The 72089-nt window shown below is 36.9% G+C and overlaps 1 protein-coding gene and 1 long non-coding RNA gene across 2 annotated transcripts; both read left to right on the forward strand.

Annotated features, from left to right (window-relative positions):
• The first annotated feature begins 28569 nt into the window (after positions 1–28569).
• LOC134794280 (uncharacterized) lies at positions 28570–31801 on the forward strand. Its single transcript, XR_010144655.1, has 3 exons — positions 28570–28877; positions 29146–29414; positions 29649–31801. It is a non-coding gene; the product is annotated as an uncharacterized LOC134794280 (long non-coding RNA).
• A 9872-nt stretch (positions 31802–41673) lies between these two features.
• On the forward strand, positions 41674–44668 carry LOC134794569 (uncharacterized). Its single transcript, XM_063766378.1, has 2 exons — positions 41674–43936; positions 44613–44668. The coding sequence occupies exons 1-2, from the start codon at positions 42226–42228 to the stop codon at positions 44666–44668; spliced, it is 1767 nt and encodes a 588-aa protein (XP_063622448.1). The 5' UTR covers positions 41674–42225.
• The last annotated feature ends 27421 nt before the right edge of the window (positions 44669–72089 follow it).

The raw sequence follows: 72089 nt of genomic DNA on the forward strand, positions 1-72089 counted from the left end.
TAGTGCGACGTAAAATAGTAGAAAATAATTTTTAAGAATAATAAACCGACTTCTATTAAGGAGGTAAATCCACCCACTTTTCTGGTAGGTAGCATTTCGTTTCTGTAAGGGTCGCAGTTTTAGCCTAACGAACCCACTTCTGTGATAGCAGTTCGGTTCTGTGAGGATTGCAGTTCGAACCTCACCAAACCCACTTTTCTAGTAGCATTTCGTTATTTTCGTTTCTGTAAGGCTCGCAGTTCAAACCTTACCTAACCCACTTAACGGCGCGTGCGGTGCGGTGTACGGGGGTTTGAGCGGGAGGGGCTAGTAAGTTTGGCATCATTATACTTTATAAGTAGGTACCTACATTTTTTGGTAGGTAATCATAGTGGTTTATTTAGTTTAGGTATCAGTGATTTTCCGGGTCAAGGTCCGAGTCCGGGTCCGAGTCCGGGTCCGGGTCCAGATCCGGGTCCAGGACCAGGTCTAGGTCTCAGTCCAGGTCCAGGTCCGGGTTCAGGTCCAGATAAGAGCCCGGATCCAGGTCCAGGTCTGGGTCCAGGGCCAGCTCCGTCAAAATCGAAATCGCCAAACGTGTACTATGCGTCGTTGAAGAGTTCCGTTCTGATCATCATCAGCTGTTCCACTTCATCAAATGCGACAGTTTTTTATGAAAATTCTTGATTTTCTGATGAAAATACACAAATCTCTATACGCATGCCTTTAAGATTTGAGGAGTTCCCTCGATTCCTCATGGATCCCATCATCAGAACTCGAGCTTGACAACAATGTGGCTTAAAAATGTAATGACGGGGATATGGAGTAACAAACATTAAATAAAACCGGTCAAGTGCGAGTCGGACTCGCGTTCCAAGGGTTCCGTACATTACCCAATTTTTAACAATGTATGTTTTATATGTGAAACGCGAGTGAATTGCCTTTAAAAAAAACCCGTAGGGGTCAGATCAAAAACTAAGTAATTAGTCCGACTCACGCTTGACTGCACATTTGTAATAGGTTTTCCTGTCATCTACAGGTAAAGTACTATTTTGTATATTTTTTTAAAAATTTTAGACCCAGTAGTTTCGGAGATAAAGGGGGGGGGGGGTAATTTTTTGGCTATTTTCTTAAATAACTTCTAAATTATTTATTTTAAAATTACAAAAAATATATATTTGACATTCTTAAAATTAGCTCTTTCATTTCATATGTAACACGATACAGTTTATAAAACATTTTTTAATTTATTCATTTACCCCCCAAAAGTGGCCTCCATGATTAAAATTCATTTGTTTACGTAAGATATTCGTCTTTGGGTCACGAATTTACATATATGTACCAAATTTTAACTTAATTGGTCCAGTACTTTTGGAGCAAATGGTCTGTGACAGACGGACAGACAGACAGACAGACAAACGCACGAGTGATCCTATAAGGGTTCCGTTTTTTTTTCCTTTTGAGGTACGGAACCCTAAAAACACACAATCGAATTGATAACCTCCTCCTTTTGAGATTTGGAAGTCGGTTAATAAATGAGGGCGCCACTTTCTACGTAACTGTCATATTTTTGACGTAAAATGCTTACACAATACACATGGCAACAATTTTGTATGGACATTTTTGAATTCCATTTTATTAAATTTTTACTATTTTATGTCGCACTATAGGCGGCATTGGATCAAAAATCGCGTGGATTTATTACAAGGTCTGTGGAGCCCTTAACTGATAGATTTAAGTCACCATATAGATTAAAATAAACTGTATCTGTGGTAAGCCGAAATATTTCCTGTCAAATGTCAAATACCTATATTATGTTTATTTTTATCTTGCTAATTATTTCAAAATGGTAAATTTAAAAACGATATTATAAAAGTGTAAGCCGAGCACTTTCATTTGATACCAAACTCGACCATACTTTCTTGCAAATAAAATGACCAGAATAGCAAGCCCCCTCACAAACAGCTTTTTGGCCTTCTAAGCTTTTCTAGCTCAATAACCTCTTGATCGAGCCTGCTCATAATTTAATGACTAAAATATAATGCCCTCGACTACATGTTTACCCAATTTCATTTAAATTAGAACAAATTTACTTTAGTTATCGAGTATCAAACTATCTCCTGACAGTTCAGCTTAAAAACATCGAAATGCCGGGACGTGCCGCTAGCCAGCCGCGTGTTCAAAGTTGAATGTAAGAACTTCGTTCGCTTCGCTCTCTCGTTCGAAAAACGTGTTTTCACTAAAGGAAATGGTTTCAAGATTTAATGGTTGCCAATGCGGGGAGTCGCGTATCGTTTATTTTATAAACTTTGACGTTTTCAGTGGGTATAAATACATACCTACTATAAATCTAACAAAGTAATTCATCTGTAATAGCGGAATAATACTCGTAAAGGTGCATCGCGGTGCAATAAAAGATTAATTAGTAAATAATTAACATACTCGCATTCGCATGAAACTATTTACAAACCAAATGTTTCCTAGTCATTAAAATTGGTATAAAATTATTTTACTAACGTGTGCAGTTTTTGCCAAGGAGAACCGTAAAATAGAATTGAATCGCTTCGCTGTGTACCAATAGTTACATTAAAAATAAATAAAGCTAAAGCTATCTCGTTTATTTATAGGAATATCATGAATTGGTTTCAAGCTTTTTATACTTAGGCGGACAGTAAAACGAGCGGTACGATATGTTAAAGGAGCCAAGCCAAGATGCCAATTGTTAAATAATGGATGGAAATAGTCACGTTTCTTTACGTAACATCTATATCATCCCGATAATTTTATTCTCCTCGTTTGGCGATTGTCGATGTACGATTACCGTATTGTATTATTATTGTTGTAATTGTTTTATTATATTTTTTGTTGATTTTATTGTGCATCATATAATTGTATTTGCATACATTTAAGTATGTTTTATTGCAAATAAAGTAATTGTTTGAATTGATTGATTGATATTGGCTAGGCCCACCAAATAAAAGTCACTAATCTTTAGATTTATCCCCAAACCAGCGCCACAATATTTATTTAAGTACGAGTAAGCTTCATTCCTTTCCTCATGGCCGGAAACTAATGAAACGACTCCGTGCCACTCTGTCCTGCTTAAAAAAGACCATTTTTTCTTTAAAATCCCGTAAAGTTAAGGCACTTTGGAACGACATAGTAGTAAGCTGTGCTGTGCTTTCGAGTGTACATAAAATATTGCCCAGACCGTGTATTACTTGGTAGACTCGTTGGCTTTAAGTAGAAAAAAATACAATGTTTGAATGCCCGGTCGGCTTTTGTTTATTTGTGGTCTGACGGTTTAACTTTCAATTTAAATTGAGTCTCAGGCGTTTAATATTATACGAATAAAAACTTTGAAATCACAAATGTATTGAATGAGAAAAACAATTTCTCGAAAATATCAGGACAACCACCAACGTAATTGATCCAAAGAAACTCAGCTAGTAATAAATTCAAGTTGGACCCGATAAAATTTATTGCAGTCGACTTGTCCGGAGTTCGAGATAAAATTTTACAACTGTTCTGCGATTACGCGACTTTGAGGACTTCAATTGGCATTACGTAATATTTTACGTGCCTATTATAAATATTATAGGTAAATAAACGGAATTAACCGTAATTACTTTTTCTCGATACGTGTGACTTCAGTTACTTAATTGCTTTTTTTTTTTCACGAAAAGGTTCATTGAAAATATAATATAATTTAAACGACACGTATACCTACCTGAAAACAATGTAATACTTTCAGACTGTACAGTCACCTGCAATAATATGTTACTCTTCGAAGGCCGCAAAAATATGTGACACACTCTTATGGCTCTACGAACAAGATCGTGTCAGATATTTTTGCGGCCTTCGTTGTGTAACATAATATTGCAGGTGACTGTACATAAAAACCTTAATACTAAGTAAATACATAACATAACACATTTTAGCTGTCAATTACAGTGCTAATTATTCAAAGCATAATTAATAACTTCGTAATACCTATTACAATGAATATTATATTTGATAATAATATTTGACCCACTTACCTAACCGGTGAAACACTAGACACTACAGTTGTTCTGAATATTAACAAACGTTGACATAGGCACCCAACACGTCTCTTGTCTCAAATTCCAAGACGAATTTAACTAGAGTTCGACTTTGAAATGTAACCGATGGTATTATAGCCGTAGACGCGAAATGCTACGTAAGCAACTGACAACAGTAGAATATGATCAGTAAGTCACGCAATACCAATTTAGAGAGACAGGACATGCGGTGTTTTATCTCGCTCAAAACTGGTGCATACTTATTGCCTACTCAGGTACAGTGAGATGCAAAAGTGCATGGACACATTATGAATGTTATTAATTCATAAAGTGGCCATACAATTTTGTAGCTGGGTGTACAGTATTTATATAAAAGATACCAAACGTAATGTCACTGTATATTAATTTACCACCACAAAATACATACCTACCTACCCAAATGGCCCGTGAAGTTAAACGTCAATTTTTCAGATGAACCCTATGTGGAGCGGTATCTCGATAGTCTTTAATGGTTTAATTATCCTTTAAACTATTCCATTTTGCGATAGGCCGTTGGCGAATAGTCCTTGGGGCAAAGTAGAAACACTTCACGTTACGTTTGTATTGTTTTAAGCATAAAATTAGTTAATTGCCATATCCATTTATTTATAATAGATACCTGCAAGCTGTAATGGTCTAGCTGGTAAGGCGTACACGACTTTGACACCGAACCCCGTGGATTCGAACGGAACGACGGAACTGTTGGATTGAAAAGCCCCTTGAATTAACCTACAATGTTACAACTTATCAATTAGGAATCACGTGATGCCACTCGATCTTCAAATTAATTAAAGCAATTAATCCCAGACGTTTCATCTAATTTAATAAGCGGTTGCCACATTAGCGTGATGGAATCGCAGTTTAAGGTAAGGGTCCCTCAGAATATGTCATTTTGACTCACACTGGATGGGGTCACCCATTGCATTGAGTGATAAAAATTAAATAAACTATTACCGATTTGGTACAAGGTAGATAGATAGATAGATATATATATTATAATCTGTTTATCTTATTTTTTAACAAGCAGAAACGTCTGCTAACGATGCTACTAAGCTTAGAATAAATTTAAAAGTGGAAAAATTACTGTCTTGGGTAAGACTTGAACTCACGGCCTCTGGATCGATACTCCAGCGCTCTGTCATCTGATGATGATGATGATGATATTGATCCAGAGGCCATGGGTTCAAGTCTCACCCAAGACAGTAATTTTTCCACTTTTAAATTTATTCTAATTTGTTTATCTGTTTAAATTGCCACAACTACATACACTACAACCCAATCTCTACAGACATGCATGCATGCATGTTCTAAATAGTTTCCGTCTTTTTGTTACTGTATAAGAGTAGCGGTCATTTTTTATGATTAACGATGATTACTTTTACCAATTCCGGTAAAAATTAATTAACCGAGATGATTTTTTATCTTTTTAGAATAAACCTTGGAAGGCGAGCCATTTTCCTGTCTCATTTAGTCAAGGTTAGAGCTCAAGCGCTGATACTAATGGTACGGGTAGCGTGCTCCTGAATTATATTAATAAAATCCCTGCCAAACTGCAAGTACGGCTTCATTCCAAGCTGTTTTACGGTACCGCTGTGGTAATAAGTCTAAAAGACGCGGCCCTTAATGCTTGTTGAAACGGTTTATGGGCAATAAATCTGGACGGAACGCTGGTTATATTCGCTGCTTGGTCAGAGCTGAGATTTTTATTTATCGTAATCTGTGAAAGGGACCTTTTGTGAGAGATTCGATGATAATGGGCGGCTACCACGAAATCCTACGTGCTTAAAAACGTTTCGTTTTAGTGCTCATAAAATTTTATCAAACTAAATATTAGTTTCTTCTAGTGGTTTCGACTTAGGTCATATTTATGTAACAATTTGCACGCAGCTATACATTAGACGTATACGAGTAGGTACAACGTATAGTTGCGTCCCTTGTTGGAAAGTGTCTTCGTAAACAGAAAGAATCTTGTTTTATAGGTTATTGCATAAACGCACGTGGAACAGGTTTAAATGTTTGAATGAATATACAGCTTTTGTTCGCGTGCGTGATGCCGTCACATTCGTTTCGACCTTCCTGCTGAACAGCCTAAATTTCGTATCAGTGCTTATTCTCTAGACAATACATAACTTCACATGAACTTCTCATAGTTTCCTTTACGCCCAGATTTAACATCCCTGTCGTCAATTACTTACTAAGTAAGGTGTGTGAAGAGCTTAAGCGGTTAAGTGCATTAAGTGCATAGCATTGCATAAAAGATAACACGCAAAGGACTAGAATTTGCTGCGTCTAATTCATAATATAAGTCTGTGAACCTGACGTAGAATTTTGAACATAATTACCAAAAAAGCATTGCCAAAGTTTAACATAAAGGGATTCAGCCACAGCAGAATTTGGAAAACTAACATTTCAAGATCTTATTAAATTGTTTCAACGCTGTTCCATAGAATTTATATTTGTCTTTTTTGTAATCATTTATATAATCTTCCAGATAGATATAAAAATAAGGATCAATGCAATTGGATGGTATACATATATTAGTACAAAATGGCCTGCAAAGGAAATTGCTGTTACCGATGTCAGACAGCAGTTTTAGATTGCAATGTGGGCCAATTTAAATTGTGTTGACCCCGCTCCCTATTGCGTACGTTTAACAATTTTCAATTCTTGTTTGGAGCTAGACCAATTCAAAGCTTAGAACTTTTACTAACATACGCTAACAAGCAGTTTAAATTCGTGTTATTTAATCAGTTTCATGAATCACGTAAAATACGAGCACAATTTTGAAAGTCGAAGGTACTTATAAAAATGTTGTGCTCACTTAAGTTTTTTCTGATCGTAAGCCCCAGAGGGTTTACCGCTAAAAACCTAAAATCATAATTTTGTTATCTACCTACTTCTCTATTGCTCTTGCATATTCGAGCCAGATAAAGAAATTTCGTTAATATTTCGTGGTAGGTCATCTGATTCTACTATTACTAAACTTACTGTTCCCATAGTACGTCCACGGTGCAGTGTCTTTGTTTGCCGCCGCTTTACTGCCGCGATTATGACATTCAATTGGTTCAATCCGTCACTCATTTTATCAAGGAAATTGTCACATACACCATCTGCGTCAAAGCCACCGCAATATTGTTACCACAAAAATGCAGCTGCATATGCCATCCGAACGTCACATTTACTCCCTTTAAGCATGGAGTATAGAGTACCTAAAAGGAGCGAAATCTCTTATGGTAGAACAGTTGTAAAAGTGTCCGGCAGTCAGGTGTAAATACTAGTTCCAAATCTCTCCAGAGTAGCGCTAGAGTAGCTAAAGGCGTAGGCGTTATTGACGGAGTGAAGTGCGCCGCCAATGATTTGATTTATTAAATATTCGAGGTAAGGTTTACTCGGGTAATTCCGAATGTCGAAAACTGTCGGATAATTCCGAAAATAGACTTTTATTATGATGGAATTAAGGGTGATTTTCATCTGAATTTCAGAATTATCCGACATTCGGTAATACCCGAATACACCTTATTGTAGTTAGCGCCACCTATGTGGGATATCGTTGGATAGGTCTTTCAAAACAAATAAGGGTCTCCAAAAACCATTTTTTTATATAGTTAATATTTTCGGAAATAATCCCTCCGAAAGGAATAAAATATGTGCCCCCCCCCCCCCCCTAAATTATAAACCATGAGTCCAAAACTATGAAAAAAATCGTGAAACAAAAGCTTAATAAATACTTTCAATTTAAATTATAGCGAATATGATCGATCCAGGCGTTTTTTAGTTATGCCAAAAAAAATAGTTTCTTAGTAAAAAGACATAAGTACATTTGGTACAAACAGTACAAAGCACTGCAAAGATACTCCCTTAAGGATGACCCAGGAAATGAAAATGCTTTTATCTAATTTATTTGTATGATTTTTAGTTAGCGGTGCGAGCTCGTGTTTTAAAATAAAGTGGTGTTTAACAAAATAAAAGCTTTTACAATTTGGGATCCTGCTTTTTACTCCCTTGCAATTAAGGACACCATTGTAGAAAATTGGCAACATCCTCTTCTATTACGCAACTTCCGTTTTCAATTAACCCACTTAGGTTACCCAACTGGGTTCGAGGAGAGAATACAGACTGTTAATTATGCGATTCGAGCTCACAAAAGCGTTAGAACTTTTCGTATGAAACGTTTTTTAAAAACATGTTGGCGTGTTCTGGGTGGAATGAGATTGCGAAAATTGCAGAGCAAGTCAAACGCCAACAAGGTTTTAATTAGATTCATTCTCTTTAATTACAGTATGAAAAAGCACCCACTTGGGTACAAATAGGTGCTGCCTTAATATAGGCACATTGCAAATGTGAGAGCATTTCAACACATTCGATATCTTCAGGAAATGTTAATTACCCAGGACATCATCATTGATGTGGACATTTTCTGCAACAATGCAAAGGGCAACAATGCTGCAGGGGCAAGAAAAGGCTATTTTACACACAGGTGACAGGAATGCGGCAACTGTCGTCAAGCTCACCATACTTGTTAACCTATCGAATGAGATGATGCCTTTACTGATACTGGTTAGCAATATGTAATCATACTACATACCTATATGAGGCCTGGACGTTAGTGAGATGACGATTCACTCAGTGCTGGTGTCCTACTTTATTACCTGCATATAAAATAAGTTTCACCTGATTATCCACCTGGTTTCTTGAACCTCATAGTCGCCTCCAAACCTCCCCTTATAGCGACCCCATTCCTCACACTAAGTTTACCATAAGTTCATATTAGCCATCAACAATTCCCTCGGATCACTGTTCACTCTGAATACTGATATACGTTAGTCACAATTTACTTGAGGCACATCATTAATCTAATAACACCATAAGAAAGCCGTTGAATTGATCCCCAAAGCAAAATTCTCCCTCCGTCGATCTGTTCGCACATTAACCTCCCTTTCTTACTATCGTTCGGCGTCTACCCTCATGTCTTTTCCTAAAAAATCACAATAACCTAGAAGCGGTTATTTAACTTAAACATGGCTGCGAGCACCATCTACTCCATGACGCTGGCAACTATTAGCCGGTTCGCATGTTCGCGACACTCCCGCCCCGCAGGAAAAAGCTACTCCTTTAATTGAAATTAGATGTCCATAGGCAAACATGTAAATAAATCAACAATTAGATGATAAGAACACTAATGTGAATAATAATGTATTTGAGCTGTTCATCCTCTGAATGCCTCTCTCGGCTTTGGCGCTGTGAATCGGCATGACCTGAGATTTCGTACCATTTCTGATGATGTTGTAGAAATGTGCTGAGGCACACCGTTTCTGAGACTGATCTGATTGTTCATCTGTATTTGTGCTGAGCTGATAAAGAACAGGATCCTGAGACTGGTCTGAGCATTCATCAATGTTTGTGCTGAGCTGATTAATAATTTGATCCTGAGATTGGTCTGAGCATTCATCAAGGTTTGTGCTGAGCTGATTAATAATATGATCTTGGGACTGATCTGAGCATTCATTGATATCTGTGCTAAACTAACTGATCTCTGATTTGAGACTGAAAGCAGTATCCTGAGATTGGTGTGAGCGACTGAGCGTTTATCGGTGTCTGAGCTGAGCTGAGTAGGATCACGGCTGCGATTTGTCATCTCTGGTCCGTTACTTATCTCTCTGTCTACCTATGTCTATGTGTGGTATTTCCCACAATCTCGCGCGTTCAGTTCCAAATTGCTCCGAGTAGTCCTTAATTACAACGTGGCAACACCGATTTGATATCAAACATCGGTGTTGTTAGACAGGTTGAACACAATTCGCGCTATATTTTATCTATGACTACCATCTGTGATGCTCTGATGTTATATGCTGCTTTGCTCTTATGATATCGTTAATAACTTGTTTCACTACTTCAAGGGTCAGAACTTCTACTACAGCCGACGTATACATAATGACCAGCATAATTTGCGTAATTAAACAACTGTAACTTTATTAAACACCGCGGCGACCGCGCGATCGAACCATAGTTATTACACAGACAAAAGCGACCGTCTTATCCGAACGTGACGTGTATATGTAACCTAAGTTCCCACTTCTCTTTACTTATTACTACTGGCAGTAATCTACTATGTGAAGTATTTTAATCTACTTGCTTATTCATTAAACCTACTGCTGACATATCCATCTCTTCGTGTATACTTCATGTCCGGCAGCCCTCCCCAGCCAAGGAAGAATTACGCTATTCTCATTTAATCACAAATCAACATGTAAAAGAAAGAACCTATCTACAACTCAAGAGAACCACATTATTTTTTACTTTCTTAAGCTAAGCTAAGGATATTTAACAGACTTGTCAAATCAGGCACTTATTTCGAGTCAAGTCACCTTTTCTTGTAGTTCATTCTGATTTATTAAAATAGATATTGTGCCAAAAATTACTGCAGTTTTTATTTTTCTAATCATTTTCTGATGCTGGTGTGAAATAATCTAGTTTAAAAAGGTTGGGACAGTCGTGTCAGCCTCTCTATTAGGTCTGAAAGCCATCAATGCATTTAACCTGAGCTACACACAAATAATATAAACTAAGCACTTTTTTACTGCGTTACATTTACGTTACCGTGTAGTACCTAAATATATATCAGTCATGCTAAGGATCGTAGAAACAGCATAGCAAACTGTACCTACCGAGGTACAGTCACCTGCAATAATATGTTACTCTTCGAAGGCCGCAAAAATATGTGACACGGTCTTATGGCTCTACAAATAAGATTGTGTCAGATATTTTTGCGGCCTTCGAAGAGTAACATACTATTGCAGGTGACTGTACCGATTCATTACGACTTTACATGACTATTCTTTAATTAATGTAACCGATCAGATCTTCAAGTGTAATAATCGCCCGCTTCCCGTACTACGGTATTTTCACTGCTGTGTCTATCAAATTGACCCACTAAGTTTCCTTTATTCACGAATTTTCACTTCACAGCTTTGATAACCATGAGAGACATTGACGGGTACTCACTCAGTACTCTCAGTAGCAAATACTCAATGTGTGGCAATTAATAGAGAATACAGTGGGCACGGCGTCAGTATACTCTTTAAAGGCTTTCGCAAAGACTTTTGATTTCCTTAACTGGAGTAAAATGTCAGGGTTATGAGCGAAATGGGGATAACACGCCGAGTTATCTTTTTAAAGTTGATCAAGGAGTGCAACTGTTCACTAACATCGGTGAATACAAAATGAGTATTGGAAGGCTGTTAGGGTGGTGTCTGAGTTGGTATGAGACTGAGTCCATAAAAGCCGATTCCCACCGGCTTGCCTGTTTTTGGACGTTTGAGCAGAGTTGTAAAGGAAATATGTAAGCCAAATTAGCCCCGGCTTGCCTATGGATATGTTTGACGCGCCGCCACTGGTTGATAGCCAACTTATCAATAACCTCAGTTTTGCAAATGACATGACTATAATTAGATTAAGTGTCTGTGGAAAATACCTTGCGGTTCTGTTTCTAAAATTGAGCATGTCAGATATGAGTCCATAACTCCATACACAGGATTCAGACCAGATTCATACCCCAGGATCAAAAGAAATAAGACGAAGTTGATGCATGTCGATCTACCTGGTAAAATGAAGAGTACCAATGCATTGCACGATCTAGAGGCAAGTTGTTGGTTTACTTGGGATCTTAAATAAGCGACGATGGCGTTTTCGACCACAGGGTGGTCAGAAGAGATCAGATAGCCAAAGCTGCGGTGAAACGACTCGCCAGGGTATGCATATGGGAGAACATACAACCAGTATCACACTAATGCGGACGCCTTGTTTTCTCGATCTTTCTGTACATGTCCAAACCTAGACCATTAAAACTGAAACCCATCATAGGACAGATGCATTTGAGAGGTGGTGCTGGCGAAGAATGCTTGAACGCAGTAGGTGAAATTGCATCAAGTCTCGACGAACTCAACATCAAACCGAGGTTATCCACTATTTGTACTCATCGCGCACGTACTTTCTTCTGCTATCGAGGCAGAAGAGGATCCTAAAGTCTGGAGAAGCTCATAATCACTGGCCACATGGCAAGGAAGCGTAGGGATAGGGATGGACGTATGGCCACACGGTGGGCGAACAGAAAAAATATCAAAGACAAAGCCACATTACAGGCTAGCATATCTAGGTACTGCAGATGGTGAGCACTGGTGAAGAACCACACAGGACAGGTGTCCAACTGTCCACTGTGAACTGTGACCCAAGAGGATAGGGCCACGAATAAAACTGATAACTCTGTCTTGTGACTATTGCTCCTGTAGTAGTCGTACATAAAACAAATACCATGTCCTTAACACTACGATATTTCACAGCAATATTAAAATTAATGAAGAAAGATACATATGGAACTTCATTATATGACATCTGATTCTAATTTTTTTTTTTTTTTTTTTTTTTTTTTTTTTCTAATTGTGATTCTGATTCTTGTGTAGCTCCAGCCTCCAGCCTGCATTTTATATCTCAATATTCTGATTAAATCTGATAATCAAGCTAACAGTTGAGGCCACGATCATATACCAATAATTATTTGGCTCATGATTGATCTCTTCCTTTTACTATAACATAAAAAGTTTAATACTTAATTGAAGTTACCTATCACCCTTTCCTTCCTTCTTCACAGGTTTAAATCAACACATTTTATGTTAAAAATAATGTTCACTCGCATCACAATGTCTGTTGTGATAGACGACAGACAACTCTACGTGCCAAAGGTATGCTTTTACCGAGTTTTCAATAACAGGCATTATAACTACATAATATTACAAACTACTAATGAATGAACTACTAATGTTGGTACACACTGTATTATCCATACTATTTCATTAACATCTAAGCAAAATCTGTGTTGACAGACGAGATAAAATATTTAGCCGATACGCTGTTGAGCCTGGAATAGTGTTGAAAATTAAAAAAAAATGTTAATTATTATTAATGTTTCGTCTAGACCATCTAGTATTATTACAGTTTACCACACAACATCTATCGTGGCCCATTTTTATTGTAAATATGATTTTTAAGGTAAAAAGAAACGTGAACAAAATAACTGAAAAGTATGTGAATTGACAGAAACACTGCTTACTAACTTGTCATATTTAGCCACATCAAGCGCTGAGTTTGTTTTGGCTCCCCCCACCACTTGCCTTGCACGCAGCGAATACCTACTATTCCTTTTCGTTACCTAGACATAGGTAATATACTCTGTAACAAATGCTCTTGTGTCTTTGTCATTATGCCATTATTTAATTTCAGAACTACTTGCACAGAGTGGTATAATGACTACTATCATAGTTAAAAATACGTTATCACATTTATTTAAATAACCGAATACTTGAGAATTTCTCTTATTCAGAAACCTATCCACCATGGTCTTACTACCGTCTCTATAATTATTATGAATATGTAGGTTCGTATACTTTAGTATTTAGTATCTCGATTGGGTAAGCGATATCAATTAATATGTGTTGCTTGATTCCAATTCATTTAACAAAATCAAATTAGTTATGCATGGCTAATGGCTATTCTTTAAATTATCTACCACTCCCTTATCCATTTCTGTTCGAGTAAAAGTAAAGTATGTACTATGTACTTAGAAGTATCTAAATCAGTTAGCAGATAATATAGAAACCACTAGCCCATTCAATCAGTATGACTTTCACTGGGAGTCTTTTCAATAATAACTTCTTTTAGCATTTTTAACACTTTAGGTTTGGGTCATCGTATGTACATACATACACAATTCAGAAGTTTAGTTAATCTTTCTCTAATCACTAATCTATGGACTTTCCACACTAAGAATCAATGGTTCAGTAATAATAGGAAGTCATTATACCTTAGGGTATTGCTTAAGTGCAAACATATTAGTGGTGGCTTATACTAAACAGTTTTGCCTTTGTCATTTACATATCCAAGTTAATATTTACTGATTCTCTGATAACAATCTATATTGAAATGTTAATTGGGAATAAATTGAGATACTACGCTTTATTACATCAACAGACAAGTCTTTGGAACCTTAATGTAACGCTGATTAAACGCAATCCATAAAGTAAGTGAATATTGTTTAAATTAATTCGGTAGTTTTTTATTCGTATACAATCATTTTTACCCGTTTATTCTTTCAGAACAGAAATATCATGCATGCCAATTGAGTATTGTGTTACTATTGTTAAATCTAGCGAGCCCCATTTTTGGCCGTTTGCTGGTACCATTGGAATGGCTGAGTGATTCTGATTGAGTTCCAATGATGTTCCTGGTCCTTTAAGTTTGAGTAGTATGTACCTACATTGTACATATGACGTCAAATTGTAATCTGATTTCAAGTGCCTCCTGCATTTTCATTCAGGCACATTACAACTAAATTGTACCGACTTCCAAGAAACCAATCCGTTACAATTTCTTACGATTGTAACAACAAACAACGATGAGGCAAGAAATTCCATATTAACATCTCTTATGATATGAGTGGTTCTAGTCCTTCAAACGAGGTGAGTGTTAAATTCGAGTTTTTAATTAAACTCAATGGTTCTGATTAAAGCCCAGTGAAAATATGGATCCACAAAACATACCATTATAATAGCCTGGTTTGTTTGTCTGGAAGATATCAATTTTTTAGCGATAAGACCGCCCGTTGTGCACCATAGTATAAGTGATATGTGTTAAGTTCCTTTACATATTGGTGAGCAACAAAGAATATTGTGTTGTTGTAAAAATATTGATCATATAAATATAAGGCTAATACGTTAAACATGATACATTCGTTTCATGAAAAGATACGCAGTATAAACTGTTGTCATTTCACCACACTTGCGCTCACGACTAGTTTAATCATGGCTGAGCTGATAATTTGTGATGAAGCGGGTATTCTGCAAGCAATGCATCTTCCAGAAAAGCATGCAATCCAGTAAGAATTAACTTGGCGTGGAACTTCATAATCACAAAATATTGTTTACCACCAATTTAACTAAATACCGATGTAATAGAATATATACAAAATCGGAGGTCAGACCTAAACTGGTTTGTAAGCAACAACGGTTGGTAAGCCATAAGTAATATCAACTACCCGCATTAAAAATAAACTTTCAATTTGGTACTAAAACTATTCGGCCACACAGAACAATGAATGTGAGATTATGATTCTTATTATTTTAATATTAAGATCTTAACTCATGCAACGTTACAAACAAAACTGCAAAGGCGGATGCCAAAAAAATTCGCATATAATTATTTTAACAGATCTAATGTTTTATGCGATTTCATTTATGTCTTACATTGAATTAAATTACGAAAAAGGTCATAATCGTCACTTAAGAACCCAATTTAAAAACAGATGTAATTAGTAATGTTAAATTGTTGATCAACTGCATAATTTGAATCTTCTAGCTCAGGTGATAAAGTCGCTGTTTGAAAGGATCCATTCTGGTTCACAAATCGACCAGCAAATTTTAATTCAAAATATATTTATATAGACCGTGATTACCCTTCCCTTAACCGTGAATCGTTCAAGACTGTTATTTGTCAAAATGTCGTAAATTTTTATTAGTGCATGATTTTATCAAAGATTGGTCAGGTAACTAAAACTAAACAAGTAAAGCAACGTGTCAACTACATCATGAAACATAATAAACATCAAAATGAAACCATGTTCTTGTGAACATAATCATAACATACACCCAAATATAGATTATATATAAACCTCCTGTTCAACTTAAACTTGTTAGGCATGAGCAGGTACGGTAACGGTACCAATCATATGATATTTAAGAGAACAATAAGATTATTCACAACTTTGAGAAAAAATCTAGTTACTTTTATCAAATATTGCCATTGGAGCTTCTTCACCTTTTCTTTGATACATGACATATATATATTTCAGTTCAGGATTATTGCTGATAAGTGTAAATTTCTACTGCTTAGGGCGTTAAAACTTGAGTTGAATGTCCGTTTCGTCACCCACGTTTTTAGACATGTTTAATGAAAAATGTACGTAATGATTGGTTTCAACGTAATGAAATCTGAGACTTAAGCAGTTCCATGGCTCTTGTTGAAGGTAGTCTTACCAAGTTAGTGTTTAAAAACTGATTATAAACTCCTCTCTGATAGAATTTATAGTAAACATACCAATATTGTGCTATCTTTTCTGATGTGACAATCTTAGCCACTCTCTCATTCTTATAACATAGAAATGTTGGAATCCTGAGCGTTGCGAGGGTTTCAAGGCACGTGGGTTAAAAACAAACTTTGCTGCCCTGGTGACACAAACATTTTTATCACATCAACCAGTGACAAATACTGGCTGTAAAACGTTAAATATATAACATATGCTTTCAAATATTTTTATCATTCAAAACCATCACTTGAAATTCCATTCTACTGCTTAACATGAGGAATCAACTCCAAATTTGCACTCTATAGGACTGATTGATTAACACACTGCTTTCAAAGATTAAAGCGAGCTTTTTAGTATTTTGTATTCCAAATAGAATTTTTTGAAACAATTTTGTATTTATATAATTTCCCAAGGAAATTTTTGTATTTAGATAGGTAGCTATTTTTTATAAACTATATATATATTTACTGACATTTGCAATCTCTTGTATATCAAAGAGCAAGAATGTTCAATAAAATGTAGGCACTTAATTGCATATGTGCTCCGGTGAACCACTAACATATTCGCCTGCTTAACGCCCTTTTGCAAGAATAGGATTACATAAATATGGGCTTCATTTCATACCTGAAATAAAACATTAAATTGAACTGAACAAACCAAAAAATTTAACTCTTTAGTTGTACGTGCATATATAAATTGACTTTTCATATGTTACTTTTGATGATGATTACAGTGCATGTGCATAAAATCCCAGCACCTCCACCATGTCGTCAAGCTCACCATACTTGTTAACCTATCGAATGAGATGATGCCTTTACTGATACTGGTTAGCAATATGTAATCATACTACATACCTATATGAGGCCTGGACGTTAGTGAGATGACGATTCACTCAGTGCTGGTGTCCTACTTTATTACCTGCATATAAAATAAGTTTCACCTGATTATCCACCTGGTTTCTTGAACCTCATAGTCGCCTCCAAACCTCCCCTTATAGCGACCCCATTCCTCACACTAAGTTTACCATAAGTTCATATTAGCCATCAACAATTCCCTCGGATCACTGTTCACTCTGAATACTGATATACGTTAGTCACAATTTACTTGAGGCACATCATTAATCTAATAACACCATAAGAAAGCCGTTGAATTGATCCCCAAAGCAAAATTCTCCCTCCGTCGATCTGTTCGCACATTAACCTCCCTTTCTTACTATCGTTCGGCGTCTACCCTCTTGTCTTTTCCTAAAAAATCACAATAACCTAGAAGCGGTTATTTAACTTAAACATGGCTGCGAGCGCCATCTACTCCATGACGCTGGCAACTATTAGCCGGTTCGCATGTTCGCGACAGCAACGATGGAAACGTAATTTATCAAGAAAATTGACAGTGGCTTCGCCCGTGTCAAAGCTGCAGCAACTCACGCATTAGCAACGGTGCTCCAGCCGCAGTCGCCATCCGAATGTAACTCTTGACAAGGAGCTCAATATATACTTAGTACCTACAAATAAACTGTATCATTGGGAGAGTTTTTTCCTATATGTATGAATTAAATTGTTTCACAGCGATCTTCAAATCAATTTGTGTTGTAGAATTGTACTTGTATACAAAAATAAATTGAAATAAAATTAGTTTAAAATCCTATAAAACCAAAAGTTTATTTCTAAAGTTGGCCCCTGTGGCATGGTACCGACGAATATAACATAGTTTTAGTTATATAAAGACTGCAATAGGTAATTGGTTATAACTTTATGTCTGACAAAGAATATCTAACGAATTTCCGGAATAATGTATCCAGTAACAATAAAGAAATAAGATAATCTTATACCTCTATAAAGCTTAACAATATTTATTAAAGATAATATTATTTGCGCAAGCAGAAAAAAACACGTTAATACAATTTTTATCTCGGAGGTAAAGTGGCTTCGTATATTGTGGTTGAATGTAATCTAGATCTGGGCTCGCTTTTCAGTGTTTCATTTCTTGGAAAAAAATCATCTGTTTCCAATGGTAACTGATAATATATACGAAGAAGCAATTTGTATACACATCACTTACTATCGTAGCTAAGAACGGACCACTTTTTGTGTGCTCATAAAGGAACGCTTCGAGTACATTTTTCTATGCATTATTCCCAATCTAATGAGATATCACACGTATTTTTAGCAGTAGAATCTCTATTATTTACCAGTTTGAACTTATCGACTAGACTAAATCAAACAAAATTAATGGTAAGGTAAGTAGTTAAATCAAAAAAAGGAATATAACACTTTAAACTCTCGCGTTTTGGACACATATTTAATTACACAAACGGGTCTACCGCGATATCATTTCATTGTTTTTACCTTTAACGGGTAGCTGCAATGTATTTGTCTACCCCGAACATTTTTATTAAACTAATTTCGGGTAGTTCAGTGTTGTTTTATTCATTTATATCTCTGTTGACATTTGCTGGGACCATGGTCTAATAAAACATGGTCTTCTATTCCCAGAGTGACACGGGCCTACGTCACAATAACATTGCCACTTTATTTCAACATAACATGTTACATGGGTACATTATACCTATGGTTAATAAGTTAAAATATTTCGTTATAATTTTATAATTTTCATTTAGATGTATTTTATCTTAGATTTTACAATAACACGTCATTTTTAATTATTCGTTAGCATTATCTTCCGATTCACGAAAGAAATTTCAGACGTTCGGGTAATTCTGTTTACATTACTGGCAACACAGGATAGCGCTGTCACATTTGACAATTCGGATCTAGATAACTTCATGCCCTGACCGTCATCCTTGTCGAACGCGTGTTAATTGTTATTTCCTTCTCGCTCAGTGTCAGCAGTCGCAGTGTTTTCCAAACTTTTCACGTCGTAAGCTTGGTAATTAATGTGTAACTGTGAATTAGTTTTTCAAACGTTTGTCTTGTATAGATAAATAAAGTTTAATTCAATACATTAGATTTGTTTTATTTTACTATTTTTCTACATGAATAACTTAAAATTAATGCCGTTAAAATAATTTTCACCGTTGGTTAAAATTCTCCCACATTTTAAAGTTTGAGAACCTGTAAACAGCATGATGACGTCGGCCCGTGTCAGTCAGTTAGGTCATACGCGAATCTCGGAATAGAGTACCAGGCGGAGTATATTATTATACCATGCCTGGGACGTCCAGTCTTTCCGTGACCACAATGCAACTCAGCTGAAACGTCGGAATTTAAGGTAAAAACAATGAAATAATATCGTGGTAGACCCGTTTGTGTAATTAAATATGTGTACAAAAAAGGAAGACACATTTGACAAAATTGCAATCCATCTTCTCATTGTCAGTGTCACAACGACAGCGCCTGCGTCATCGCTGTGGTATTATTTACAGATCCCGAAAGTAAAATCTGTTTTTCACATTTCCGTAAGGCTTATCTCCTTGAGGGATGATGGATAACCTCTTAATTGAGCCGTCAGCAGCAACTGCTCTTTAATTTCTTTAGACCGTATCTATTGTTAGAAAGAAAAACTAAACTTCATCAGGAATTTTCCTCTAAAAAGAGATTTGTCTCTGTCTTAGTAAAACAATTTGGATATTGTTTAATTTGGATTGTGAGGATGAGTCTAAAAATGTATGAGTGTACATTTTATAAAAATATTCTTCTTCTAGACGGCTTAGCCAAGCCATGTCTTCAAGCGAGCTTTCTGGAATAGAACGAAAAGTATGAAATATAGCCTTGAACTTTTAATGCCCAGCTGAGCCTTTACTTAAAGCAAAGAGAATAGATAGTATAGAGGAGTCCTGTCATAGTAAATTTTGTAGTCACAGTAAATTTACTGCCATCTATCGACACACGACCAAAACTCAAAATGAAAACGTATAAAACTATCAAAAAATTAATATACTTATATGGATAAGTTATTTTATTATTTTTATATCATTTTGACCCACGTTCACTCACTGATACCTATGTGTTAAAATTGTTAAATATGAAACGGTGTCGTCACGCCATCTAACCGAGCATAGGCCAAAGGTGTGTGCGCCATCTATCCGAGAATGACTTTATCTTGATTTCCGAGGCACGTTTTTTCCTTAGACTTTATTCATCTTATACGGAGTTACATATGTCTTTGCTTAAAGTTACTACGAAATTCTCAAAGACGTTCTTCCTACGTTCGTTATAACTATGTAAAAAAAATATTTAAGCATCACTCGAAATGAACCTTCTAATAAAAAATCGGCCAAGTGTGACTCGGACTCATTTCAAGGGTTCCTGCATTATTTTTTTTAGTCGATACATGTTTGTAAAAGTACTGGATTTCCGTACAATTTTCCGTCCGCTAAAACTGTGTTAAAATCTTTTTCAGTGTACTCTAACTATACAACCCTGCCAAACTCGGTTTAGCCCATGGTTGTAGTAGTAGAGAATGCCTTCCGGCCATCTGTACTTTCATGTATTGTGCAATAATGTTGAAATAAAAAACATCTTCGAGCATATTGGACAAAAGTATAATAAATATAGTCTGTGCGGAAAGAGAAGAGTTGTAGAATGTATTGAGCTCCCTTACATTCCACGATTTGCATCAAATGCGTGTGACGGTAGTCATTTTAGTGACATTCAGAAACTTAGGTACAGGTTCATTGGACATAGGTAAGGAGAACATCTAAAGTTTATTTTTGAAGCCAAGCTAATACAATGACAAGATAATTCTTAACCTAGTAACAAAGACATATGTAACTTCGTATAAGATGAATAAAGTCTAAGGTAAAAACGTGCCTCGGAAATCAAGAAAAAGTCATTCTCGGATAGATGGCGCACACACCTTTGGCCTATGCTCGGCTAGATGGCGTGACGACACCGTTTCATATTTTACAATTTTAACACATAGATATCAGTGAATGAACATGGGTCAAAATGATATAAAAATAATAAAATCATTTATCCACATATATACATATTTTTTATAATTTTATACGTTTTCATTTTGAGTTTTAGTCGTGTGTCGATAGATGGCAGTAAATTTACTGTGACTACAAAATTTACTATGACAGGACCCCTCTATACTATCTATTCTCTTTGCTAGTAATAAGTAGTCAAATTCGTAGGTACCTAATATCAAGCCTTCGGGGGAGGTTTCCCAGTCTACATTAATAAGGCTAAATGAACAGGCTACCATCATATACATACAATGCACCTTAAATAATTAAGTGTTTTCACAGAATGTCAACTGCAACACCCCCGGTGGCAATTTCCCAAAATGTCGTACAGTGTTAACAACTATAGAGGTATTTATGTAGGCTAGGTTACACGGTACTCTAGTGCATACATTAGTTTATATTTTAGCCTAAATAACTATGTCCAAAGTTATAGTTTATTCAGGAAACATAATAGCAACGCTATGATACTGGCCAAGTGGCCACTCGCTACGCCTGGCGTCAGAGTCATTAACTCATCGCTACAGCACAACTAATTGAACATAATATATCCGTGAGTGATTCTCAAGAAAGTGGCATCGACAGGTTAAAGTTAATGAAAAAAAATTTTATGTATTTTTTTAACTTTTAAGAATGAAAAATATGTTTTAGTACTTCAAGTACCCCAAAGGGGAACGGAAACGAAAAAGTTATTATAAAGACTTACAATAACCTACACATTGAACACAGGTTAAAGTTAAGCAGGTTACAGTGAAAAATACAATCATTTTTATTTTTTCCCTTGAACGGATAATAATACGAATGTCTCACTTTCAGCATAGATGAATATACCCTCATACAATATTAAAATCATATTATTACATTAGGCCCCATACCAAATTCTTAAAATAATCGAGACAAGTTAAAGTTAACATTCCGTTACAAAACCCCAGGTGTCTGCCTTCAACCACTTGTCTCTACGAAACTACGACACTTGGGTCATGATGGTACCCTACGGTGGTTAGCTTGATACTTACCTAATATTTTGCCATAGTTATGATCTAAATAAATTTTTCTGTGTATGAGTCAGATGCAATACCGCGCATGTGAAGGTTGGTACAGGTTAACAGTGAAAATATCCTTGGACAAACTTCGTGCGTGAATATTGTTGTAAAAAATATATATGTAAGGCCTGTGCAAAGTACATTTTAAAAGGTATTGTTTATGTTATTATATAGTATGATACTTTATTTACATAAATTGATGCTTATAAAATCTAAAGAACTAAAACTGGAAGAGCGATGCTTTTGGACAAGACAGGTTACAGTGAAAAGTGCTACTCTTTATTTTTTATAAATATAAGTATTAAATTTAAATAAAAATAATGACTTGGCCTCGATAAACATTGTAGATAAGTACATTTTTGTTTCATATGTAAAAGAGCAAATAAAAATACATTCAATTCAAAAACTCGATGACAGGTTAAGATGCCACTATTTTGAGAATCACTCCCGTATATTTACTACTACTGCAGTATCTTTACCACGTATTAAATATGTACCGTTTCTTCCTTGAAGCAATAACAACATTACATTAAACAAATTGGACACAAAGTTGTATCCCCAATGCCATAACGAAGATGGACAATACTTATGTTTAATCACTTCTTGCATAGCCTGCTGTAGCGGTGGAAAAAGATTATACTTACGAGCAATGAACTAGCGAGTGGGTATTTTACTCTATAGGCTTACTCGTAAATGATAAACTACTGCCCGCAACTTCTTCGGAGTAGGATGATGATTTTCTTCAAAACTATTCTAGGTCCTTCCCCGGGGCTAAAATTACCTATATCTGTACCAAATTTCATCTAAATGGGTTCCGCGGTTTAAGCGTGAAGAGGTCAGGTCGAGTTTCTAGTACATTAAAAAAAAGAATTAAGTAGGGATTATTAAAAAGTCAGACCTCATATTCGGGAATTAACACCACCTTACATAAACGGATACGACCTTCAAGCCTTCAAGAAAAGAGCGTACTCCCATCTTAAATGCCGGCAACGCCCTTCTGGTGTTGCGGGTGTCCATGGGCACAATCGCTTACCATCAGGTGATCCGTCTGCTCGTTTGCCTCCTATATCATAAAAAAACTGCTATAATTTATTTGATATTTTGTAACATTTGTACACAGATGCTGTGCTTTTTAATGAATGCTTATGAAGAATTCTTCATAAGAATACTTTACTTTAATCTAATGTGTCTATTCAGCGGAACAAGTTCAATCTACGTATACAAATGAGCTCTAATTAATAATCAAGCTAATATAATGAGCCACGCACAGAGCGCTTACTCACTAGATGACTAGATCATTGACATACTTCACTCGCATATTTAGATGATCTTCATATTGTATGGGGATCCGCACGCCGCTCCGTTGTGCGAGCGGAACACTGTTGTACATTGTATACGTGCATACGTGCATAGGCTTGTCTTCGTGAAACTTTATGCACAGTCTGCGGTAGGTGGTCTACAGACCAACCTATAGAGACCTTCAGGGTATCTGATATACTTAATTAAAACGAAGGCTTTATGTACAAAGCAGCAGCGATAGCTTAATCATAAGCCATGCTTAAGGAGATGATGAATATATTTTATAGAGACTGATAGATACTTTACTATCACAAAGTTTATTTAGTTAGTCAGTCACATTTTGATTCGCACGTACTTGATAAAATTGATCGCGACACGAATATATATTGCGAAAATGTTTTCTGTAATCTTGCTACTAGAGTTAGACCAAGAAAAGTCTGCAGAGATTTTCACAGCACACGCAGTGCCAGTGTTATGTATATGTCGTAGTCAGATCGTATAATCCGCCGTCTTACATTACAGCTAGCCGTTTTCAAAAACAGGGGCGTTTTGAAATGCGGCGGTTCGACGATTAGCCGGATTGTCATTGCGTTACGTTCTTCAATAAGGCGGCCTACGTTTAGCCGCATCGTACTACTATTTTAGATTGTAGAGTGACCAGTTCTTTCGGTCGCCTACGTAACCGGAGTTTGACAATGTTTGCAATTTAATTTATTTTTATCATGGTCCCACCGCACTACATGTGTTTCTTTTCCAAAACATTTCCTTCACAACTTAAGTAGACGGAGCCCCGCAAGCGGGGCTCCTATTTCTGGGCGGTTTGCCCTTCGGGCATCTGAAGCTACCTAACGAACCTACCTACGCTTTTTTCCCCAAAGTGTAATGTTTTCACGGACGTCTCACTTAATCAATAGGTAGGTAGGTTAGGTTCGTTAGGTAGCTTCAGATGCCTGAAGGGCAAACCGCTCAGAAATAGGAGCCCCGCGAATTAAGTTGCGAAGTTAAGAATTAAGTTGCGGGGCTCCGTCTAATTAAGTTGCGAAGGAAATGTTTTTTGAAAAGAAACAGTCCGACGAACTCCAGATTTGATGGACACCCCAGCGTTTGTCAGGCAGCGCCACGAGTGTTAAAAATGGGAACTCAAAACTGTCAAAGCGGCGGCTAATGACTCGCTGTATTACATTACGGCTAGCCGTGTTGAAGAACGTATGACGCCGAATACATTCCGGCGGATTCTCATTCAGCCGCATTCAATACGGCTAATCGTTAAACCGCCGCATTTCAAAACGCCCCTGTTTTTGAAAACGGCTAGCCGTAATGTAATACGGCGGATTATACGATCCGACTGCGACATATATAATTTCACAATAATCTCATAATATTTTTTTAGTTTGTTAGTTAATTTTGACGTTTAAAATAACACCTGCACTGCGTGTGCTGTCAAAATCTCTGCAGACTTTTTTTGGTCTAACTCTACCTACCTACTTAATTACCAAATTAAGGTTTCCCTGGTACTCCAAAACCCTGCAGAAGCTTGAGTTTGAAAATTAACCTTAACCGCGCACCTTACATAAATGGTGGACCTATTAAATTTATACCTTAATATCTACAGTACTTTATTTAATGAAACTATAAAGGTGATAATCGAACGTCACCTCAACAGAAATTGCAAATATATGCTCGAAAACGTAGACAGGGCAAACCGTGTCAACCGTTCCAGAGCTGTTATTGTCCAAGCTCCCCAAGGGACAAATTCGAGGGGTATAAGTGGAGCAGCCGTGTTCCGCTTCGTTGATTAATTTTGTCCCGTAAGCCGTGATCATACAGTGTAGCTGTAGGGTAGTTAAAATTAAACTGAGTGGGCAAATGTTGTCAATTGTGTTACGGGAATGCTGAAATTGCTCACCTAATAGTATCCATAGTAGAGTCGTGCGTCAGTAGGTGCTCAAAAATATCTGAACATGCACTCTAGCGCCTTGGCAATAGAGGCGTGTTTAGATATTTATGAGTACTATGTCCACTCCGTTGTATCTGATGTCAACTGTACAAGTTTTGCTTAGGTATATGTAATATTGTCTCCAAATATTTATTTATTTATTTTAAGTAGGTATTCAAATATCAATAAAAGGTAAAAAAATTAAAAGTAGCAATATTGATAATACAGGCGTCACTGCGACCAACAAACATGTCCCGTTGATTTATACCGTCAGACCAAAGGGTCAAATGTAAATTAAATTGGCATTCAGATGTATTAACACCGCTAAATCGCCTCTGGTTGGAACAGTAATTGACATAAATTCATTTGTGGCCTACAGTATGTATATTAACTAAAACCATTTACTCAAACCCGTTAGAGTTTAGGTAATGTTTAGGTCATACTGAGGAGCAACTTTTATAATGGGGTCAACCCCGAAATCGCCAAAAATTATTTCAACGTCAGACCACCAAAAATTTTACAAGAAATATAAGTAACCAAAAATTATAAAATACAATTACAAACATCGAATCAATGAAATATTACATAATTTATTAAAAATATTACAGTATCCATATACTAATTACGCAATTATTTTATTAATAAATCTATGACAGTATCTATATGTCGAATTACACAAAAAAACTATAATAAAAAAATACAAACAACAGAAAAACACTAAAATATCAAAAATTCTTAGAGTACCTATCTAAAAGTTTCTAAGTGTCAGAGCTAAAATATAAATAAGTAATAAAAATAACCGGGCAAGTGCGAGTCGGACTCGCGCACTAAGGGTTCCGTACTATAATGCAAAAAAAGACGGTCACCCATCCAAGTACTGACCACGCCCGACGTTGCTTAACTTTGGTCAAAAATCACGTTTGTTGTATGGGAGCCCCATTTAAATCTTTATTTTATTCTGTTTTTAGTATTTGTTGTTATAGCGGCAACAGAAATACATCATCTGTGAAAATTTCAACTGTCTAGCTATCACGGTTCGTGAGATACAGCCTGGTGACAGACAGACGGACGGACGGACGGACGGACAGCGAAGTCTTAGTAATAGGGTCCCGTTTTACCTTTTGGGTACGGAACCCTAATTAGTAATAGGGTCCCGTTTTACCCTTTGGGTACGGAACCCTAAAAACGATTACCTATCAAATTATCCTTAGAAATGTAAACGGTCTCAAAGACTTGAATTCTATATAGGTTAGTTAGGTTTAAAGACAAAAAAATCAAATAAATATAAACTAAGTACATCGTCTAAGCCTAAGAGAAGCACTGTTAATCAAAGACAAAAAGAATCCAACTTCTGTGCCACTTCGTTCCTTGTCAGAGTGACAAGCAATAGATAATTAAAAGACCGCTTAAAATTAAGCGTATAAAAAAATAAACGTCTCATTTTAAAAGCCATTAGCAAAATTAATTGGCGGAGTGTAAAAAGTAGAACCGCGACATGGCTGAACAATTTATCTTGTCAAGCTTGTGTCCTATAAATCAGTATGAGTGCGTCGCATTACACCGCATTATGGCTCGTTTATACGCGGCGATGTAGGCGGGATGTTCCGTCGGTATCATTGCGTTTGTATCGTCATATTATACCCATAATGCCCAAAAAGGTTGTTAACCCCTAAGTTATCGATATGTGAGTGTTTTTTATTAATGTTGCGATATTTTTTGGCTTATCAAACCGGAGAGTACCTAATACATTTTGCGGCGCATGCTGCGGTCGCGTTTTTATCGCCTGTCATGCATCACTTTTGCATTTACCTACTTGTCAGAACAGAACATGGTGACAGTGACAGGTGATAATGATGTTATCGCCGCTGGCATCCTAAATGTGTAACGAGCAAGGAATAAAAAAAAACCATAGAAATTAAATAAAGCCTATAAACTTAAAATTTGTATTGCTATACTTCCACTTTTTGTTCGTTATGGTACCGTAAAACGGGGTGAGTAGGTTTCGCGGGGAGAGGTGGGTTATGAATGAGGAGAGAAGGTTTGAGAGGGGGGTGAGAAGGGATTTTAAGGCTACTGCTACAAAAATAATGTATTCCAATTTAAAATGGAGCTATAGTAATACGCATAATAAAAAAATATCGATCCAACAATCTTCCAAAATCACCTTTGTATGAAAACTCCTCTCACCCCAAATACGAGGCACTACGGGGTGAGGTGGGTTTTCCTCTTTATCGTCAAAGTTATGAAATGGAACTACCCAAAATAAAATAAACACTAAAATACAAGCGTCCGGAACACTTATTATATACACCATTCAGTTTTCATATGTAAAAATAAAATGTTATCGAGGTTTGAATTTCAGTTTTGACCCTACTCACTCCATTTTACGGTACGAGTTTTAACAACCAGAGTCTGTTTTTATGCACAGTCAGCAATATTACAACTAAGGTAGGCACCCTCCCTAATACATACAGGGTGCCCAGTAATTAATGGACAACCTTCTAACCATCGACAGGGCACCTTAGGCTGGTCCAGAAAATGCATTTATAGGTCTACTAACAGATACAGATACAGATATAGCACTAAATAGAGACGAGTGGAGGAAGAGGGGGGAGGCCTTTGCCCAGCAGTGGGACACAGTGGGCTCTGAATAATATAGGTCTACTAAAAGTTTCGTGGTTTTCGAGATAATCGCACTTTTCTAATTTTGTTTCCTTGTTTCACTGTAATGATCGTTTAGGCCACAAATAAAAGATTTTTTACCTTCTGTTTTTTGAAAAATATTCTCAAATAGACCTACTAACCGATAGGCAGTACAGTTTTTTTTTTTTTTTATGTCTTTCCCCTCTTGTGTGTATTGGCAGGAGGGATTTTGCCAATGACGACGTTTTAAGACGTACTACGCACGATAAGAATGTTCGGTGAATAATTTTGATTTGGTGATAGGAATTGTGCTGGGAACCTAAAACAAAAACATTTATTGTTATGGACATCACAGACAACACATGACATATGTACAGTTTATTAGAAAAAGAGCGGGAAAGGCGATAGTTTTGACAGTTAGGCAGCATGCCAACATAAGGAGAAAAATAAGAGATGGACAATAGATATAAGATGACAAGTATTATAGAAAGAGTAGAGCAAGTAAAGCCGTTAAAGTTTTTAGTATTATTTTCTTGTATGTGTTTAAGAATAATTCCAGTGATGGGAGGATCCATGAGAACCAGAAGCGTTTGAAAATTGATAGGCCGCGGAATATTTTTCGGTAAAACATCATATAAAGAGTGGTTAAGTCTGTTGCAAGAAAAGAAAATGTGTTCTGTCGTTCCTTCGTCAAGACCGCACTCGCATAAAGAGCTATCCCGCACCCTAATTTTTGCGAGGAATACAGGAGTGCATACGTGACCCAAACGAAGCCGGCAAAGTGTAGACGTGGCCCATTTACATGCAGAGCGAAAACGGAAGAACCATGGTTTATGAGGTATAATTGGCTGTATATTTCCGTAGTGTTTTCCTACATGTCGTCTAGAGGAATCCCATAATTGTTGCCAATCGTCTCTTAAGTCACGGCGAGCTTTAATCATTAAGTCAGATGCGAGAACCATGTTGTGAGTCTCCGGTCCATTGAGAGTGGCCTGCTTGGCCCACATGTCAGCATCCTCATTGCCGTTAATCCCACAGTGACCCGGAATCCATACTAATGTTACCTGTAAGCCTATTTCTTCACATCTGTACAGTAATTGTTTAAGTTTCAGGATGAATGGGGAAATCATTTTCATTTTGAGCTGGTTACCAGATACGGCTTGGAGGCAGCTTTTGGCATCAGAGAAAATGATAACTTTGGGAATTTTGTGAGACTCAACATATGCAACTGCTTCCATTAAGGCAATTGATTCCCCAGTGAAGACGGAGGACTGTGAAGGACATTTATATGATAAAAGAATGCGGTATCTAGGGATCCAGATTGCTGCTCCCACACAGCTATTGAGGTTCAATTTTGATGCATCTGTGTAGATTGGTAAGTAATCTGGCCATTTTTCTAATTCTTTGTTTAATTTAATATTAGCTCCTAGATCATTTTTATTGATATTAAAATCTAAAATTACATTTGGGCGGAAAGTTAAGCAATTATATTCAAATTCAAATATTGGATTTTTGTCGGTGCTATAAAGTAAGGAAGGGAGGTTTTCAATTTTTCTGAAGCTGTTAATGAATCTTGGTGTTTGTTTATGAGTCCAATATGCATTTACAGATACCAAAGATGAGAGAGCCTGTAAGCGAGGAATGAGGGGGTGGCTGGATATTGAACATGCCCTCAAAACATATCGGTCTGCAAGGAGTTGCCTGCGGAGACAAAGAGGAGGATCCACACACTCCACCTGCATGCCATTCTTTGGTGAGGATCTCATGGCACCAAGGATTATCTGAAGACATTTGGCTTGGATAGCATCTAGTTTCTTGAGAGCTACTTTATTGCATGGTTCTAGAACAAATGTACCATAGTCCATTTGGCTACGAATTACGGCATTGTAAACAAGTTTTTGGCAGTAGGGATGAGCACCCCACCAGACCCCAGAAAGGGATCGGAGCACATTAATGCCTTTTTCACACTTGTCAATGACATGCTTTAAATGTGGAACACCAGTCATTTTGGAGTCAAAAATAACACCCAGAAATTTTACACTGCTGCTGTTGGGAATAATCTGGTCTTCATATTGAAGAATAATATTAGGAATGGTATGGCGGCGCGTAAAAGTGACTGTGCAACATTTGGAGGGTGAAAGTGAAAGACCATGCTCATCCAACCAGTCTTTGAGGTACACCAGGGCCTCATTCAATCTAGAAGACGCTTCATCTAAATTGTGAACTGCGGTATAGACAACCAAGTCATCGGCATATTGCAGGATGTTGCAGAAGGGGAGGACAGATTGCTCAACATCAAATGTATAAAGGTTATATAAAAGAGGGCTGAGAACGGAGCCTTGGGGGAGGCCTTGCCATACTGTTAAAGGTGGGTAGAAGGTATTCCCAGTTCTAATTTTAATGGTTCTTCCCATGAACAGTCTGCAGACAATTTGTACAATTCTCGCAGGTATGCTCAGCTGTAGCAGTTTTGCTCTGAGCAGAGAGAGTTGCACATTGTCGTAAGCAGATGAGATATCTAGGAAGCACCCAACAAGTTGCTGCTTCTTAGAGAGGGCCAGTCTAATATCAGAAGTTAAAATGGTTAAGCTGTCCAAGGTACTTCTTCCCTTGCGGAATCCAAATTGGGTATTAGCTAGAATTCCTTTATTCTCAACCAACCATTCCACTCTGTTCTTCACCAAGTGTTCAAAAATCTTTCCTATTGTTGCAGATAATGCGATAGGGCGGTAGGAAGATGCTTGGCGAGGATCTTTGCCTGGCTTCAAGATTGGGATTACTACTTGGGACTTCCAATCCTCAGGGACTTCGCCAGACATGAAGAACAAATTGAAGAGTTTTAGAAGGTGGTCTTTGGAAGGGGGGCTCAATTTTTGGATGAAGCAATACGGAATTCCATCTTCTCCAGGTGAGCTGTTACGGAGACCGGTTAGAACCATGTCAAGTTCTGAGATAGAAAAGGGGTTGTCTAATGGAACTAGATGTGAAGCGGAAACTGGATTTATACACCACTCTTCTGGGACAGATGGAGGGGCCAGTTTGTTTGCAAATTCTTCCAGCCAGGTAGAAGGATCGCAAGATGATGAGGGATCGGACTTAAAAGATCCTCGAAATTTTTTGATATTTCTCCAAACCAGTGAAGATGGGGTTCTGGGATTAAGGCTTTCGCAAAATCCTTTCCATCCCTTCTTTTTTGTTTTGTTAAGAAGGCGTTTGGTTTGGGCAGAGATTTTTTTAAAAGAAGTAAAATCTGCAGTGAGTCCAGTCAAATTATACCTCCGTTCTGCATCGTCTCTCTCCTTAACTGCTGCAGTGCAGTCCGAATTCCACCAAGGTGGAGATGGTAATTTAGAACTAGAAGGTTTTTTCTTAGGAATATGATTATCAGCTGCTTCTAGAATTATAGATTTAAACAAGGAATACTTTTCAAGGGGACTTATTACATGATCTAATACTTTTAATTTATCCTCAACTTGAGCTGAGTAATTGGGCCAATCAGCCTTATCAAGCTTATATTTTAAAAGAGGTTCCGGAGATGGAAGAGGCGATACTGAAGATGGCTTAGAAATTATTATAGGAAAGTGATCACTTCCGAAAGATTGATTTAGAACCTGATAGGAGAGCAGACTAGAAAGATTAGGAGAGCAAGCAGACAGATCTAAGACCGACTTGGGGTTCTGGCCAGGGTATACTCGGTGAGTGGGAGTACCATCATTAATTATTATTACATTGATATCATCAAACAGGTCAATGAGAAATGAGGAGAAAGAACTCCAAGAGGTTCACTGTATGAAGAACCCCAAGAGGTGTTATGGCAGTTAAAATCGCCTAGGATCAGAAGGGGATGAGAGACAGAAAAAAAGAGAGTAGAGAGATCAGGAATTAAATTTAAATTTGGATGAGGAATGTAAACCGATATAATATTTATTCCCATGACGTTAGCGGCGACAGCGTTAATTTCATTCGAGTGGGGGGGAAGATGAATTTGTGTGAAGGGATATTTCCTATTAATCAGTAATGCACTACCTGCACGGCCGTCATTGCGGTCATCTCGGAGGCATGAGAACCCAGAGATCTTAAAACGGGATCCAGGTCTCAGCCATGTCTCCGAGATGGCCGCAACCGTCACAGAGTGCTCATTGATTAAGTTGATCAAATCAGATTTTTTTTGATTTACACTACGACTATTCCACTGTAGGATATTGGCCATAGGGACCTTTGATTGAAGCTAGTTCTTTTCTGATGGCAGCAAGATGATGGGCAACGTTGTTCGGTATACAGTCGCTAATCATGGCGACCCAGTTCTGCATTAGAGCTAACATAAGTGACACACTGTTGTCATTAGAGGGCTCGGTATCAAAGGGAGGAAGCGAAAGAGCGTGTCCATTTGGCAGTTGAGAAGAGGGAGTAGAAATTATATTTTGGTGTGCAACGCGGTCATAACCGGGGGACAGAAGTGTCCTAGGTCGAACGGGTCGGTATATAGTCTGGCGGCGGGATTGAGAAGCAATTGATACGGCTTGTGAACCAGAGGGAGCCAAATCGGAAGAGAGAGAGTGACGAGGGGCTTCTGGAGCTACGGGGCTGAACATGGTATTTGTAACATCAGAGTAGGTTTTCCGAACGGTAGGAGTACGTGCCGCAGCCTCCTGATAAGAAATATTTTGTTCTGACATTAACAGTTTAATCGCTTTTTGTCTACCAAATTCTGGGCAGGATTTATCTGTGGCGACGTGGCGACCTGTGCAGAAAAGGCAGGAAATATGTTCCGGAGCAATGTTGCAGGTTTCACCGGGGTGTTTTTTGGCACATTTGAAGCACCGCGCGTCTGATCTGCATTGTGTTTGAATGTAACCAAATCGCAGACATTTCCGGCACTGAATAGTTGGCAGCACATATACTTCCACATTTAGTGATGTGTAGAATGCATAAATCTTAGCTGGTAAATTTTGTCCTTCGACTGTGACAACCACAGATTGGGTCGGGACCCATGATGGTGGACTGCCTTCTTTGAGGACCTTGCGCTGAAGGCGGCGAGCTTTTAAAATTTTGCCAGTTCCCTCTTTTAAATCAGTAGCCGAGACAAACTCCTCCATTGACCATTCTACTGGGACTCCGCGAACAAGACCCATGCGGGACACGTGGTATGACGGAATCGACGCTGTTAAGTTATTGCGAGCTAAACAGGGGTTTTCAGTTAGCTTATTGGCAGCATCTGCCGATTTGCATTCGACCGCAACGCGATTACGACCAAGAGACTTGATGCCATCTTTTTTGATGTCCGGAACACTGTCCTTCGCGAAAATTTGTCCTATTCTGATGGGTTGGAGAGAGGACCCCGCATTAGGAGATTCAGTTACTCGTGAGATATGAACTATAAATGGGCCACTATCTTTGGTGTCGTACTTACGTGTTTCGTTATCAAGGTCGGGGTGTTTATATAAAGTGGAAATAGATGCATTGCTGATGTCACCCTGTGTTGGTCTTTTTTCATGTGGTTCACGGGACAAGTCGGTTGGTGTCAATTCCAGAGATTTAGCGTTTCTTTTCCTTGTTTGAGTGTCAATATCCATTGCATCAGAATCGTTCGTCAAATCCATGGAATTGCCACCACCGGGGTCCGGCGGCTTCTCCTTCTCATGTCCTGACATCCCTGCTTTATTGACTCTCAGGTCAGGAGATTTGTATGTATTACAGTTTAGAAATAACTAATGTTGTTAATAAACCGTCACCAAGTATACGTAAGGAAGGAAAGTAATAATAAAGGATAATAACCTAAAAACCGTACAGACTCACTCAATGCGCTTCTGTCCTATCGGCAGTACAGTTTTTCCATAGCCAAGGTGTATTTTTAGAAGACCTTAATCCAAAAAATGACATTGTGGTCTCAAGAAGTCTGATCGCTTGTGGTGAAAAAACTTTCTTAAAAATAGTTTATCTAATACTGATTCTAAAATGGTATCACACATGCTATTTACATTTTCACAAACAAAGATATGGCCTAGATGGTGATTAAAGTGTAGTATGGTGCTAATTAGTAAAAAAGACAGAAAAGTTCGATTATCTCGAAAACCACGAAACTTTTACTAGACCTATAAATGCATTTTCTGGACCAGCCTAAGGTGGCTGTCGATGGTTAGAAGGTTGTCCATTAATTACTGGGCACCCTGTATACTTTCTCAATATTGCATTTGGAAGTTAAAATTCACAAATTCCTAACTAGAGAAATTATGATGCATTTGTAACATAAAATCACAACAAAATGCAACGATAACTATATGTACGAGTATATACATATGTATACTTACACACATTTACGCTGCACACTTACATGCAAATTATATAGTATATATCTAGCTAGCGATAGCTTCAGCATAGGTATTTAAGAAATTGTATTTTGTATTCCTTTATTCCTAAGTTTTTAACGTTGGTGGACTTGGTGGTTAAAACTCAAACAATGTTGCCCTGTATCAAATCTCAGATGAAGATAAGAAGAAACAGGTACTTAGGTAAGTATCGAAAAACTTTTAGGATTCTCTTTAAATCCTTGTCCGGTTTCCTTATCACAATGAAGTGACCTACCTTTCAATTTTTCCCTTAACAAAAACCAGTTTTACGAGTTATTTTTGTAGTATTTTATCGATAAGTTACGATGCGCAAGTGAAATTCTAATATCATACTTCACGAGCGCCACTTTGACAAATAATATTATTCCTTATCGCATGATACCACTCTAGCTCGTCGCAAAAGGCACCTTTTGTATGTATAAATGGACTTCCAATGTTGGGTGAATATTTTCGTAAATTTTCTATGTCAATAAAATCAGCTCGGTAAGCAAATGCAGCCTGGAGCGTTCTATATAGGATGAAAAATAGACTGTCGGAAGCGGGCAGATATGAAATTTATGAAGTGCATTGCAGACATATTAAATAATAGCTCGCGGGATCACTGATTCCAGCTCTATCCGGTAACAAAAAACCATGAGGGTATTTTACCAAGTACCTTGTATGTTTAAATAAAATTGTTCGCCGAAATACGAGTATCAATTTATCATAATATAGTGGCTGATACTCATTGACATATTCTAGTCTTATTAATCTTTGAAGTTATGAATTCTTCATTTAAGTTCTAATTTCATAATACATGTTTACATGAAAAGTGTAGGTAGGTACCCTGTTTCATTGCATAATATACTCATACTACAGTTTAGAAACCTGACTTACTAAATAATAAGTTATAAATGGATTGAAACTAAATTCTAAATAAAAATCATAACATTCATAGAAGGACAATATATGAGCTTATGAATCACATGTTTTAGTGGAAAAGTTCTAACGAACACAAACTATAACAAAATATATTCGCGATAAACCCGGTATTAAAACGTTTTAATAAAGTTCTAACGAACCGTGAAAACGATAGCAATGCATAATTTAGCTCTATCAGGATTTAAAATAAAAGTTAAACGTATATCAAACGTTGAATCTACGCGTCAAAGAATGCCGGTAGCGCCTGTCTGTAACTCGGCAATGTTTTCGTCGTTGTCGATTTTTAACAGCCGTCAAAGTAATTTGTGTACAACAATGCCCGTATTGACAAGGCTTGGTTTTATGGAGAATCTCTTTTACTTCCAAAAACTGTGTGTCTATTGATTTCGTTCCATTTTATTGAAATGCATTTGAAATAAATTCATTCACGTTGTATTGCAGTTTATTCAGTCATACAGTGGGAAATAAAGGTCCCTATGTCTAAGGAGTCTAATTTTACTCTATGTACCCGGACATTTTCTATTTAAAGTTTTACCTTTAGGTTAGGATTTGGTTAGGATTGGGATTTTTTATATTATTTACACTCGTTTTAAGACATATTCGACAAACATGTCAGTTTGTCATTCATCTGCCTAGAGTCTGTGCGGAAAAAGAAGAGTCGTGGATTATATGGGAACCAATACATTCTACGACTCTTCTCTTTCCGCACAGACTCTATAGATCACAAGTTACCGTAGGGTAAAAGTGGGATACATGCCCCGGGGGTATAGTTGCCTTGATTGCAATTACTCTAGTTTCGCGAACTAAATAAATATTATTTTATTTATCTATCGACAGACTCTGCAACTACCTACTCCCATATAGGGGATAGTTGTCCCAAAATTTAGAGGTCCGCAATAATCGCCAATACTCTGGAAGTAACAAAGATAATGTTTATTACTTTCATAAAATTGAAGATAATACACCTAAGTACCTACCCGTTTTACAAATAAGGCATCTTGCTTTTTGTACTAAGAGATAACAAGTAATTTCAAAAAGTGGGGCATGTAGCATCTATCCCACTTTTACCCTACCTATCATGAGGCCGATTAAGATTTAACAAATTGTTACAGTTTTGATCTTGTTTTGATACGACGAAAGTCCTGCGTAAGTTGCGCCCAATCCAATCACTAAGACGATCGTCAAAGTCGTGCCAATACAATTGTTTATAATAAAATATCTTATTATAAGTGATGAGTTTTATTGGGCTTAATGGCTCACAACAGACAATCGACGACACATAGATAATACAAAATCAGGACGAACGGAGGGACTCGTTCGAATACGCTAACATTAATAATCACGTTCGGAAACATCTCCCTTTCTCAAAACAAGATACAACATAGTCTCTTAGATGACGTGGTTGTGTCTTAGCCCGCCCACTGCGGCGCACGGCCTCTTCAGGTTCCATCGGTGGATGTTGTTCTCTGATTGGTGGCTGAACCACTAGAGGGTTAGTATTCTGGTTCTCTTCCACTAATTCAAAGCCAGTAAACTCTGGTTCTCTATCGTGCAGTGGTTGGTGATCTGGGACCTGTGTCTGACTAGGGTGACCACCATCTATAGTGTCCCCACTGTAAGGCTTTATGTGAACTCTACTTCTTCTGTATGCTTTATCATTTACCTGCACTATGTACGATCTTTTATCTAGTTTCTTCATGATGATACCAAAACTCCATCTCTTATCAATCTCGGGCTGAAGTTGAGTAACAACATTCTGTCCTACCTGTAACTCTGGCAGCTCAGCACATTTTTTATCACATTCCCGTTTTATCTTCTCTTTTCTTTCTTTTATTTTAACTGGAATATCAGGAATTATGTTTGGCTTTAAATGTCTTAACAGGCAATGAAGTCCAGAACGTGTTCTTCTAGAAAATAATTTCTGAGAGGGACTGGTATTGTCCATTTCTATAGGAACATTACGCTGATGAAGTAAACTGTACCATAAATCTTGTTAGGTTTCTAGGCTGTTAAGTACTAGCTTCTTTGCAATTTTCACAGTAGCTTCGGCTTTTCCAATTGTCTCTGGATGATGTGGTGATGTTGTAACATGCTCGAAATTCCACTTATCTGCAAATTTCTTAAATGACTCATTGGCAAAATTAGTTGCATTGTCTGTGCATACTCTCTGAGGAACACCATGTCGAGCAAAGTTTTTCTTACAGATGGATATGATTTCGTTAGCTGATAAATTAGAAATTTTGTCTAATTCGAAAAAATCTGAGTAATGATCTATAGTGACCAAAAACTTTAGATCTCCCACACTAAACACATCCATGGATACATATTGGAAAGGGTAAGCCGGTATGTCATGACAAATTAGAGGCAGTTTTTGTTGTGACGGAGCATGTGCCATACAAAATGTACATTTCTCAACGTATTCTTTTATTTCACCCGACATTCCAGGCCAGAAAATATTTCCCTTTGCTAAACGAAGGGTACTAGCAACTCCGTGGTGACTGACATGAACTCTTTGCATCATCTCTGCTCTTAACGCTTCTGGAATCAAAACCTGGTTATTTCTGAAGATGAGCCCATCTGATGTGGACAGTTCATGTTTAAATTTGTATAAAATCTTGACCTCTGCTGGCATGTCTGATATGTATCTGGGGAATCCGTTAATAATATATTCACTTAACTGTAGGCAAAGTGTGTCTTTTATGGACTCTTCTTTGATTTTTTCTAAGAGTTTATCTGTAATCTTTAATTATTTTAAACTTGAAATTTTGCTTATCAGTTTATAAACTTTTTTTTCCTTAATTTTATTTTCCAGATCATAAGTGTCACATACCTCTGTCACTGGAGCTCTGGATAGGGCATCTGCTACAACATTTTCTTTCCCTTGAATGAATTGTAACTGTACATTATATTTTTGTAGTGTGAGTAGCATCATTTGTAGTCTTTTTGGAGCTTCAATCAGTGGTTTATTTGCAATATTAATTAATGGTCTGTGATCTGTCTTGACAATAATTCTACCCCGCCTTCTTGCCCGCTACATATTGATTAAATCGGATGCAAGCAAACACCACTGCTAACATTTCTTTCTCTATTTGAGCATATTTCTTTTCTGTCTTTGTCAAACATCTAGATGCAAAAGCTATTACCTGATTGTTCTGATACATTGCCGCACCCAAGCCATATTCACTGGCATCACATTCTAAAACCACTTCTTTATTTACATCAAAATACTGCAATGTAGGTAAATCACTAACTTTCTTTTTTAACATATTAAACTCTTTATCTTCTGCTTCAGACCAGACAAAATCCACATCTTTTCTCGTTAACCTCCTAAGATGCGTAGCTTGAATACTGAGATTATTTATGAATCTGCTAAGGTATCCAACCATTCCCAGAAAACGTAAAACATCCTTACTAGATGTTGGAGTAGGCATGTTGTTAATAGCCTCTACCTTAGATTTGTCTACCTTTAGACCTTCATTGGTTAACATATGTCCATAAAATTTCACTGACGTTCTTAGCAGATTGACTTTGTCTTTATTCAACTTAAAATTTATTTCTCTTAACCTTATTAGTAATTTTTCAAATTTAATATTATGATCCAACACGGCTTCTTCAACCGTCTCTCCAAAATTAAAATATCATCGGCTATAATCTCAATGCCTTTTAGATCCTTAAGGAGACTGGTGAGTTGTTGCTGGAAGATCTCTGGCGATGAACAGAGCCCGAACGGGAGACGGAGCCACCTGTTACGACCAAACGGAGTCCAAAATGTAGTCAGTTTACTACTGTTCTCAGTAAGACGGCACTGCCAGAATCCTTTATTAGCATCTACAGTGCTGAAAACCTTTGCTTTACTGAGCTCAGGCAACATCTCATCTAGAGTAGTGAATTGGAAGTTTGGTTTCTTTAAAGCTTTGTTTAACGGAATAGGGTCTAAACATAATCAGAATTTTGAATCACGACTAACAATCAATATGTTATTTACCCAATCTGTGTGCTGCGTCTCCTTTACTATGATGCCATCAGCTTCTAGTTGTTCCAGTTCCATTCTTAATTTTTATTTTAGTGCAACTGGGACTCGACGTGCAGGCTGAATCCGGGCCGGAACTGATTCATCCAGCTCTAATGACACTTCACCTGGGAGGCTGCCATAACCCTCAAAGACATCTTCATAGTGTTTCATTATTTGCTCTGCACTAGAACAATCCAGCTCTGTTGATACTTCATCACAGTATTGAATAAAGCCCAGAGCTACACAAGCTTTCTCTGATAAAAGCGGTTCATGTTTTACATTAACAATGTGAAAGTTTAATTTATAATCCTTATTCTTTCTGGTGACTATGAAGGATGCATTTCCATAATTAATGATGGGAGAGCCGTTAAAAGCTTTCAGCTTTTTTACTGGTGGAGTCAATGCCAATAAATCCTTTTGACCCGTTAACTTTTTATAATATTCTGCTCCCATCACGCAAACTGCAGCTCCTGTGTCCAAAGCACAGTATATTTTCTGTTTTTTCTCACCAATATGGAACAACAGTGGTGCCTCAACATGACCTGACTCTTCATTGTGCCTCACCTCCGCTATGATTACACTGTCATCAGAGTCTTCTTGTAATTCTTTTACCGTTCCACGCTTCTTACAAACCTTTTTAAAATGGTTTCGGCCCCCACATTCTTCACAACGCTGTCCCCAGGCTGGGCATACTTTCTTTCGATACCTCCACAGAATTTACACTTTTTAGGTGTGTCCTTATCCAGCTTTAGATTTTTTTTGTTAATCTTGTTGACCTCTTCAGATTTTTTTAGATCTGCAACTAGTGCAGCAGCACCCTCCGAAGCACGACAGATATTGATGGCTGTTTCTAAAGTTAGGTCTTGCTGTTTTAGCAACTCTTTTATCACTTCGCCATCTTTTATTCCCACCACAATTCTGTGTCTCAAAATCTCTTCCTCAAACTCTTTATAATCGCATCTTTTAGCCAATTTCTTCAGAGCCAGTAAATACTCGTCAAAGCTTTCTTCATTCTGGTTTTTGATATTGAACAAGTACCTCGAGTATATTACATTTGTTTTTTGAAATATGACCTTTTCCATTTTTGCTAATATTTCATTTTGACTCTTCTTCTCTATCTCAGACAAGCCAAAATCCATATATTTTTTCATGGCTTTGCTACCGATTGCGCTGAGGAGAAGGCCAGCTTTTGTTTCATCTTTTTCGGTACTCCAACTATTCATTCCGGTAGCAAGGCAATAATCTTTCCAGCGGCTCTTGAAAAAGGTAAGATTTTCATAAGGATCGCCATCATCTACTTCTAAAGGTTGTGGCCAGGGCCCGGACACGCGGCTTTTAACATCCGGCGATGTGACATTTTTTACTTGCTCTTGTAGCATGAGCATTTGTTGCTGCATCACGGCTACCAATTGTGACTGCTGCTCAAGAAGTTTCTTATATTCTTCTGCTTCCATTTTTATTTACCACTTCTACACCATGTTTATAATAAAATATCTTATTATACGTGGTGAGTTTTATTGGGCTTAATGGCTCACAACAGACAATCGACGACACATAGATAATACAAAATCAGGACGAACGGAGGGACTCGTTCGAATACGCTAACATTAATAATCACGTTCGGAAACAACAATATCAAAACCAAAATACATTGCTAAATCGGCCTCCGTGTCCCTTGTCATCTTTGACACTTCCGACCTTTCGGTCCAATTATTTCGGCTAAAATGTAACATACTGAATACTCGTTTCCGATATTTTAAAGAAATTGTTATATTTAAGAATACCTACACAATCAACCGCTAACAGTAGGAATATGGGTAACCTAAATATAAGCAAACGTGCCAAGTTTGTTAACAATAATCTATTAACTAACAAAAGGTAACCTACCTTCTTCTTCCTCGCGTTATCCCGGCATTTTGCCACGGCTCATGAGAACCATGGGGTCCGCTTGACAACTAATCCCATGATTTGACGTAGGCACTAGTTTTTACGAAAGCGACTGCCGTGCCGATCTGACCTTCCAACCCAGAGGGAAACTAGCCCTTATTGGGATTAGTCCAGTTTCCTCACTATGTTTTCCTTCACCGAAAAGCGACTGGCAAATATCAAATGATATTTCGTACATACGCTCCGAAAAACTCATTGGTACGAACCGGGGTTTGAACCCGCGACCTCCGGATTGAAAGTCGCACGCTCTTACAGCTAGGCCACCAGAACTTTAAAAATGTAACCTACCATAACTACAATATTGTTAAGCCTCTCCTGAAAAGTAGCTGTTTTGCAGATGCTACATTTTCTGCTTTAAATTGAAATAAATTCAAGTTTGTAACAATACTAATTCTCACGACGCGCGGGCTCGAATACTTTCTCGCTCGCACAGTACTGCGTCACACCGGCCAGCCACCGAGGAGCACCGAGCGCGCACGACGATCGCCGACCGGACCGAATAAAAGCCGCAGTCCGCGCCGCATCAGATCATTCAGCTAGCGACTGCCTTAGCGATAGGTACACCTCTGTCCTTTGGCGAGTCTCAATGGGTCGGGAGTTCGATAGCCACTTGCAGTCTTCTCCCTGACCTCCTTAGGTTTAGCTAGTGCCTTGGCGATAGGTTCCCGACTGTCCCTTGGCAATTTGCATCGGTAGCAGGCGTGCTCAACCTTGCCGTCTGTTATTCGATATTACGTAGATAGGAAGTAACCAGTTTTGTATGAACCCATAAATGTATGCACCTATATGTATAAGTTTTCATAGTCAATAAAAGTATCGTTGACATTGGCGTTTGAGTGAAACTCCCACCTACCCTACAATTGGCGCCCAACGAAATAACTACCCACTCTATTGGAAGATTAAGTTGCATCTACCCTACATTATTTTTCTCAAAGTACCCTACGTAAAGTACATATAAAATGGCTGAAGGAGATACAAATAAGGAGGTAGACGGCGAAACATCTACAAAGAAGGCAGTTTCAAATCAATCAAAGGGTAAAAAGGCTGAGGAATCACAATCAGTGCCTTCGATACATATGACGGAAGATCAGTTTACGGAGTTATTAAAACGTCTTCCTACGATGTCTGCGAAGAGTTTTGTTAAATGTACGATCCAATTTCAAGGCGAACATGACCGCAGTAAAGTCGAAGAGTTCATTAATGGGGTCAAGTTGTACAAGGAAATGGAAAAGATAAGTGACGACGATGCCTTGACGGGTCTGCCATTGTTGCTGAAGGGTAAAGCAAGTGATTGGTGGCTTGGGGTACGTGCCGAGATCAAGACTTGGGCAGCAGCGCTTAAAGCTATCTCCGCCGCATTTTCACCACAAAAGCAACCTCACGACATCTATATGGATATATTTGCGACACCCCAAGGGAAGGACGAAGGTATAGATGATTTCCTATGCCGGAAGCGCCTCCTACTCGGTGCATTGCCACCCAAGAGACATAAGGAAGAGGAGCAGATCGACCTTATTTACGGTTTGTTAAAGTTGGAACTCAGGAAGCGGATAGCTCGCTCTGACATAAAAACGTTTGCCGAGTTAACAGAGAAAGCTCGCCACCAAGAAGCTTTGAGAAAATTCAAGCCGACGAGCACTTCTACTGACAAAGTGGACAAACCAGGTACATCAGCTGCCTCACAACCTACACGTACGTTCATAAAGACTAACCTTACCAGATGTTTATTCTGTGCTAAGAAGGGACATACTTTAGAAGTGTGCCGCAAGCGCCTGGCAAAACTTAAGAGCAATGGTACCGAGGAGAGTGACGTTGCTAAGCCGGCAGTGACTTGCTATGGATGTGGTGCGCCTGGAGTATTCAGAAGCAAGTGTTCAACGTGCAACAGTAAAGAAACTCCACCGAAAGAGGTAGCATTCTACACAATAGAAATTACGAGGGAAGATCAGGTCAAGCTACCTACTATTGAAGTAAAAGTTTTGGGCGAAATGGGCTACGCGTATATGGACACTGCTGCGCGTACAAGTGTAGCTGGAGAGCATTTGTACAAACTAATGAGGGACAAAGGCGTACAATTTTGTTCCCAGGTAGCCATAATAAGGTTGGCAGATGGTACTGTCAAAATGAGGCAAATCCTAACTGTGACTACTGAAATACTGCTCGGGAACAGGGTGAAACCAATTACCTTTACAATAATGCCAGATGCCATTGAAAATCGCACCTTATTGGGTATTGACTTCCTAGAAACGGCAGGCATAGTATTGAGCCCGCCTCAGAGAGCATGGAATTTCATAGATAAGCCTGCAGAAGCTTTCCCATTCCTGCAGTTAATGAACCACATACAGATTCCTTTGTCGAAGGATGCGAAGCAACTAACCTTCACTGAACCAGCCAATGAAAAGGAGCCGCTGCCCGTTCTGTTGAAGGCTGCGAAGCAACTTACCTTCACCGAACCGGCCAATGTAAACGAGCCGCTGCCCGATTTCCTCTCTTGGGCACGCGAGTTGAAGTTATTATCTCCATTACCGGCTACGCCATCACCGCAACGTGACACCGAGGCCGACGTGTCACCGCCGAAGTTACCGCGTTGGCAACTGATCAAAATGCCAACCCCGCCGCGTCCAGTTCGACCACGTGAACCGGCGGACAACGAGTCTCAAGTCGACCCACGTATTGATTATATACCAATAAATCCAACTTCATTGTATTGTATTGATATTTTATTACAACCAAATGAGGGCCATTCCCTGTCTGATGATGAAATACCTAAATTTAATGAGTTGTTAGTCGAGTATAGCGACATTTTTTCTAAAGAGGGAGATCCAACTACTTACACCGAACATAAGATAGATACAGGGGATTCCCAACCCATAGCAGTCAAACCATATAGGCTGTCTCCAGTCAGACAACAACAGCTTAAAGTAAAGTTAGACGAAATGATTAGCAATGATATCATAGAGGAATGCGACTCACCTTGGTCTGCACCAGTCATTTTAGTTCCAAAGGGGACAGACGACGTAAGGGTTTGTGTAGACTACAGGAAGCTAAATGAGGTAACCGTACCAGACAGATACCCTTTACCCCGCATCGACGACTTGATCCATCAAGCTAAAGCGATGCCATACATGACCACTATAGACTTGCAGTCTGGATATTGGCAAATAAAAGTACATGAAGCTGATCAAGATAAAACTAGTTTCATATGTCCATTTGGAATGTACAGGTTTAAACGAATGGCGTTTGGGTTACGAAATGCGCCTGCCACCTTTCAAAGACTGATGGACAAATTCATCCTAGGCCTACGCGCGGAATGTGTTTTATGTTACCTAGATGATTTAATTATCAGATCAAGTTCATTTGCCCAGCATCTGCAAGATCTCCGTGAAGTATTTGAGAAACTGAGAATCTATAATTTAAGGGCAAACAGACAAAAATGTAGATTTGGATGCACAGAGATAAAATATCTCGGTCATTTGATAGTACCGGAAGGGATTAAAACTAATCCAGAAAAGATTACCGCAATAGTGGATAGGCCGCAACCTAAGAATCTGAAACAATTGATTTCTTTTTTACAAACGGCGTCATGGTACAGAAGATTTATTCAGAACTTCGCTGAGATAGCAAGACCGTTAACCAACTTAACAAAAAAGAAAGTTCCGTGGAAATGGGCTAACGAGCAGCAAGATGCATATGAAACACTGAAAAATGCTCTTACTACGTCACCAATCCTGAAACAAGCCGATTTTGAGCTGCCATTTACTATAAAAACTGATGCCAGTAATTATGCCATCGGAGCAGCTTTACTCCAGGGGGAGGGTCATGATGAACACCCGATTGAGTACGCAAGTCGCTTGTTGAATTCGGCAGAACAAAACTACACGGTTACGGAGAAAGAAGCTCTTGCTATTGTTTGGGCAGTAGCACGCTTCCGAGGCTATATAGAAGGCACAAAGTTCATTACAATCACTGACCATCAACCGTTGAAATGGTTGTTAAATTTAAAATCACCAACAGGCCGTCTTGCTAGATGGGCTTTGCAATTACAACCTTACAATTTCGAGATAAAATATTGTCCGGGGAAAGCTAATATCTTAGCTGACAGCTTATCCCGACCACCATGTGAAGAACATACTGAAGCCTGTGAAATATGTCAGGTCGAAATAGATCTGCCACAGAGAAATGAAACAAACGTTCGTGAAGAGCAAGAAAAAGACGGAGATATAAAGAAAATAATAAATGCCTTAGAAAATGAATCACAATCAGAAGATTACATTCAATGGTCGAGAAGAGGTTATATGCTTCATAATAAAGTCTTATACCGATTCACACCAGATCAAGAAGACGAAAACGCTAAATTAGTCGTTCCCAGGCATGAGATCCCAAAGTTATTAAAAACATTTCACGACTCACCAATCGCTGGCCATCTTGGAGTAGATAGAACCATAAAACGCATTGAGAATAACTTCTTTTGGCAAGGATTACGCAAGGATGTCACAAAATACATAAAAACATGTACTGAATGTCAAAGGTACAAACCATCCAATCAGAAACCAAGTGGTTTGTTCCAATCCACCGCCATAAATCAAAGATTTGAAGTACTATCAATCGATTTATTTGGACCGCTACTAAGAGGAGAAAAAGGAGAAAAATGGATTTTCATTATTGAAGACACAGCTTCGCGATGGGTGGAACTATTTGCCTTAACTGAGGCTACGGCGAAGCAATGCGCCTTGACTTTACTTAACGAAGTTTTTCTGCGATACGGGCTACCCCGCAGAATAACCAGTGACAACGGTACTCAATTCGTATCAGCAGTCATGCAACAATTGTTATATTGTTTAGACATTAACCATATCTTAAGTCCTGTTTATCATCCAGAACCCAATATAGTAGAACGCAAAAACAGAGACTTAAAATGCCAAATTGCAATCATGGTCCAAAACAAACACAACTTGTGGCCTCAAACTTTACCTGCCATACGTTTCTCAATGAACTCAGCATATATTCAGAGCACTGGTTATACAGCTGCCCACCTGACCTTCGGAAGAGAGATGAGAACACCATATGAAATTTCTCACAATTTTAGTGAAATAGTACAATCAGAGAAATTCATCCCAGACATAACGCCTGAGTTGAAACGATTAGCAAAGAATCTCGCAATTGCAAGAGATAATATGGAAGTAATGCAGGATAAGAATAGGAACCGAGCGAATCAAAAACGGCGTCCTGACCCAGGTTACAAGAAAGGAGACCTAGTGCTAGTGGAAACTCATCCGATCAGTAATCAAGAGAAACAATTTTCCGCAAAATTAGCACCGAGACGTGACGGTCCATACGTCATAATAAATAAATATGGGAGTTCAACTTACGAAGTTGCCCACGTAAATGAACCCGATAAACCCATAGGGAAATACCACGCATCTGCAATTGTAAAATTTGAACAACGGGATACTACTACCCCATCACCAGTAGTACCCATTCGTCAACGAGGAAGACCAAGGAAGAACGTTCCCGTATAAGTCCTGGTACTCTCAAGGGAGACATACGAGTACCAGAGGGAGAGAATGTAACAATACTGATCCTGGTACTCTCACGGGACGTTACCGAGTACCAGAGGGGGAGAATGTAACAATACTAATTCTCACGACGCGCGGGCTCGAATACTTTCTCGCTCGCACAGTACTGCGTCACACCGGCCAGCCACCGAGGAGCACCGAGCGCGCACGACGATCGCCGACCGGACCGAATAAAAGCCGCAGTCCGCGCCGCATCAGATCATTCAGCTAGCGACTGCCTTAGCGATAGGTACACCTCTGTCCTTTGGCGAGTCTCAATGGGTCGGGAGTTCGATAGCCACTTGCAGTCTTCTCCCTGACCTCCTTAGGTTTAGCTAGTGCCTTGGCGATAGGTTCCCGACTGTCCCTTGGCAATTTGCATCGGTAGCAGGCGTGCTCAACCTTGCCGTCTGTTATTCGATATTACGTAGATAGGAAGTAACCAGTTTTGTATGAACCCATAAATGTATGCACCTATATGTATAAGTTTTCATAGTCAATAAAAGTATCGTTGACATTGGCGTTTGAGTGAAACTCCCACCTACCCTACAAGTTGAGTTATTGTCGAGTACAGGTTCTAGCTACAAGGTTATTAATGACTTTAAGCACGGTTTTAACAGATAAGCCCTTTTAACTTTTTGTTACAAAGCCTACTTATTCCCGGAGCCTAATCCATCATGGATGCCACAGCCTCCCAAACCAGTACGTTTGGCCGATATGAAATTGAGGTAATTGGACCGATATTAATTAAATGATTACAAACTTTCCTGTTGAAGTTAGCAAACTGCAAACAATTTTGTATTTAAATATTATATTTTATTTGTAATTTGTATCCTTTTTATATTTTTTGTAGATTTATATAGATTTTAAGTATTATAAAGTAATACATTCATAAATAAATACCCGTTTCTATTACGTTGTAACATAGATAGTTTCATCATATTACTGACTTTGTATAGTTTTTAATTAATTAGAAGACAATACAAGAATAAAGTTTTAAAATTCAGTCATCCCACCAAAGAATTTTACATCTGTGTGATACTTTTTTTTAAATAAAATGGAATTAATGACATAAACTTACATTAATTACTTATCACAATGTTTCGAACGTGATGTTACGTTCTTACAGTAATATATGTCCTGTGTATGTTTAACCGCAAAATTAAATTTATTGACTAAATAGAGGGGAAAAGAAGATGTTTGTAAACATTATAAAGAAATCACGAGTTAGGTTACGTAACTAGTTACTTTTTAAGTGCCTCATTTTTGATTCAATTCAGGTAGAAGTCATAAAAATAAATACTTTTAAGATATGATTTGCCTGATGTAAATGTATACTTATGTTTTCCTAAATAAAGTGTATAAACTCTTATAATATATTTTAAAGATTTCTAGTGGGTATAGTACTTATTTAAATAAATATTTTAAAGATTTCTAGTGGGTATAGTACTTATTTAAATTAATATTTCTTTTACTTGACTTTATGCTGTAATATTTAGCGATTTATTAATATACGGAATGTTGGCAGTATGCTATTCGATGATTCGTCCAAATGAAATTATGGGAAAAAAATTCGGGAAGTGAAAATTGTCGTAAAATTGTATTAAACACTGATAATACGCCGATAAATACGATGAATACGTTAACAGTATTGTCATTTTTCATTATGAGTAAATTGACAGCGCGATAAAATATGGCCCAGCGCAACTGCAGCAGTAAGAAATGATAAATGATGCCCACAGAAGAGACAGACGCAAAAAATTAATTATTCAAATTGAACAAAATGGAAACGCTGAGCTAAAGTAAATACCGTGGCGAGTGTGGCCGAGTGGTATTTAATTGATTCATATTTTCATTATCAACTTTATGAAATTGGTAAAATAATAATACACAATCAATGTGATTTTTGTTTCGGTGGCGGAAAAAAAATGTGTTGGCTTATATTTTTCAGGTCGCAGGGCGTATTTGTATGCAGACGAATTTTGTTCTAAATTGCATTAATACGTACCTAAATGTAATTGCGTACCTAAGGTAGCGAGTGTGGCCGATTGGTATTTAATTGATTCATATTTTCATTATCAACTTGATGAAATTGGTAAAATAATACATAAGCAATTTGATTTATGTTTCGGTGGCGGAAAAACAATGTGTTGGCTTATATTTTTCAGGTCGCAGGGCGTATTTGTATGGGACGAATTTTATTCTAAATTACCTAAATGTAAATAATTGCGTTTCGTGATCAGAATGAAAACATATTGGTATGAACTTGCTTACTAAAGCCTTAATTGTATAATACTGCGTCACGAAAATGACTTTTTAAGTATTTAAGATTTTCATTATTGTATATTAATATGTTAGTTTGTAAGGTATGTATCTTTGGATCTTAAATGCCTGAAAATAAATGCTTTGATTGATTGATTGATTGATAATAATCTAGGTAAATGAATTTATATTTTTTAAATTTTATTCTTTTATCCTGCTATTTATTGTTCCTTTTTTTTTGTTTCCATTACAAGCATTATTTCCAGACCTGCAGCTTGATATTTTTGTAAATTAAAGCCTAACTCTAATGTACCTATAAACAACTGCCACCAAACCAACCGATTATAACCAATTTACCCAAGATCTACTAAATAATTAATGCAAGATGGTTAATTTCATTAGTCACTGTACTCTTCACACAGTGTGACCCCTTGTTTACTACCTATGGATCATCATGATCCTTTTATGTATCGAATACCCAAACGTGACGCTGACAGATTTATCCAAACCGCCTGAAGGATGGTTCAAATTAGGATCTCGTGAACATAAAAAAAATAAGTGGGCATTCGCGTGGACCATAAATTTCTGGTGTCATAAAAACGAAAACGGGAAAGCAATAAAATCTGTCAACTTAAGTAATGCCATCGTGTTTTAGGCTTATCTCCTGCAGCCGGGACAAATCTTCTTGGGCTCTAATATTACTAAGACCGTTTACTATGAGAGAAAAGAAACGTTTGGTTTTAATAGAAATTCGTTTACAAAAAGCGGGAGGTTTAAATAAGAATGAGGACAATAACAGTTTTGAATGATTCACGGTTAGTTTCACTAAACTTATACACGGTGTGGCCTGTAACATGAGCAAAGAATTAAAACATAGATTGTACTCCTCAAACGGTGACACTTTTGTTCAACAACTTTTAAAAATTATGAAGTATTTAGACTCCCTATGTTTCATACAAAATAAATATTAACTTCAATGGACGCCATCGCCACGCCATATTATTGTGATTGACGTTGCTTGTCACGCCTTAAACATAACAAAATTCGCAATACACTGCGTCTTAGAATAAACTTTAAAGTGTAATAAAAATCAAACCACAAGTTATTTTTAAAAGTCGCTGAACAAATGTTGGTCAGTATGAGGAGTACAGCCTACAGTTTAATTTTTTGCTCATGTTACAGGCCACACCCGGTATATATATCGACCGGCACGGCATATGGACCGTGATTATCTTTTGTAATTGTTTTTTTCGAAAGCTCGAAAATAATACAAAAGGTAATCACGGTCCATATCCCGGTCGATATAAGTCTAATGAGGACAATGCTAAAAAATATAAACATTATAAAACCGCCTTGAGGATTTTACTGCAGTATACACGGGTTATGGAGTTTAAAATCAGCTTACTTTTTGGTGTCAAAAGTGGAAATGTTTTAATAAACATTATAACGGTAATCCGTTGTTATATTTTAATACGTATACATATTTGAACTCCAGTAGGTAAGTCAAGTGCCTACCATTATTTATTCAAGTAAATACCAGTCGTCTTTCGCATCAAAGCAGCAATTTTACGTCCAACTTAGCAAATTACCAAACTCGAATGGAATGCAAGCGTTCTGGCATGTGAAGTAAATTTCAATTGTATCCCGTTCAGTAAATTGAATCTTCTAAACGCGTCCCTACAATATGCTGCCATTGTTGGCAAACAGTTGTAAATCAATAGTTGTCGTACTCGTCCCACACTTCATTATAATTCCGTTGCTGTAGCGGTCTGATTAATTCATAGCACTTGAGGAAAATATGAAGATTATTATGCAAAGCTCATTCAGTTTAAGTGGCAGAAGTTTTGGCAGGAGTCTTACATTATGCACATTATATTTACCCGCGCGCCGCCCGCCCACAGACTTAACCTATGTGTAGCATGGTAGGTACGTACTATACGTAGCCTAACATGATTTCTAAAATCAAAAGTTCAATAAAACTTTAAGGGGAAACTACAGTAGGTACAACCATTCTAATTAACGGTTCTAATTAATAAATCCAGGTTTGTAACCCGGCTCCTCATGATTGTTACGTAAGATCTTTCGAATCTACATAATATGTATTTGTAATTTTAAAATAAATAGATGAGATCTGATGTTATTTAAGAAAATAGCCAAGAAAAGAATATTCCCGAACATTGCACTTTAATTAATTAATTAATAGGCAGCTACTCTTCGTCCGCATATTATAAACAGTGTCTGTTTTTCCACCATATTTTTCTTACGTAACGATAACATAAATAACCACCTACATACATTACTTTCAGTTGGCTTTAATAAGTCATCAAAATGGCATCTAAAATACAATACTAGATGAATCGAACGATATATTTTTTTATAGTACATATATTATATCGTAAAATACATTTGAGATAAGTAAATAAGGTTCTTAATAGAATAAGACCAAGAAAAGTCTGCAGCGATTTTGACAGCCCACGCAGTGCAAGTGTTATTTATACGTCATAATTTCATAGAAGTTTGACATTTAAAATAACATTAGCACTGCGTGGGCTATCAAAATCGCTGCAGACTTTTCTTGGTCTAACTTTACGCGGTTTTCGGAGCGAGTGTTACTGGGAGCAAAATGCCTTTTACAAAAACCGTAACAATTTTTTTTTTCAATGAAACAAATCATAAAAGTAAGCCTGACATATTTATACCGGGTATGGTCTGTAACGCGAGCAAATAATTTAAAACATAGTTTGTACTCCTCAAACGGTGACACTTTTGTTCAATAACATTTAATGATTCGGTTAAGTTGTGTTCTAATGTATGGGGAAGACAAACAAATTATAGCCAGCCTTTTATGAATGTAGTATGATACCTTTGGGTATGGTGCCTTACCCACGCTAGCGTCCCCTTCCCTACCCCTGCCGTAACCTCCCCTTTTTGCATGAAATATGTCCCGGTTGACGGTTTTTATTATTTTTTGAGAAAAGTATTAGAATTAGGAATAAAGTGTGAAGGTAAGAAATAATCCTTAATAAATTCTAAACAAAAAAGGTTATATGCAACTTTTTGGTAAGACTCACCATATTCATGTATTAACTTGTTGAAGTTCAATATAACATAGTACGTAATAGTACTGAAAGAAATCCTACACGGAGAATAACCTTGCATTGCAAGTTTATTCTCCGTATACGATTTCTTTCATTACTATCACGTACTATGTTATATTGAACTTCAACAAGTTTTTCAACGGTTAAATTTTGTCGCAGTTCATCTAGCCATAACATGAATATGGGGCGTCATATCAAAAAATAGTAGATTGTTAACCAAGGGTTGAAAGGCACCCATTTCTATCGAGGTAGTTTGGCGCTCGAATGCAGTGAGAGCGCCAATAGTCCGAGACGGAAATGGTGCCTTTCACCCGAGCTAAACACTCTACTTTTCATATCGAATGCGAGGAAACCAAACAAGACAAGGCAATTTCGCAAAATCAGTAATTGAAGTACCTAATAGACCTACGGTCATAATTTTTTTTCCTTAGGACGTACTTGCGATCGGAGACTTTACATGTGTGAAGATTAATAAACCCCTAGCGAAAATCATTTAGATTGCAATATTTACGAAAACACACATTTTATAACAAACTGCAGTAATTTTAAAATTATTTGTTCATTATATTAGTATGAAAATCAGCGGGATTGCCTCTTACTTTTTAATTTTATACTTTTTCGTTCTAAAAGTCGCAACAAACTACCGGACTGCATCGCGACCTTGGTGCGCCGCACCACGTAGAGTCAGACCAAAAAAAGTCTGCAGCGGATTTGATAGCCCACGCAGTACAAGTGTCATTTATACGTCATAATTTCATAGCAGTTTGACGTTTAAAATAACACTTTCACTGCGTGGGCTATCAAATCCGCTGCAGACTATTCTTGGTCTGACTTTAATAACATAATAAAAGTATTTTAAATATGAAGTAACAATTAAATTTATAGTATAAGAAATTTTTATCTTGTATTTTATTTTATTTTCATGAATATAGTGCTAAATAACTTTAAAAACAAATTTAATATCGTACAAACGTTTAACTGTGGCTGTATAAGATTCTGCCTTTGCTCATTTACGCAAGTGTAAGGTTTAAAAAAATATTTTTGGTGTATTCCTTTTGGTTCCCGCCTTACGAAATCGAGTAAATAGAATTAAACGAAAGAAATAAGAATAATTTGTTTTTAACAATTTACTTAGTTCATTTTTTATAAAGAAAGGATCAACGTGGGATTAGTAAAATTAAACAATTACCAATTGTTCCAGGCGAGGAAATAAAGACATTATTTTTCCATTTTGTTTCCACCCAGTTGTTCGTGGGACGGGGACCCAGAGGAGTACACCACTTTTCTGCGCTAGAGCATAAACGTATCACTTTCTGCGGACCTTTTAGAACAACAACGACCCACTTTCAGAGCATGAGATATGAAAATGAATATAACCTTTTTTGTTAAGAATATAATAGGGATTATTTCTTTCATTGACACTTTTTTCTCATATTGTATACTTTCCCCAAAAAATAAAAAAAACTGTGATCCGGGACATATTTCATGCAAAGGGGGTGTTGCGGCAGGGGGAGGGAAGGGGACGCTAGCGTGCGTAAAGCACCATACCAAAAGGTATCATACTACATTCATAAAAGGCTGGCTATAATTAGTTTTTTCAAAAAACACAATTTGACCGAATCATAAAAATGATGAAGGCTTAAGACTTCTTATTTTTCATACAAATTAAATATTATCTTAAATATACGCCATTCATTGTGATTGACGTTGATTGTCACGCTTTAAACATAACACAATTCACAATACATTGCGTCGTAGAATAAACTAGTGTACTAAAAACAAAACACAAGTCATTTTTAAAAGTCGCTGAACAAATGTTGGTCAATATGAGGAGTACACTAGTACAGCCTGCAGTTAAATTTTTGCTCATATTACAGGTCACACCCGGTATAAATATGTCAGGCTTACTTGAAATATATCGCACTACTTTGTTAAATATAAAAAGTTATTTAACATAAATACACTGTGTGTTTTAACTGCGTTAATATCAAAGATACATTTCTAAGTGTAAATAAATTATTTTATTACAGTATTTGTCTCGAAGAATCTAGACACGCGGTAGCGTGTCCAGCCAAGTTCAAAGAAAATGGAACTGGCGACGCAGCAACCGTGTGTAATATTACACGAACCATTTCGAGCTACTTTTGACCCCTTCACAACTTGAAACCTACTTAACCTACACTAATGAAATTTGGCACATGTATTCAAGCCCCTTAGCTTCTCCAAAATACAAAATTTCATAAACGTAGCTCAAACAGTTACTGATAAATTAACGTTTAAAAACCGGCATTTTTGTGACTGACTGACATATAGATCATAAACCTAACCCTTCTTGGTTATAAATTAACCCTTTATAAGGCCCCAGTTCTACAGATATGCTACGTGAAAGTTAAATACACTACCATGTTTGTAATGCACTGGGGAACACATCTACGGCAAAACAAAACTAAATCATTAAGAAAAACATGTGGTCAATATATGCACTCAGCCTGTTAGTGCACTTGTGTTTTCAGATGATCTGTTTCCAATACACCTATTCACTGACATTGACATAACAAACATAAGGTGCTCTGTACAGACTGGCGTTTAATTGACTACATACGGTAAATCGAACATTATTGTGTATCTTGTAGTGGGTAGGATTAATATACGAATATCACTGAAAAAATTATAACCTGTGGCCCGTTGCAATTCACGATGGAGAGTGGATTTAGACCTTGTCATCATACCAATAAGAGTCTCGCCACTCGCCATCGTGAATTGCAAGAGCTATAATTCAAATTATTAGATACAGCGACGTGTATATTTTTAATAGTATAATGGAAACAATGACGATAGCTTGCTTCCCTTGACAGGCATAGTGCATAAATTGACCACATACTATAGATTAATTAATTACACTAAAATTAAATACTGACCGAAAAAGTATGAATGAGGAAAGAAAGCCTGATATATTCGCTATATAATACCATTATAGTTAAATAAAAAAGAGGATGTTCTTCTCCGTAAATGTTTATTAACTAAGTGGTTTCCAAATCGTCTCTGCCTTATAAAGGGTTAACTAAGTTATCTGTTATCTGTTCTACAAATAACGAAACATAAACTTATTTTTTTATAATTAATTGTATGTCTTTCCCAACACGGAACAATGGTGTTCCGGACCTTTGGGAGGCGTGCGCGGAGCCGAAGCCAACACGTAGAGGCCCTTTTGACACTTTAATGAAATGTAAGGGGTACACCGAGCGGAGGCTGCCCTTGCCCGTGTCATGGGACGCACGCAGAGGCAGCACCCGCCAGGGTGTAAGAACTATTGAGAGTTGATGGAATCTAAAATGAACTAGGTTATTGGGTGAAAGCGATGGACTAAGAACTGAGCTATGGGGTAAAAAACCGGACGCCTGCCTAATAAAACGGTATGCAATTTTATTTCCGGCAGACGGTGACTCGCCCTCACAAGATGGGCCCCCACAAAAAGCGACATCTAGGATGGCTCAAGGGCAACACCGGTGTGAGCGGCTCAGGGGTGTCGAGAAAAAGGAACTGGCGACGCAGCAACCGTGTGTAATATTACACGAACCATTTCGAGCTACTTTTGACCCCTTCACAACTTGAAACCTACTTAACCTACACTAATGAAATTTGGCACATGTATTCAAGCCCCTTAGCTTCTCCAAAATACAAAATTTCATAAACGTAGCTCAAACAGTTACTGATAAATTAACGTTTAAAAACCGGCATTTTTGTGACTGACTGACATATAGATCATAAACCTAACCCACTTTCAGATGACCTAGAAACTTGAAATTTGGCATCAAGGTAGACTATTAGGTGTATATAGAGGGAAAAATCTGAAAACTGGAAATTATTGATATTTCGATGGAAAAAAAAGAACTAATACTTATAGACCAAAAACCTAACCCACTTCTAGATGACTTAGAAACTTGATATTTGGCATCAAGGTAGACTATTAGGTGTATATAGAGGGAAAAATCTGAAAACTGGAAATTATTGAGATTTAGATGGAAAAAATAATAATTAATACTTATAGACCAAAAATCTAACCCCTCTTCTAGATCACTTAAAAACTTGATATTTGGCATCAAAGTAGACTATTAGGTGTATATATAGGGAAAAATCTGAAAACTGGAAATTATTGATATTTCGATGGAAAAAAAATAATTAATACTTATAGACCAAAAACCTAACCCACTTCTAGATGACTTAGAAACTTGATATTTGGCATCAAGGTAGACTATTAGGTTTATATAGAGGGAAAAATCTGAAAACGGGAAATTATTGATATTTAGATGTAAAAAAATTAATTAGGTAATACTTATAAACCAAAAACCTAACCCACTTCTAGATCACTTAGAAACTTGATATTTGGCATGAAGCTGGACTATTAGGCGTATAAAAAAGAAAAAAATCTGAAAACTGAAACTTTTTAACAATTGACCGCGCGTTAGCTAGGGTCTCCTTTTCAGCTTAGGCAAACTGCTTTTATGATGAATACCTACTATAGTAATTTCTGTACAAAAAGTAATGATATCCCAACAAAAACATAAATGTGAAATGAGAGCCAAGTTCAATATTAAGAATATGTGTCGTTGTTGACTCGCTGACAAAAGAATTGAGATCTATATGGGTGCCAAGTTCTGTATTGTGTAGAAAATCCTGAAATTATAAAGGAGTTGTCTTGGCTAGTTTTTACGTATAGGCTACTTTTCTAAAATTTGGTTTGTTGGTAAAAACTAGCCAAGTCAAATCCTTTATAATTTCAGGATTTTCTACACAATACAGAACTTGGCACCCATATAGATCTCAATTCTTTTGTCAGCGAGTCAACAACGACACATATTCTTAATATTGAACTTGGCTCTCATTTCACATTTATGTTTTTGTTGGGATATATTATTTTACAAATTTCATATTTAGAGTTTAGCTTTTAAAATGACGTGTCATTTCATTTTATTATATCAGATTAAGTTACATAAATAGATATTTTTAAGAAGAACATTATTATTATAACACTTTAAACTCTCGCGTTTTGTACACATATTTAATTACACAAACGGGTCTACCGCGATATAATTTCATTGTTTTTACCTTTAATTCCGACGTTTCAGCTGAGTTGCACCAGCTGTGGTCACGGAAAGACTGACGTCCCAACAAATGTCAACGGAGATATTAATAAAACACCACTAAACTACCCGAAATTAGTTTATAAAAATGTTCGGGGTAGACAAAGAAATTGCAGCTACCCGTTAAAGCGTTAGTTACCCGTCGGAATTAAAGGTAAAAACAATGAAATTATATCGCGGTAGACCCGTTTGTGTAATTAAATAAACATAATTATTGTCCCCAGTAGGTACCGACAGCCCGCTCGCTCCGGCTTCATAATTATAATGTATGTAGAAGGGCGCGGTGCTAAATTTAATTCGTCAGTTTCAATTTGTGTCTCAGTAAGTAAAACATGTTTTTCCCATATACATATAAATGAGGGCAGATATTTTCTTGGCAAAAATGTGATGTATCCTATTTATCGTTCGAGAAAATGGATCAAATTCGGAGCTTATTCCATAATATTAGATTAGAACTTTCTTTTTTTTTACAACTTGTATATAGGTATACAGGGTGGAAAGGCACGACGATCCTTTCCGGAAATGGGAGATAGTTTAGCCTAAGCTCTATATTTTCTCCATAGAAACTATGTTAATATGGGCAACCGTTTCTAAATTATGACCTTTTAAACATCCACGCAAAAAACTACTTTGTTCTAACCCTAACAGGTGACAGGGTCAATGAACTTACTTGTAAACAATCAGTATTCGACAGGAAATTATGCTAATTTGTTGCCATCTAACCATTTTTAGGTCTGCTTACAGCACGGTAAGAATCATTGCAGGATTTTCGCTTTCTTAGTGGTTCCACTTGTTCAATACTTGAATGAAATAGTTATGTTATTCCTTAATATTAATAATACTAACCACAACATTGTTTACAACGACAGTTCAAATGGTGACATTGACAACCACTCAAAAGTACGCAATCGTCTTATAAATATCTCTGGTTTCCTTGACTGATAAAAAGGTTTTAGTTTCTTAACACGTTTCACAAAATTATTTTCGAATAATTGGAAACTATTTAAAATAATAAAAAAATTACATGTAGGTTGTGTTAGTTGCACCAAATGAACTTGCAAAAATGAAATACTAAGAATAAATCAAGAATAAATACTTCTTCAATACCAAACTAACAAACCTTCTTGCGTGGTAGGAAATAGACAAGACGTCTGATGTTTGAAATTAAATTTTCATTGAACTATACTTATTGAATGTCATATTCTTCAAATAAAAATGTTAGATGCTCGTGGCTATTTAAATTTGTGGGGCTGTGTAAAAGATATGGTGTACCAAACCAAACGGAATGTGAAACTGCGGACGAAATGAGACAAAGGCTAATTGGTGCTTTCTGCGGAGGATAAATGACGAAGAGCATACACTATATCGCATGTGCATCGACATACTCGGGTACGGGCTGCGGCGGCGTTGTAATACACGGAGGTACATTTGAACACCGTATGTGAAAAGAAGATAGTATTAAATATTGGAAAAAAGTAATTATCTAAGAAAGTAATAAAATTGTTTGTAATATTTTTGCATGCATTTGATTTATTTGACATTTATGCGTCATTCATACATCATTGCGATACTGTCAACGATCGGAAAAAAGTGTAAAGTCCCGAGCTTTCCCGACGGAGATCCTTAATCTAGCCGTCATGTGCACATGCTATAGGGTTATCACCACAGTTAAAAAGTAGTATTTTTGCAATTTTTATTTTTTACTCAATTAACGATTCTTACCATTACCAATAGTCTCTGTATCACTTAAACGACCTAATACTTCCGGGAAGGATCGTCGTGCCTTTCCACCCTGTATAACTGAGAGAAATAAAATAAATAAACTTTTAAAAGTCCTTTCGAATAATAGTACATTACTACAGAGGCCGGGACGAAAGGGGTTGCCGGCCGAAGGCATATAGACGGCCGAGCGAAGCGAGGCCGAATAGGTCTGAGCGCGGGCAACCCCATTTCCCGCCGAGGTATGTATAGTGCTTTTCTCAAACATGCAATGAAATAAATAAAATAAAAAATCCACGAAACCCAAGTTTTATTTATAGAAAAAACTAAAAGTAAAGTACACCCAAAATATAACCAACACGTACCTATATCATTATCACGCGTATGTTTTACACGAGTCGTGTATTTTTACTACCCGTATATTTTCATGTATCTTTGATTTTTTCGCCTTGTATCCGTCTGACTGTCGTTTTCGTCACATAAGTTTACATAGTCTTTCATGTTGATATCATGTTTCACATACATCGTTGCTTTATGCACGGAGTAAATAAGTATAATTTCCACAGTGTTGACGAATTTGTAGTTACATTCATTTAAAATATGCCACAAAACTGTTTCTAATAAACTGTAAGCCATTTTTCTTAGTTTCTCAAATAATAAAATTGCCATAAGCAACCATACACATACTTCGTCTTTGACTTGGCGGCAGAGGCAGCAAGTTATTAAAATCAATTCTGCTTACGCTGCCAATTCCAACGCCTACGATTACAATTAATATTAATTTCATTATTTCGTCGGAACTCATATTAAAGTCAAAAAAATAACAACGCACCATAAATACAATAAAACAGAATGAATATTTTTCAACTATATCTCCATAACAATTTAAAAAATATAACTACGCGTGTTTGTGTAGACCTTTTTACCGCTAACGTTTAGATGAAATATTTTAAATGTTTTTATTTGTGTAGTTAAATTTATAATTTAAAATTATAAAATTATAGAATGTATTATTTATTAAGTTCATGTTGATTTTATACAAATAAAACTGCAAATTATAGCAAACATTGTTTTTTGTTTTTTTTTTATAGGCGTAGTGGCAGAGTGTCATTATGAACCATAAAGCAAATACTGCCTCTAGTTTTTTTTAATGGATGAATGCCAAGATGCTGTGTCACAAATATCTGTGAAATGAAAATTAAAAAAGAGGACTTTGCCGGCCTAGGCCTGCAAGATGTGTATGAAATTCCATTAACGACCTTTTGTCCTAGCTGCACCTGAAACGTCATACTTCGCAGCCTATTATAAGGAACATAACATCAATATTTCATTGCATGTTTGAGAAAAGATTATTATGAATAGCCTCCTAGTTTCTAGTAGCTAGTGTTAGACCGAGAGAAGTCTGCAACGCTTTTGATAGCACAAGTGTCATTTACGTTTAAAATAACACTTGCACTGCGTGTGCTATCAAAATCGTTGCAGACTTCTCTTGGTTCAACTCTAGTAGATTAGACAAGTTTCTATTCGCAACCTACCATTAAAAGAGCTATTCGGAACATGTTTGGAACATAATAAACTTTAGTAAGAACCTGTCCTATCCTATCCTATCGAAATCGTTAAAACGAATTTTAAAAGTCCGATTAGTTACGAAAAATATTCTGGCCACTATTGAGTGACAAGCTCACCAACTAAGACGAATCATGTAACCTGTCAAACGTTTTAAAATAGTACAATACTACTCTTAAAGTACTAGCAATAGTACTCTTAAAGTACTCTCCCTTCCCGCCTGTCAGTTAAAAAGGGGCGCACCAAAGTAAAGGGTCGTAAAAGATAATTTTAAGTCTAATAATATTTTGAACGATGCTTTCGACTTAAATTATCTACTATTTACTGTAGCAACATTGCCGTAGAAAGCGGTACATTATAACTTTATCCTTCGTAACTTAATGTAACATTTTGCACACCTACTATGGAAGTTAATAATTATCACATAATTTATGTTTACTTAACATAACTTCACGACATGCCTGCGAGCAACTTGGCAATGAAATTAACTTTTGAAATAAAGGTGTAGGGAACGTACGTGTTTGGTGTAAAGTTTAATACTATAAACATGGTTTCTAATTATACGTGGTCTCTATTTCAGACTTATTTATATTCTCGTAACAATAACGGTTTTATTATCTGTTAACATTTCTATTCTATTTCCGCCACGCTAAAAACACTTTAACGCCAGCAAGAGACCTGGTACGTAGGTATATAATTTGATGATGATGGTGGTATCCCTCATCCCCTGATGAGCCCTATGTCCCTACATAGGGCTCTCAGAAGGGATTTCCATTTTTCACGGTCCAGCGCGGCCTCCTCCAGCTCCGTCCAGCCAAGGCCAACTGGTGCAGCCTCCTTTTCCACTGTGCGCCTCCAGGTGGTACGTGGGCGACCTTGCCCCCTTTTTCATTGTGTAAAAATATTTTGTTTAATATTTAGGTATATTCCCAGAGAGGAAAATGGGGACGTTAGTATGGAGAAGTGGTCCTCCAATATCCTATTAAAAATATACTTAATAATAACACACTATGGTGAATGAAATAAAGGCGAAATTGCGTTTATCTGTAAAGAATAAAGAAACAACATTTAAAGCCTCTATTCTAGGGTTTTGTTATTTCTTTTACACAAAATCAATCAATATCTATTTTATATTAATTAATCCTAACGTATTTTTTCCGTTGATGGATGTCAATGTCTTAACTGTTATTCATGACACTTGGTAAACTCCACGGCCAAAGCGGCTAGCCGCATAAAGGTTAACATTAAGAAAATAGGTATTACTATTTTCTTTACATCTCCCTCCTAGAAAAAAAAACAATTGCAAAGGAGAAATCAATCACGCAATTGTTAATTCAGGTACTAAGTACCACTAGAGACAATTTTGTAATATGGTAAAGGTTTGATTCCAGTTTCTTGTGTCCTGCATCAACCTTATAGATGGAGCTTGATATTTTTCTTAGAATCTTAAATGGTCCAATTCTTAATTCATCCATCTTCTTCCTATTCAGTCGATTCCCATTTTCTACATAGACCATGTCTCCCATTTCAAAATCGTGTTCTTTTCTATGCCGATCGAATTTTTCTTTATTATATTTGTGAGATCTTATTGTGTTTTCGTAGGCTAACTTTCTGTCTCTTTTCAGGTCTTCTTTTGAAGATTTTGATTTTAATTCTAATGGTAAAATGTTTACGTTTTCACCTTCCAAAAGGTATTTTGGAGTAAATTTCGTGACAGTGTGTTCTGTTTCATTATATTTTTCTACACATTTCTGAGCAGTAGTAGTTGTCCAGGCTGTTTCTTATTATTTTCATTAATTGTACATCTTATTTTATTGACTAAAGTTTGATTTAGCCTTTCATTAAGACCATTAAAAAATGGTGCATCTACAGCCGTAAAAAACATTTTCACATTTTTATTCTTTAGGTAATCTTTAAACTCTTTAGAATTTATGCCGGCGTATTGGTCTGTTAATACCATGTCAATATTATAACTCTGTGTCACATAAAAGTTATCAGTTTAATAGAATCACTAGAGTTTTGATTTTAGATGTCAAAATATATGCATATCTCGTGAAATGATCAAGTAGAAGATGTAAATATTTTTTTGTGGATCGTGATCCTCCAAAGCCTCCAATGGTATCAATAGATACTATTTCAAACGGGCGTGTTGCTGGACCAACATGTGACAATAAGCCATATTTTGACTTCCTCCTTGATTTGTTCTTTATACATATTTCACATTCATCACACATTTTTTTTAATATTAGTATATTTATTTCTGTATAAAATGGTGTTATTTTATTTACCATCTGGCTTCTCCCAATGTGGCAGTAAGTATTGTGAACATCTTTGATGAGAGTTTTGCTAAGTGCTTCAGATAGTATGATTTTGTTTCTTTTTTTGTTCTTTTTGTAATAAATTGTGTTTTCCAATATCGCGTTTGTTTTTCCATTTTGTAGGTCTTTATTTTTATGTTGGTATTTTTTTATAAATTCTAGGGTTATTAAATTTACTACTTTAAAAAAGTCATCATTATTTTCATATGGCTCTAGTACTGGATTTCTGCTTAAGCAGTCTGCCTCTTGATTAGATTGTCCAGGATTGTATTTTATTTTAAAATTATATTTGGAAAGATAATAAGTCAAATCACCCAGTTCCTCATCAGTTCTAGCCTTGATGTTCATATTTTCCAATGGTTTATGATCGGAGTATACCACAAATTCTTTTCCCATAAGCCAGTGCTGCCAATATTTAACAGCTTCTTTTATTGCAAGACATTCTAGATATATGGCCTTTTTCCTTTTTTGAGTCTCTGTTAGTTTCTTCGAGAAGTATGCCACGGGCTTACTGTCTCCGATTTTATCTATTTGTTTCAAAACCGCTCCGACTCCGTCGATACTAGCATCTGTGTATATATTTATTGGCAGTTTAGGATCACAATTTTTTTTTAATCGGTTTTGAACATAGCAAACCTTTTCTTTTTTCAAATGATTCTTGGCATGCTGGCGACCATATAAATTTCACATCTTTTCGTAGTAAATTGGGTAACGGATCCAGAATAATCGCGATATGTGGTATAAATTTATGATGAAAATTTACTTTTCCTAGGAATTGACCCGTATATTTTTTCTTGTTTTTGGAACTGGAAAATCTCTCACTGCGGTTAAGTAGTCTTTAAGTGGTCTGACCTTCGAGCAACACCGGCTTCCGACACATCGGAAGGGAGGGGCCCAAGCGATATCTCACCGTACAAATCTTTCTGCCATTTTTCGCGGGGGGAAAGGTGCACACAGTCGCACTTCTCACACACTTACATACAAAATCCAATCTGTAATGACGACACAAATACATAGAAAATGACACACGTCAAAGACAAATCTTGCAAACCTCGATCTCTTTTTGTGTACGGACGAGTGACAAGTGTCACAACACGCACACTAACACATTTTCGTTGAAGTATGTTATTGTATTCTGAGAGATGAGAAGTCGGATTTGTCGCTCGACCGATCCGCAATTTGTACTGAGCGAGCAAAATCGATAAATCCAACAATTACATGAGACTAAAATATAATAATTGTGTTTGAATGTAATTAAACGTATGATATGTAAAAAAAATATTACATGTGAAATGTAACACTTTCTTTTTGTAAATTTGATGTCCCCGACCTCTTTTTATAACAAAAAACCGAGCAAACAGGCATTTTTGTGCAGCAGTGTTCACGCGCGCTAGACTCGGTCTAGTGAAAAATCCAAGTGCAACTAGTTTTATTACCCGCGCTAGATTAGATTGACGCGCTAATCTTGTACCTCGGCAGAGGGGAAATAGTGCGAATGCCGCCTCCCTTCCGTGTTGCTCGAAGGGTCTGACTGAATTGTTCTCGATTATATGACCGAGATATTTAGCATGGTTGTTTGCAAAACTACATTTATAAAACTTAAGTCTAAACCCTTCTCTTAGTATTGCCTCGAGCAGTCTAGATATATGTTGTATGTGTTCATTGAAAGTATTCGAAAAAATTAAGATGTCATCTATAAATTTTACCGCAAAATCAGAAAACTTATGTTTTCTTATGATATTGCTCAATATTCTTTTGAAAATAGCTGAAGCAGTCTTTAAACCAAACGGGAGGTACGTCCATTGAAAATGGCCTTTTTGGTTAACAAATGCAGTTTTGTATCTATCTTGAATTTTCAAAGGTATTGACCAAAAAGCGGAATTTACGTCGAAAGTAGAAAAGTACTTACAGTTTACAGTTTTTACCATTAAATCCTCAATCAGTGGGAATGGTTGTGACTGTGGAACGACGATTTTGTTTAATTATCTAAAATCTACGCATAAGCTTGTTCGTTTTCCATCTTCTTTTTTATATGCCAAAGTCACTGGAGCAGCAAACGGGCTATAAGATTCTTCAATTAAGTTGTTCTTTAATAGTTTCGATATTTGTCCTTCTATTTCTTTTCTGTCTTCTGTGTTGCATCTATATGGACGTTTGCTACAGTACTTGTCCACCATCAAGTCTATATGAGCTTCATAATCACGTACAGTGCCAATGTCATATTTATCCTTAGCAAAGACTGATTTATATTTTTCAATTAACTTGTCAATCTCTCTTTGTTGATATTAATCTAGATGGTTTACTGACTTTTCAAATTCATCTGAATTAATATGTTCGTTAAAGTTTATTTCATATCTGCTTTTAATCTCTTTATTTAGTAATATTTCCGTGCAAGTAATATCGTCATCTTCGTCACCCAGTACATCAGGAATATTGACGTTAGATATATTTGAAGAATTACTTATCAACTCTTTCTTTTTCTATATTCTCTCCATTCCGGAACTTCTTTTTATCTCCTGGACTATTATATTGTAAAATGTTTAATTCATCATCTTGCATTAATTTGATTTTTTTATACAATCCAAAACTATTAGAAAATCATAAGGAAGATTTTCTATGACGGAAATATCCATATTTGACTCAATTTTATATATTTTTATTTTGAGTGTTATCATACCTTTTGTTTTCTTCGCACCATTAATAGTACTCAAGTTTGCTGTTTCTATATCAGTTGTCTTTTCTTTATCTTTTATCTTTAATAAATTAGAATTTATTAATGACACATTTGAACCTGGGTCATAAATCCCAGACACTTTTAATGTATTATTAACAGCAGCTTTACTTTTATTAATGGTGGTACTTCTAGTTTTTTGGGTTCTGCTCATTCAGCTCAACTTCCAATTCTGAGTTATTCACAATTTTCACTATTGCTTTTTGATTTTTCCCTTTAAACCAGCATTTTTCTTCGGGATGGTAGCGTGTCCCTTTGTTTTCAGTAATGCAAACTTGGCATGGCTTTTTTTCTTCAACTTTCTTGGATTTCATGTCAGAGAATGTAGGATTTTTTTTATCATATTTATTCTTTCCAACCATATGTTCCAATTTTCCTAGTTCATTATATAAGTCCTCCGTCTGTTGCAAAGTGTCACGATCAATTTTATTCGCTACATAATTTGGCAGACCAAGTGCTATAAGGTCGATAAGTGTTCCAGTATCTGTTGATTTTCTTATTTCCAGTATCAGTTTTTCTTTCTTTAAAGCATAATACTCAAGTAACGAACCTGCTTGATATTTAAAGGTAAGAGCATATCTAGTGGGTGACCATCCTTTGTTTGCAAACGTCTCACAGAAGTTTTTCTCCCATTTACTCCATTCAGATTCCACAGTGAATTTCATCAGCATACAACTGTACCAATCAACACTGGAGTACTCCAAGAAGTTTTTTAGAATTTCTATTTTTTTTCTATTGTCAACAATTTGGAAACGTTCACATTCTTTATTAAAATCTTGTATCCACTGGTAAGCATTTGAGTTTCGCCCGGAAAATTTGTTAATCATGAAATCCTTTGCAATTTTCCCTAAATTTTGTGTTTCAGACTTCTTCTGTTTTTCGTCAAGCCATTTTTCTAAGATTTTTTCCAATGTTTCATTTGAACCGCTAGGCATAGATTCAGCATTTGTTTCTGAAATTTCTTCCAAATAAATATCATTACACTGTATGTTTTCCTCTTCATCCAAGTATACTTTTGATATCTCTTCTGTCAAAGTTATCCAAATTTTTCTTGTTTGATGTCTTTTAGTTAACGATTTCCGTATTTTCGCAAAGTTGGAAGTATTTATTTATAAATGCTGGATGCATTTGCACAGGCTGGTGTTCCGGTGGTAATCCAAAAATCTGCCCACCGGCTGTAGCAATTGATGTTAGACACAAAACGTTTGATTTTCCAACTGCCGCAGGTTTTACAGCAAAATCAAATCTTAACTTTTCCATATTTCTTGAAATATTTGCGGAAAATGTTGTTTTATAATAATAACACACTATGTTGAATGAAATTGCGTTTCTCTGTAAAGAATAAAGATTTATTTTGGAACCGAACTAAATACATCTAATCTACTACAAAATTTGTTTGAAATATAAAGTAACTTACCTGTAAAGAATAAAGGAACAACATTTAAATCCTCTATTCTAGGGTTTTGTTAATTCTTTTACACAAAATCATCTTTTATACAACAATCAATATCTATTTTATAAGGATTAATTAATTAATCCTAACATAGTTTTTCCATTGATGGATGTCAATGTCTTAACTGTTATTCATGACACTTGGTAAACTCTATGGCTAAAGCGGCTAGCCGCATAAAGGTTAACATTAAGAAAATAGGTATTACTATTTTCTTCACAAATATACAAAGTACACATTGGTGACGTCGGCAGTTACAAAATAATATTTATAAATAACTCAATATTTGGCCAATTTCCAAAATTACATAATTCAAGCAAAACGTCTACAGGTACTTAAAGGATTACGAAAGTTGTACAAGTTATGCGTTTCACCTTTTTTCCGACATCGTTTTCCCATTTCTATTCCCTGGACGGAAAATGTTTTCTAAAGCCTCCCTAATTGCAAAGTTTGGGTCCCTTTAGAAATGCTATATGTTTATGTCTAACTACCGCCAAAGAGGGCCAAGTCTTTACTTAAGTAATTCCAATTAGGTAGTCATTAAGAAAAAAAATCATTAACAATTGGTAGTGATCCTCAGTGGGATCCTTAAGACACTGAATCAAGAGAATTGTTCCGCTGTTCATTGAACCCTTAAAATTCTAAACAAAACGGTATTAGATTAGGCGGAGAACGATCGTAAACACAACAATATTCCTATCATGAAACGCAAACGAAATTTACTCAAATTATTCAACAAGTAACTTCCAACTGTTTACGAACTAATTTATGGCTGACATAAAATACGGTTTTTTACCTTCATCAAAGTGTTATTTTCTTTATAGCTTCGCGCCTTTAGCGCTGTTGATTCAATAAAATTATTATTGCAGTATCATTGGCCTAAATTGGAGTATTACGCGCGTGAGAAGTCAATTTTCTTTCAATTTTACACCATCATTCGGTCGGCAGTTGAGATTTTCTTCCATAGCCAGGAGTCGCGCGAAGGTTTTAGGGGGACGTTTCCCAAATTCATTCAGTTTTCTGATCAGATAGCCCGAGGACGCTGACAAATGATCGGCCGAATGGAACGGTCGGCGCGTCCGTGCGAACGTTGTTTTCCAATCTTCCCAATAAATCTACTTCGAAAAACTCAAATTAATCTTACTAACGGGTGTTTTGTTGTCGTGCGTACACGGTTTAATTTTCGGATTAGGTAATTACCCTGACATATAAGAAAAACAATATTTTACCATTAAAATGCAGTGCAACAAATACCTATATTGCTTCTCATGCTCGTAAAGATAGTATTAGAATAGGCTAAAATGCCAATTTAAAGCTTATTACTTAGTCATACGTCAAGATTCTCTATAAGGTGCAGGGGGGCCATTTCGACTGCGGGATAATTTCAACTAATCGAAATATCTTCCATGTTTTACATTATTAATATTAACTAGAGTCACACACTACACACGCAACATATCTTTTCTGGACATATATGGCACTCTAGTTAATAATGTAAAACATGGAAAATGTAAAACCTTAGTTTGTAAATTTAAACAATCACTATTTTTTTTAGTAAAAACGGTGGACAAGTCAGCTGTGACTTGTGACATTTTGATTTGTTTTATTTTATATAACTTAAATATTTTTGGTTTGGGATAAAAAAAACAATGGCAGCTATGTCAAGGGATCATCCCGCGAGCTGGCCCCAATTTCACCACGGTGACAGGTGCGACAATTGTAAAATCACTGTTACCGACGTCACAGGCACCCATGGGCTACGGTTACCACTTACCATCGGGCGGGCCGTATTCCTGTTTGCCACCATCATTGTATTATTTTAAAAAACTTTATTATATCGGAAAAAAAAACAGATATTTCTTTTGCGAAGTTTCTGACAATTGTCAAGATTTAGAAGAATTGTAGGTAATTCTTGACAGGTAATGAGTTAGGTATATGTCGGAATTTCGTGACAATTGTAGTGTTTCTTGTGACATTTGTCATAAACTTAGCAAGAGAAATATCTCTTTTTTTCCGATATTATAAAGTTTTTTTTAATTTTTTTTTTTTTTTTTATGAATAAGAGGCAAACGAGCAGACGGATCATCTGATGGTAAGCGATTACCGCCGCCCATGGACACCCGCAACACCAGAAGGGTTGCAAGCGCGTTGCCGGCCTTTAAGATGGGAGTACGCTCTTTTCTTGAAGGTTTGTAGGTCGTATCGGTCCGGAAATACCGCTGGCATAAAACAATGATGGTGGCAAACAGGAATACGGCCCGCCCGATGGTAAGCGGTAACCGTAGCCCATGGATGCCTGTGACGTCAGCAACAGTGATGTTTTACAATTGTCGCACCTGTCACCGTGGTGAAATTGGAGCCTGAGCTACTTACATCTGAATGATAACATATCTTTTTTAAATCAATTACAATGTAGTGCCTGTACCTGTACGTACCTGGTACCTCTACTTATATAATTTCCTCTATTTTAACATTTTTTGTTTAAATTATTACACAATAAGGCTAAATTGATCTTAACCTAAACAGTACGGTTTCAGACAGGAAAACCCAATTGGATTAAGTCCTAAAATATTTCTCCGATCCAGGGGCCGATAAGACTACCATTGACATCGACCGCAATCTATGGAACGTGCTCTATAGAACTGGTAGAAGAGCCGACTGCAAAATTTCGAACCGACTTGATACTGCACAATGGTTTCCCATAAAACTGATGCTAAGTCTGAATTTGATAGTCTGCCACGGCGGAACTTGCCGGCCTATTGGTTTCATGGTGCTATCAGATGGGTATATTTAGGGTAACCTATGCTCTCCTTGCTTACATAATCTCGTCTGTCAAGGTGTTTCGGCAGGAAAAGCCTTGGTAGACTTATATATTCCTGAAATGAGGGTTCATACCTACCAACTGGAATTGGTTTCATGGTGGTGTCAGATGGGTTAATTTAGGGGTCCCGGTAGCATCACTTTTATGGGATACCATTGTGCATTTCATCGCGGTATCAAGTCGGTTCGAGATTTTGCAGTCGGCTCTTCTACCAATATTCTTTGGCACAGGATGTGGGTCCGTTCTGATATTTCCCAAGTATATCTTTACAGTCTATGAAAACTTATCCAACAGAGGAAACTAACAATATATAAGGACTTGAAATATTATTATACTTTTATAGCTTTAGCAAGTTAGATACTAGGCAAGACGTATTGCTGGGTACGTTCCAAATCGGATCGCAACATTTACAGCGCAAATTACGTATTAGTGACAAGTAAAATTTAAAAACTGTACATCTCCATATAGAATTGCTGTCGACGGATCATTTTAGCTGCTTCTATTTTCAATTTTCATATATAACCCTGTTTAGTTCTACTTTGTCAGATGATGGAATTCGATTTGGTTTTAAATAACTCTACTCCTTTATTGACATTCGATAGTCAGTAGGTGCATAACGTAATGTTAAACTAAAACACCAATCATCATCAAATAAAGGATCGGTTATCAGTAAGTTGTATAACTATTGATTAAATTTGTGCCAACTGGATTTGGATAAAAGAAGAAAATATTGATGGATAGTGAAATCCAGCAGTTTTTCAAATACGCGGTTATACTGACGTACCGTTATCGCAAATAACATGATAGTGTAAGCTGTATCTTTAGTTCCAAAATGTTAGAAGAACACAAGGATTAAGATGCAAATTTGTATGAGAGTGTCAGTTTATTATTTAAGTGTCTCTGGGGATATCGATGCAGGAATCTGTTGCGGTTCGGATTTGTAACAGACCGCATTCTGTGTTGGATGAAATGAGCATTTCTGTGCGAAGCGCACATTACTTAACATGTCAAGGGTTACCAAGCGTCAGGATGTTTCCTTACATATAAGGGATTTCGCTCATTTGTCATGGCTGCGACCGGAATAATAGAAATGAGAGGATCAGCTATTTCTTGTCAGAACAATAATGTAAGTATTTCTGTTGTTTTCTGCCTGACGAAATCTGTCTGAAAACAGCAGAAACACATTCGTTAATAGAAATGTCTTAACACATTTTATTTGGCTACAAATATAATGACCACCAAAAAATACTTTGGTACCCTAAATAAAAAAAATCATGCTTACCAAAAAAAATTACTGAACACCAAAAAAATAAGGCCTAAAAATACAAAAGTACCACCATTTTAATTACGACTGCACTTCAAATTGTATTCAAATACCAAATATATTGAATGATCACCAAAAATCATTAATGATCACCAAATCTTGAAGACCAAATTAATGCGATATTTTCACCTAAATAAACCACTATGATTACCAAAAAATGTATACATATTACCAAATAAAGTAAACTGATACCAAAATTACTAGCCCCTCCCGCTCAACCCCCCGTACCCCGCACCGCATACCTATCTTACCTAATCTACTTTTCTAGTAGCATTTCGTTATGCTACTAGAAGAGTAAGTCAAACTGCTATCAGTTATGTTAGCACTGCGACCATTACAGAAACGAAATGGTACTAGAAAAGTAGGTTAGGTTAGGTTTGAACTGCGACCTTTACAGAAACGAAATCCTAGTATAAAAGTGGGTTAGGTTAGGTTAGAACTGCGATCCTCACAGAACCGAAATGCTACTTTAAAAAAATCGGGCAAGTGCGAGTCGGACTCGCGCACGAAGGGACGAACGCGGACGAACCATACAAAAAAAAAACAAAAAAAAGCAAAAAAAAAACGGTCACCCATCCAAGTACTGACCACTCCCGACGTTGCTTAACTTTGGTCAAAAATCACGTTTGTTGTATGGGAGCCCCATTTAAATCTTTATTTTATTCTGTTTTTAGTATTTGTTGTTATAGCGGCAACAGAAATACATCATCTGTGAAAATTTCAACTGTCTAGCTATCACGGTTCGTGAGATACAGCCTGGTGACAGACGGACGGACGGACGGACGGACGGACGGACGGACGGACAGCGAAGTCTTAGTAATAGGGTCCCGTTTTACCC

This window comes from Cydia splendana, chromosome 10 (genome assembly GCF_910591565.1).
Source record: "Cydia splendana chromosome 10, ilCydSple1.2, whole genome shotgun sequence".
Taxonomy (NCBI): domain Eukaryota; kingdom Metazoa; phylum Arthropoda; class Insecta; order Lepidoptera; family Tortricidae; genus Cydia; species Cydia splendana.

What these genes read in the sequence shown, in the direction of transcription:
- LOC134794569 (XM_063766378.1), top strand. Translation starts at nt 42,226, where the DNA reads ATGGCTGAAGGAGATACAAATAAGGAGGTAGACGGCGAAACATCTACA. An exon ending in CGAGTCTCAAGTCGACCCAC is followed by an intron (nt 43,937 to 44,612) that starts GTATTGATTATA and finishes TTTAATTATCAG; the next exon opens with ATCAAGTTCATTTGCCCAGC.